At 37.3% G+C, this 72,089-nt stretch overlaps 2 long non-coding RNA genes across 2 annotated transcripts; both read right to left on the bottom strand.

Moving 5' to 3' along the window:
- Positions 1-20,142: 20,142 nt before the first annotated feature.
- LOC308706724 lies at positions 20,143-27,661 on the bottom strand. Its single transcript, XR_014032081.1, has 4 exons — positions 27,579-27,661; positions 25,252-25,305; positions 23,841-23,939; positions 20,143-20,490 (listed from the first exon to the last, which is right to left on the bottom strand). It is a non-coding gene; the product is annotated as an uncharacterized lncRNA (long non-coding RNA).
- A 2,465-nt stretch (positions 27,662-30,126) lies between these two features.
- On the bottom strand, positions 30,127-31,888 carry LOC308706723. Its single transcript, XR_014032080.1, has 3 exons — positions 31,796-31,888; positions 30,979-31,094; positions 30,127-30,192 (listed from the first exon to the last, which is right to left on the bottom strand). It is a non-coding gene; the product is annotated as an uncharacterized lncRNA (long non-coding RNA).
- Between the last annotated feature and the right edge of the window lie 40,201 nt (positions 31,889-72,089).

Genomic DNA, 72,089 nt, shown 5'->3' with positions numbered 1-72,089 from the left:
TCATGGTTCCACCTTGCCTCTTACCTCCATCACCTCCTCTAAGTCATCCTTTGTCTTCTTCCTCCATCATCTCCACTGTGTTGTTTCATTTAGCCAGATCCTGGGTCTCATTGGTATTTGTCTGCTCATTGCCAACCTCTGTTACCTCTGTTGAAAATTTTGCAGCATGAGCACAACATTTCTGGTGGTGTGTGATTGGGGAGAATTAAGTCACAATAGTATTCTGTTTCCTTTCATTATCATGTTCAGTTTCACTTTCCCTGTCACCAATATAACTTGTTTGTTGTTATATTTTTAAAATTATTTTTATTAATGTAGGTCTACAGTAATTTTATTTTTGTTTTTAAAATTTGCATTTTTTCAATGCATTCAAAAAGAATGAATTAATGAATGATTGGTTTATTTTTTATTGTTGACATTTTGATTTTTTTTTAAATTAATTTTTATATTATGTCATTTCACATTTAATTTGGATTTTTGTTTTACTCTATAATGCTTCTTTAATGTATTTAACAACTACACTTTTATTGAAAATAATAATATTTAATTTCAATATATTTTTAAATGCATTTGAATGAATTAATCAATTTATGTTTAATGTTTTTAAAATTAATTTTTATATTATGTAATTTCAGATTTTATGTGGACGTCTTTTTTACTATTTATTGCCTCATTAATCTACTACTTAAGAACTATACTTTTTATTGAATGTTATTTTTGCTTTGAAAATGTTTTCAATTCATTTAAAAGGAATGAATGAATGCTTTATTTTTATTGTTGATATTTTTAATTTATATATTCTGCAATTTCACATATTTCATACTTGAAAATTATTCTTATTTAATATGCAATATAGTTTTGAACATATATTAACACAAATACTTTTCTACGTTCATGTGTAGAAAATGTGCAAACAATTGAAATGAATGAATGAATGAATGAATGAATGAATGAATATTTATTTACAACTATTGGACTTTTTTTCAAATATTTTCCTATGGTTTGTTTAAAAAAAAAATTATTTATGTTTTTTTCGGTTACTATTTAACTTTTTTTTATTTTAATAAGTAGTGTTTTAAATTTTATTTGTAGATTCTGTCATTTCAAATATCAATACTGCACAGTTATGTATTTTCATTTAATGTGATTACTATAAAAAATTGTTTTACTACAGAGACATACTTCAATATGCAAAAATTGAATTTGAATGAATTGATTGATTTCATATTACCTATTTTCATATGCATTGTTTCAAAAGAAACATTGTATTATTCTGTCAATAAAATACAGTTTTGTTTTCTTTGACTTGTTTGAGTCCATGTATTTTTAATGGCACATTTTCCATATTAACTCTAATAAAAATGTTTAAACACACACACACACACACACACACACACACACACACACACACACACACACACACACACACACACACACACACACACACATATTAAATAAATGCCAGGTAAAAAAAATCTTATTACAGGTTTCCCGTTTAAAACACAATTTTCAATTGTCATTGTAATCATATAATTTTATTGACAAAAATATGCCTCAAATCATCAATAAATGGTAAACCTTAAAAAATCTGATCTGTAATGTTATTATAATGATTTTTTAAAGATAAAATATGATTTCAAATTAAATTAGTTAAAATATTAGCGAGCAGAATGTAGTAATAAGTGATTCTCTACTGCCATCTAGTGGGAATTTCAGAAAAATAATTTCAGAGAAATTCAAAAAATAGAAAAATGATCATTCTTAACCTTTTTAACTTTTATAGAGGTACGTATTGCCCAATCTCCATGAAATTTTGCATGGTTGTTTATATGTCTATTTTAATATTGTAATTCCTAGAGTTTTAAACATTTATGCTTCTTGTAATGTACAACTGACACAAATAGCATAAAAGGATACACTAAAACAGAGAAAAGAGAACTTTAAACAATAATACTTGATACCGTTTTACACATGCGTACACACACACACAATATGTTGTAATGAGATATGATATTGTGAACATAACTTTTAATGGTCATTAAGTATTTCACATTTTTGTTTGTGATCCAATAATATAAAACTATATTACAGTGCATTGTGATAATGCAAAATAGCTTTAATAATTTCTTTGTTCCCACACTGAAAGCTGAAAAAAACATTTAAAATATTGTAAATGTAATCTTGCTGCTCCCTCTAGTGGACAACAGTGGTATTAAAGCCTCCATCTTACAGTTGAAATTATTGTTAGTTTAGATTTTACTGTGAACCCTCTTAGCATCAGAAGTCCATGAAATGTTGCATATTTCTTCAAAATGACATGTTCTTCACATGTACAAAGCTTTGTGAAGTTTATACTTTGTGCAAACATTATATAGCAATGTTACAAATTATAGACAATATCAGATTTATAAATAAATAATAAGTATTCAAATCCTTAATGCAAGTCTTCTTTTTGTAGAAGACAAATGTTGTTGACAAATTTACAACATTACTAGCAATTATGTGAAGTGTCAGTGCAAATGAAGTGATAAACACTGACAAACTATGATTGTGTTATAATAGTTAGTTATACAAGTGATTTTTTTTAGTGTGTGTCCAAGTATGAATGCAAAAAACATGTAGAATGGCCAGCAGAGGGCATTAGAAGACCACTTATTAGCTCACTTTCACTTTAAACCTCATGATTTTCACCAGTTTGCTGCACTAAAGCAAACCAGTGTTTGTATGTTAACACAAAAATGCATACTCCCATTCACCTTCATCACATTCACCTTCTGTCTTCATCACATTCACCATCTGTCGTCATCACCTGCACCTGCTCCTCATCACCCTCATCATCATCATGACCTGCTCCTCATCATCATAACCGTCACCTGTTGTCCTTGTCTTGATCTGTGTATTTAAGTTCCCCTCTCACCCATTATCATTGTAGGTTATTGTTTGTGCACTAGCACTCTGTTATGTTTGTTTTCATGTTGGAAAATAAAATCTGTTATATTTGTAACACACACACACACACACACACACACACACACACACACACACACACAGCATAGTTAACCATGATTTACCACATTACTAGCAATTATTTGAAGTGTCAGTGCAAATAAAGTGATTAACACTGACAAAATATGATTGTGTTATAATAGTTATTGCTATATAAGTGATTTTTTAGTGTGTATTCAAGTATAAATGCAAGCACATGTGGAAATATTTAATTAATAAGTAGAATGGCCAGCAGAGGGCAGTAGAAGACCACTTATTGGCTCACTTTCACTTTAAACCTCATGATTTTGACCAGTTTTCTGCACTAAAGCAAACCAGTGTTTCCATGTTAACTCAATAATGCATACTTGCTACATATGCTACACACAATAATGCCACACACACACACACACAAATGTTTCAGTGATATTGGTGTCACATTCACCTTCATCACATTCACCTTCTGTCTTCATCACATTCACCATCTGTCGTCATCACCTGCACCTGCTCCTCATCACCCTCCTCATCATCACCTGCTCCTCCTCATCATTCCCCTCTCACCCATTATCATTGTCGGTTATTGTTTGTGCACTAGCACTCTGTTATGTTTGTTTTCATGTTGGAAAATAAAACCTTTGTTATATTTGTACCACACACACACACACACGCACACGCACACACGCACACACACACCATCATCATTTATCATGATTTACCATGGCTGATACCAATACCAATATGAGAAAATGACTATTTTAAACAGCAGGGGGCAGTAAAATACCACTTATTGGCTTAACATGCCATTAATTCATATCATTTTCACCTTTTTAACTGTTATAGAGGCAAATTTTGTCCGATCTGTCTGAAAATTTTCATGCTTGTTCAGGGTGATATTTCACACGTTCTGACTTGTTTTTAAGAAGGTCTGAGCATTGATTAAAGAGATATAGGCTTTCGGGGACACTTGGTAAAGGCCAGGTTTTGAAGTGAACCTATTATAGCTATCCAAATGAAGTAGTTCAACTTTTTCTGACAATTATTGATCTAGTGAGTCCAGAGAATTGTATTGCACTAGTTTTGAACATTATGATATGAAAATTATATGATCAGAGATGGAAAAGACCATTTACAGCCAATACAGGCAGTTTACCATAGGAAATATATGATTTTAAAGCTTTTTAACAGTTATAGCGCCACCTATCGTCCGATCTCCATAGAATTTTTCATGCTTGTTAATGATGTTATGTCACATATGCTGACCAATTTTTGTGAAGTTCTGAGTTTTTATTTAGGATTTATAGGCTTTTTAATGTATTTTGACACGCCCATTTTATAAATGACCGTATTACAGCCATCCAAATGCAAAAGTTCAACTTTTTTTTGATAATTATTGATCTAGAGAGTCCAGAGAATTGTCCTAGACTCGTTTGGTTCCGATCGGGCAAAAAACCAGGGACTAGTTCGCAAAAGTAGGTTTTTAACATATTCGTGAATAATTAATAAACTGTTTGATTGACAGCAATGGTTCTAGAGGCAAAGTTGTTCAGCATAAGCAGATCTATCAAATGATATGCATTTTGTGATGATAAGTGTAACACCACGTGATTACAGAGCCATAAAACTCATTAGCGCCAACTAGTGGCCGATTTCTTTCAAAATTCTTACAGACCTCTAGGGCCATGAGCCGAACATGCCCATTGAGTTTCGTTCCGATCGGCCTCCGTTAACCTTGTCTAATAGGTGCTCAAAATTCATTGGCCGATGGCGGCCATGTTTTTTGAGATACGCCAATGTCCTCATACATATACATGGCACCTTGGACCAAGACACTGCATACCAATTTTCAAGTCAATCGGACTAACGGTCAGGTGGTTATAGCCTGTTTTATGTTTTTTTCATTTTATAGCGCCACCATGAGGCCAATCGTCGCGATTTTTTTACTGTGACCCCAGATTGAACTCATACACATGTGTACCAAGTTTGGTGAACATACCTCATTTACATCGGGAGTTATAGCCATTTTAGTAAAATAGGCCCCTCCCACAACGTACGTTTTGGCGCCCCTTAGCGACCGTGAATCGAAATTTCCACTTTTTTTCGATAATTATTGATAATCAGACTCCAGAGAACATTTCTGCACTGGTTTGGTTCCAATCGGGCAAAAAACCAGGGACTAGTTCGCAAAAGTAGGTTTTTGACAAAATTCAAAATGGCGGAAAATCTATCATGGCGGAAATGAAATCGGAGATATACGTTTTGTTCGTCAGGCATCCAGCTTTCCAATGATATAAGACACTTGAGTCTACGACATACGGTCTAGGAGTTATGAACAGTTTCGCGCTTTTGGTTGCTATAGCGCCACCTATGGGCCAATCGGGGTCATAATCTCTGAACCTTTCCTCGATTTTTGTACTACCATCTGTCAAAGTTTCAAAGTTCCAGCTCTTACGGTTTGGGCTGCACGATGCGTTTTACGGCGGAATAATAATAATAATAATTAAAGCTGCAAGCAGCATTTATCGGGGTTCAAGCAGTTAAGGCCTTTAAGGCATTTAAGCACAAAAGCATCAAAAGTTATTAAGATTTATTTAGCAAGCATGTAACCACTGACATAATAGATGGAAAAGACCATTTACAGCCAATACAGGCAATTTGCCATGGGATATATATGGTTTTAAAGCTTTTTAACAGTTATAGCGCCACCTATGGTCCGATCTCCATAAAATTGTTTACTGTGACCTCAAATTGAACCCATACACATGTGTACTGAGTTTGGTGAAGATATCTCATTTACTTCTTGAGTTATAGCCATTTGAGTAAAATAGGCTCCTCCCACAACGATTTGCCACATTCTAGAATTATTTAATATGATTCTAGCATGATTTACTATCATATACCATGTTCCAGAATGATTTATTAGGATTCTAGCATGATTTACCTTGATACACCTCATTTCAGTATTATTTACTATGATTTACAATGTTTCTAGCATGATTAACCACATTACTAGCAATTATGTGAAGTGTCAGTGCAAATGAGGTGATGAACACTGACAAAATATTATTGTGTTATAATAGTTAGTTATATACGTGATTTTTAGTGTGTGTCCAAGTATGAATGCAAAAGCACATGTAAAATATTTCATTATTAAGTAGAATGGCCAGCAGAGGGCACTAGAAGACCACTTATTGGCTCACTTTCACTTTAAACCAGTTTTCTGCACTAAAGCAAACCAGTTTTTCCATGTTAACTCAATGCATGCTTACACACACACACACACACACACACACACACACACACACACACACACACACACACACACACATACACACACAGCATAGTTAACCATGATTTACCATGATATACCACGTTCTAGTATTATTTACCAGGAGATAAACGACAATCTAGTATTATTTACTTTGATTTACCATGTTTCTAGCCTGATTTATCACATTACTAGCAATTATTTGAAGTGTCAGTGCAAATAAAGTGATTAACACTGGCAAAATATGATTGTGTTATAATAGTTATTGCTATATAAGTGATTTTTTTAGTGTGTATTCAAGTATGAATGCAAGCACATGTTGAAATATTTCATTAATAAGTAGAATGGCCAGCAGAGGGCAGTAGAAGACCACTTATTGGCTCACTTTCACTTTAAACCAGTTTTCTGCACTAAAGCAAACCAGTTTATCCATGTTAACTCAATGCATGCTTACACACACACACACACACACACACACACACACACACACACACACACACACACACACACACACACACACACACAGCATAGTTAACCATGATTTACCATGATTTACCACATTACTAGCAATTATTTGAAGTGTCAGTGCAAATAAAGTGATTAACACTGACAAAATATGATTGTGTTATAATAGTTATTGCTATATAAGTGATATTTAGTGTGTATTCAAGTATAAATGCAAGCACATGTGGAAAATTTTAATTAATAAGTACAATGGCCAGCAGAGGGCAGTAGAAGACCACTTATTGGCTCACTTTCACTTTAAACCTCATGATTTTGACCATTTTTCTGCACTAAAGCAAACCAGTTTTTCCATGTTAACTCAATAATGCATACTTGCTACATATGCTACACACAATAATGCTACACACACACACACACACACACACACACACACACAAATGTTTCAGTGATATTGGTGTCACATTCACCTTCATCACATTCACCTTCTGTCTTCATCACATTCACCATCTGTCGTCATCACCTGCACCTGCTCCTCATCACCCTCCTCATCATCACCTGCTCCTCATCATCATAACCGTCACCTGTTGTCCTTGTCTTGATCTGTGTATTTAAGTTCCCCTCTCATCCATTATCATTGTCGGTTATTGTTTGTGCACTAGCACTCTGTTATGTTTGTTTTCATGTTGGAAAATAAAACCTTTGTTATATTTGTACCACACACACACACACACACACACACACACACACACACACACACACACACACACACACACACACACACACCATCATTTATCATGATTTACCATGGCTGATACCAATACCAATATGAGAAAATGACTATTTTAAACAGCAGGGGGCAGTAAAATACCACTTATTGGCTTAACATGCCATTAATTCATATCATTTTCACCTTTTTAACTGTTATAGAGGCAAATTTTGTCCGATCTGTCTGAAAATTTTCATGCTTGTTCAGGGTGATATTTCACACGTTCTGACTTGTTTTTAAGAAGGTCTGAGCATTGATTAAAGAGATATAGGCTTTCGGGGACACTTGGTAAAGGCCAGATTTTGAAGTGAACCTATTATAACTATCCAAATGAAGTAGTTCAACTTTTTCTGACAATTATTGATCTAGTGAGTCCAGAGAATTGTATTGCACTAGTTTTGAACATTATGATATGAAAATTATATGATCAGAGATAGAAAAGACCATTTACAGCCAATACAGGCAGTTTACCATAGGAAATATATGATTTTAAAGCTTTTTAACAGTTATAGCGCCACCTATTGTCCGATCTCCATAGAATTTTTCATGCTTGTTAATGATGTTATGTCACATATGCTGACCAATTTTTGTGAAGTTCTGAGTTTTTATTTAGGATTTATAGGCTTTTTAATGTATTTTGACACGCCCATTTTATAAATTACCCTATTACAGCCATCCAAATGCAAAAGTTCAACTTTTTTTTGATAATTATTGATCTAGAGAGTCCAGAGAATTGTCCTAGACTGGTCTGGTTCCGATCGGGCAAAAAACCTAGGACTAGTTCGCAAAAGTAGGTTTTTAACATATTAATGAATAATTAATGAACAGTTTGATTGACAGCAATGGTTCTTGAGGCAAAGTTGTTCAGGATGAGGAGATCTATCAAATGATATGCATATTGTGTGGATATTTGTAACACCATGTGATTACAGAGCCGTAAAACTCGTTAGCGCCAACTAGTGGCCGATTTCTTTCAAAATTCTTACAGACCTTTAGGGCCATGAGCCGAACATGCCCATTGAGTTTCGTTCCGATCGGCCTCCGTTAACCTTGTCTAATAGGTGCTCAAACTTCGTTGGCCGATGGCGGCCATGTTTTTTGAGATACGCCAATGTCCTCATACACATACATGGCACCTTGGACCAAGACACTGCATACCAATTTTCAAGTCAATCGGACTAACGGTCAGGTGGTTATAGCCTGTTTTATGTTTTATTCATTTTATAGCGCCACCATGAGGCCAATCGTCGCGATTTTTTTACTGTGACCCCAGAGTAAGCTCATACACATGTGTACCAAGTTTGGTGAAGATACCTCATTTACATCGGGAGTTATAGCCATTTTAGTAAAATAGGCCCCTCCCACAACGTACGTTTTGGCGCCCCTTAGCGACCGTGAATCGAAATTTCCACTTTTTTTCGATAATTATTGATATTCAGTCTCCAGAGAACATTTCTGCACTAGTTTGGTTCCAATCGGGCAAAAAACCAGGGACTAGTTCGCAAAAGTAGATTTTTGACAAAATTCAAAATGGCGGAAAATCTATCATGGCGGAAATGAAATCGGAGATATACGTTTTGTTCGTCAGGCGTCCAGCTTTCCAATGATATAAGACACTTGAGTCTACGACATACGGTCTAGGAGTTATGAGCAGTTTCGCGCTTTTGGTTGTTATAGCGCCACCTATGGGCCAATCGGGGTCATAATCTCTGAACCTTTCCTCGATTTTTGTACTACCATCTGTCAAAGTTTCAAAGTTCCAGCTCTTACGGTTTGGGCTGCACGATGCGTTTTACGGCAGAATAATAATAATAATAATAATAATAAAAATCAGCACAATTACAATAGGGTTTCAGCACTTCGTGCTTGAACCCCTAATAATAAAAATCAGCACAATTACAATAGGGTTTCAGCACTTCGTGCTTGAACCCCTAATAAAAATCAGCACAATTACAATAGGGTTTCAGCACTTCGTGCTTGAACCCCTAATAATAATTAGAGCTGCAAGCAGCATTTATCGGGGTTCAAGCAGTTAAGGCCTTTAAGGCATTTAAGCACAAAAGCATCAAAAGTTATTAAGATTTATTTAGCAAGCATGTAACCACTGACATAATAGATGGAAAAGACCATTTACAGCCAATACAGGCAATTTGCCATGGGATATATATGGTTTTAAAGCTTTTTAACAGTTATAGCGCCACCTATGCTCCGATCTCCATAGAATTGTTTACTGTGACCTCAAATTGAACCCATACACATGTGTACTGAGTTTGGTGAAGATATCTCATTTACTTCTTGAGTTATAGCCATTTGAGTAAAATAGGCTCCTCCCACAACGATTTGCCACATTCTAGAATTATTTAATATGATTCTAGCATGATTTACTATCATATACCATGTTCCAGAATGATTTATTAGGATTCTAGCATGATTTACCTTGATACACCTCATTTCAGTATTATTTACTATGATTTACAATGTTTCTAGCATGATTAACCACATTACTAGCAAATATGTGAAGTGTCAGTGCAAATGAGGTGATGAACACTGACAAAATATTATTGTGTTATAATAGTTAGTTATATACGTGATTTTTAGTGTGTGTCCAAGTATGAATGCAAAAGCACATGTAAAATATTTCATTATTAAGTAGAATGGCCAGCAGAGGGCAGTAGAAGACCACTTATTGGCTCACTTTCACTTTAAACCAGTTTTCTGCACTAAAGCAAACCAGTTTTTCCATGTTAACTCAATGCATGCTTACACACACACACACACACACACACACACACACACACACACACACACACACACACACACACACATACACACACAGCATAGTTAACCATGATTTACCATGATATACCACGTTCTAGTATTATTTACCAGGAGATAAACGACAATCTAGGATTATTTACTTTGATTTACCATGTTTCTAGCCTGATTTATCACATTACTAGCAATTATTTGAAGTGTCAGTGCAAATAAAGTGGTTAACACTGACAAAATATGATTGTGTTATAATAGTTATTGCTATATAAGTGATTTTTTTAGTGTGTATTCAAGTATGAATGCAAGCACATGTTGAAATATTTCATTAATAAGTAGAATGGCCAGCAGAGGGCAGTAGAAGACCACTTATTGGCTCACTTTCACTTTAAACCAGTTTTCTGCACTAAAGCAAACCAGTTTATCCATGTTAACTCAATGCATGCTTACACACACACACACACACACACACACACACACACACACACACACACACACACACACACACACACACACACACACACAGCATAGTTAACCATGATTTACCATGATTTACCACATTACTAGCAATTATTTGAAGTGTCAGTGCACATAAAGTGATTAACACTGACAAAATATGATTATGTTATAATAGTTATTGCTATATAAGTGATTTTTAGTGTGTATTCAAGTATAAATGCAAGCACATGTGGAAAAATTTAATTAAGTAGAATGGCCAGCAGAGGGCAGTAGAAGACCACTTATTGGCTCACTTTCACTTTAAACCTCATGATTTTGACCAGTTTTCTGCACTAAAGCAAACCAGTGTTTCCATGTTAACTCAATAATGCATACTTGCTACATATGCTACACACAATAATGCTACACACACACACACACACACACACACACACACACACACACACACACACACACACACACACACACACACAAATGTTTCAGTGATATTGGTGTCACATTCACCTTCATCACATTCACCTTCTGTCTTCATCACATTCACCATCTGTCGTCATCACCTGCACCTGCTCCTCATCACCGTCCTCATCATCACCTGCTCCTCATCATCATAACCGTCACCTGTTGTCCTTGTCTTGATCTGTGTATTTAAGTTCCCCTCTCATCCATTATCATTGTCGGTTATTGTTTGTGCACTAGCACTCTGTTATGTTTGTTTTCATGTTGGAAAATAAAACCTTTGTTATATTTGTACCACACACACACACACACACACACACACACACACACACACACACACACACACACACACACCATCATTTATCATGATTTACCATGACTGATACCAATACCAATATGAGAAAATGACTATTTTAAACAGCAGGGGGCAGTAAAATACCACTTATTGGCTTAACATGCCATTAATTCATATCATTTTCACCTTTTTAACTGTTATAGAGGCAAATTTTGTCCGATCTGTCTGAAAATTTTCATGCTTGTTCAGGGTGATATTTCACACGTTCTGACTTGTTTTTAAGAAGGTCTGAGCATTGATTAAAGAGATATAGGCTTTCGGGGACACTTGGTAAAGGCCAGATTTTGAAGTGAACCTATTATAGCTATCCAAATGAAGTAGTTCAACTTTTTCTGACAATTATTGATCTAGTGAGTCCAGAGAATTGTATTGCACTAGTTTTGAACATTATGATATGAAAATTATATGATCAGAGATGGAAAAGACCATTTACAGCCAATACAGGCAGTTTACCATAGGAAATATATGATTTTAAAGCTTTTTAACAGTTATAGCGCCACCTATCGTCCGATCTCCATAGAATTTTTCATGCTTGTTAATGATGTTATGTCACATATGCTGACCAATTTTTGTGAAGTTCTGAGTTTTTATTTAGGATTTATAGGCTTTTTAATGTATTTTGACACGCCCATTTTATAAATTACCCTATTACAGCCATCCAAATGCAAAAGTTCAACTTTTTTTTGATAATTATTGATCTAGAGAGTCCAGAGAATTGTCCTAGACTGGTCTGGTTCCGATCGGGCAAAAAACCTAGGACTAGTTCGCAAAAGTAGGTTTTTAACATATTAATGAATAATTAATGAACAGTTTGATTGACAGCAATGGTTCTTGAGGCAAAGTTGTTCAGGATGAGGAGATCTATCAAATGATATGCATATTGTGTGGATATTTGTAACACCACGTGATTACAGAGCCGTAAAACTCGTCAGCGCCAACTAGTGGCCGATTTCTTTCAAAATTCTTACAGACCTTTAGGGCCATGAGCCGAACATGCCCATTGAGTTTCGTTCCGATCGGCCTCCGTTAACCTTGTCTAATAGGTGCTCAAACTTCGTTGGCCAATGGCGGCCATGTTTTTTGAGATACGCCAATGTCCTCATACACATACATGGCACCTTGGACCAAGACACTGCATACCAATTTTCAAGTCAATCGGACTAACGGTCAGGTGGTTATAGCCTGTTTTATGTTTTTTTCATTTTATAGCGCCACCATGAGGCCAATCGTCGCGATTTTTTTACTGTGACCCCAGAGTAAGCTCATACACATGTGTACCAAGTTTGGTGAAGATACCTCATTTACATCGGGAGTTATAGCCATTTTAGTAAAATAGGCCCCTCCCACAACGTACGTTTTGGCGCCCCTTAGCGACCGTGAATCGAAATTTCCACTTTTTTTCGATAATTATTGATATTCAGTCTCCAGAGAACATTTCTGCACTAGTTTGGTTCCAATCGGGCAAAAAACCAGGGACTAGTTCGCAAAAGTAGATTTTTGACAAAATTCAAAATGGCGGAAAATCTATCATGGCGGAAATAAAATCGGAGATATACGTTTTGTTCGTCAGGCGTCCAGCTTTCCAATGATATAAGACACTTGAGTCTACGACATACGGTCTAGGAGTTATGAGCAGTTTCGCGCTTTTGGTTGTTATAGCGCCACCTATGGGCCAATCGGGGTCATAATCTCTGAACCTTTCCTCGATTTTTGTACTACCATCTGTCAAAGTTTCAAAGTTCCAGCTCTTACGGTTTGGGCTGCACGATGCGTTTTACGGCGGAATAATAATAATAATAATTAAAGCTGCAAGCAGCATTTATCGGGGTTCAAGCAGTTAAAGCCTTTTAGGCATTTAAGCACAAAAGCATCAAAAGTTATTAAGATTTATTTAGCAAGCATGTAATCACGGACATAATAGATGGAAAAGACCATTTACAGCCAATACAGGCAGTTTACATAGGAAATATATGGTTTTAAAGCTTTTTAACAGTTATAGCGCCACCTATCGTCCGATCTCCATAAAATTTTGCATGCTTGTTAATGATGTTATGTCACATATGCTGACCAATTTTTGTGAAGTTCTGCATTTTCATTTATGATTTATAGGCTTTTGACTGTATTTTGCCACGCCCATTTTATAAATGACCCTATTACAGCCATCCAAATGCAAAAGTTCAACTTTTTTTGATAATTATTGATCTAGAGAGTCCAGAGAATTGTCCTAGACTGGTCTGGTTCCGATCGGGTGAAAAACCTAGGACTAGTTCGCAAAAGTAGGTTTTAGACATATTCGTGAATATTTAATGAACGGTTTGATTGACAGCAATGGTTCTTGAGGCAAAGTTGTTCAGCATGAGCAGATCTATCAAATGATATGCATATTGTGTGGATGAGTGTAACACCACGTGATTACAGAGCCATAAAACTCGTTAGCGCCAACTAGTGGCCGATTTCTTTCAAAATTCTTACAGACCTCTAGGGCCATAAGACGAACATGCCCATCGAGTTTCGTTCTGATCGGCCTCCGTTAACCTTGTCTAATCGGTGCTCAAACTTCATTGGCCGATAGCGGCCATGTTTTTTGAGATACGCCAATGTCCTCATATACATACATGGCACCTTGGACCAAGACACTGCATACCAATTTTCAAGTCAATCGGACTAACGGTCAGGTGGTTATAGCCTGTTTTATGTTTTTTTCATGTTATAGCGCCACCATGTGGCCAATCGCCGCGATTTTTTTACCGTGACCTCAGATTGACCTCTTACACATGTGTACCAAGTTTGGTTAAAATACCTCTTTTACTTCTGGAGTTATAGCCATTTTAGTAAAATAGGCTCCTCCCACAACGTTAATTTTGCACCCCCTAGCGACCATGAATCGAAATTTCAACTTTTTTTCGATAATTATTGATCTTCAGACTCCATAGAACAATTCTGCACTGGTTTGGTTCCGATCGGGCGAAAAACCAGGGACTAGTTTGCAAAAGTAGATTTTAGACAAAATTCAAAATGGCGGAAAATCTATCATGGCGGAAATAAAATCGGAGATATACGTTTTGTTCGTCAGGCGTCCAGCTTTCCAATGATATAAGACACTTGAGTCTATGACTTACGGTCTAGGAGTTATGAGCAGTTTCGCGCTTTTGGTTGCTATAGCGCCACCTATGGGCCAATCGGGGTCATAATTTGATAACCTCTCCTCGATTTTTGTACTACCATATGGCAAAGTTTCAAAGCTCTAGCCCTTACGGTTTGGGCTGCACGATGCGTTTTACGGCAGAATAATAATAATAATAATAATAATTAAAGCTGCAAGCAGCATTTATCGGGGTTCAAGCAGTTAAGGCCTTTAAGCACAAAAGCATCAAAAGTGATTAAGTTTTATTTAGTAAGCATGTAACTACTGACATAATAGATGGAAAAGACCATTTACAGGAAATACCATAGGAAATATATGGTTTTAAAGCTTTTTAGCAGTTATAGCGCCACCTATCGTCCGATCTCCGTGAAAATTGGCATGCTTGTTAATGATGTTATGTCACATATGCTCACCAATTTTTGTGAAGTTCTGAGTTTTCATTTAGGATTTATAGGCTTTTTAATGTTTTTTTGCCACGCCCATTTTCTAAATGACCCTATTACAACCATCTACATGCAAAAGTTCAACTTTTTTTTTGATAATTATTGATCTAGAGTGTCCAGAGAATTGTCCTAGACTGGTCTGGTTTCGATCGGGCGAAAAACCTAGGACTAGTTTGCAAAAGTAGGTTTATAACATAATTACGAATATTTAATAACCGGTTTAATTGACAGCATTAGTTCTTGAGGCAAAGTTGTTCAGCATGAGCAGATCTATCAGATGATATGCATTTTGTGACGATAAGTGTAACACCACGTGATTACAGAGCCATAAAACTCGTTAGCGCCAACTAGTGGCCGATTTCTTTCAAAACTCTTACAGACCTCTAGGGCCATGAGTCGAACATGCCCATCGAGTTTCGTTTCGATCGGCCTCCGTTAACCTTGTCTAATAGGTGCTCAAATTTCATTGGTTGATGGCGGCCATGTTTTTCGAGATACGCCAATGTCCTCATAGACATACATGGCACCTTGGACCAAGACACTGCATACCAATTTTCAAGTCAATCGGACTAACGGTCACGTGGTCATAGCCGTTTTTATGTTTTTTTCATGTTATAGCGCCACCTAGTGATCAATCGTCGCGATTTTTTTACTGTGACCCCAGATTGAACTCATACACATGTGCACCAAGTTTGGTGAAGATATCTAATTTCATTCTCGAGTTATAGCCATTTTAGTAAAATAGGCTCCTCCCACAACATTAATTTATCACCCCCTGGCGATCAGGAATCGAAATTTCGACTTTTTTTCGATAATTATTGATATTCAGACTCCAGAGAACATTTCTGCACTGGTTTGGATCCAATTGGACAAAAAACCTAGGACTAGTTCGCAAAAGTAGGTTTTTAACTAAATTCAAAATGGCGGACAATTTGCATACAGGAAATGAAATCGGAGATATACGTTTTGACCTTCAGGTTTCCAGCTTTCCAGTGATATAAGACACTTGAGTCTACGTCATACGGTCTAGGAGTTATGAGCAGTTTCGCGCTTTTGGTTGCTATAGCGCCACCTATGGGCCAATTGGGGTCATATTCTCTGAACCTCTCCTCGATTTTTGTACTACCATCTGGCAAAGTTTCAAAGCTCCAGCTCTTACGGTTTGGGCTGCACGATGAGTTTTACGGCAGAAGAAAAATAATAATAATAATAATAATAATAATAATAATAATAATAAAAATCAGTACAATTACAATAGGGTTTCAGCACTTCGTGCTTGAACCCCTAATCAGCACAATTACAATAGGGTTTCAGCACTTCGTGCTTGAACCCCTAAAAATCAGTACAATTACAATAGGGTTTCAGCACTTCGTGCTTGAACCCCTAATAATTAAAGCTGCAAGCAGCATTTATCGGGGTTCAAGCAGTTAAGGCCTTTAAGGCATTTAAGCACAAAAGCATCAAAAGTTATTAAGATTTATTTAGCAAGCATGTAACCACTGACATAATAGATGGAAAAGACCATTTACAGCCAATACAGGCAATTTGCCATTGGATATATATGGTTTTAAAGCTTTTTAACAGTTATAGCGCCACCTATGGTCCGATCTCCATAAAATTGTTTACTGTGACCTCAAATTGAACCCATACACATGTGTACTGAGTTTGGTGAAGATATCTCATTTACTTCTTGAGTTATAGCCATTTGAGTAAAATAGGCTCCTCCCACAACGATTTGCCACATTCTAGAATTATTTAATATGATTCTAGCATGATTTACTATCATATACCATGTTCCAGAATGATTTATTAGGATTCTAGCATGATTTACCTTGATACACCTCATTTCAGTATTATTTACTATGATTTACAATGTTTTTAGCATGATTAACCACATTACTAGCAATTATGTGAAGTGTCAGTGCAAATGAGGTGATGAACACTGACAAAATATTATTGTGTTATAATAGTTAGTTATATACGTGATTTTTAGTGTGTGTCCAAGTATGAATGCAAAAGCACATGTAAAATATTTCATTATTAAGTAGAATGGCCAGCAGAGGGCAGTAGAAGACCACTTATTGGCTCACTTTCACTTTAAACCAGTTTTCTGCACTAAAGCAAACCAGTTTTTCCATGTTAACTCAATGCATGCTTACACACACACACACACACACACACACACACACACACACACACACACACACATACACACACAGCATAGTTAACCATGATTTACCATGATATACCACGTTCTAGTATTATTTACCAGGAGATAAACGACAATCTAGTATTATTTACTTTGATTTACCATGTTTCTAGCCTGATTTATCACATTACTAGCAATTTTTTGAAGTGTCAGTGCAAATAAAGTGGTTAACACTGACAAAATATGATTGTGTTATAATAGTTATTGCTATATAAGTGATTTTTTTAGTGTGTATTCAAGTATGAATGCAAGCACATGTTGAAATATTTCATTAATAAGTAGAATGGCCAGCAGAGGGCAGTAGAAGACCACTTATTGGCTCACTTTCACTTTAAACCAGTTTTCTGCACTAAAGCAAACCAGTTTATCCATGTTAACTCAATGCATGCTTACACACACACACACACACACACACACTTGTTTTTGTGGTATAGAAGGACACTGATGCCCAAACAAGTTTGGTGGTGGTATATGGGGACACCCCTTTCCCAATGCCCTACAGTGATGATACAAATATCAAAAATTTTGTTTTAATCTGCAGATCACAAATCTGACTTCAAATGTTCTATACACACAACAGAACAGAAAATATTACCATATGATATTTTGGTGGTACACAAGGACATTCCCGCCCATCCTAAAATGTTCCCGCCTATGACATAATTGTGATTTTTGGGGCCCGACTTGATTATGAGGACACTCTTTTTACAATACACTAAATATGTCATTTCAGTGGATTACAGGGACCAATGTGTTTTACTGGTACATGACCACACACACACACAAACCTGACAACACAGTGTATTACCAAGACTAAGGTGATTTAAGAGGACTGGATCTTAAACACAATACACAACTGCATAATCCAACATTATAAGGACGAGTGTGTTTAATGGTACATGCCCACACACACACACAAACCTGACAACACGGTGTATTACCAAGACTAAGGTGATTTAAGAGTACCGGATCTCAAATACAATACACAAAACAACTTGCAACATTACAGGGACAGAGGTGTTTTAGAAGTGCTTTAATTATGACTTCAATAATATCATCATAAACATTGAGTTTTTTCAGTTTTACCATGTAATACAATCATGACATACCATTTTAAGGGGAAAGTGACATCCACAAACTTAAAAACATGGTCAATAAAACTTGCACAACTGTGTGATCTTTCAGAAAGCATACAGTATCATTACTGTTTTGACATATTAAAATGACAAGCAGATGAACCATTCAAAACTTCGAAAAGATTGACAAAACAGCCCTTGGAAACAGGCACAATTTAAAGACGTCATTAAACAGGCTTTGAAATGTATAAAATGAACTCACTCAACATGCAATAAATGCTGCAACATGTAGAGAAACCGACTTACAAGGGACGGTTTACCTAAAGACAATTCTGTTATTTCCAGAAAATGTAAACAGAATTGTCAAGTTTCAAAGCAGAATTACAGAGATAACAGGAAAAGTATTCAACAAAGTTAGTTTGGGCTGTACATCAGCTCTAGAAGAGTATAGTGTCATTAGAATACAACTATCATTGTAAGTACAAAAGCTCTCATGTGTTTAGAGATTACTAAAGCATGTATTATTCTGTACAGAGAATGAGAGTGAGGCAGAAATTGAAAACCCACGGAAAGGATCCTCAGCGGTCTTACACTGCTGGCATTCAGTCAGTGTGGCCAGTTTTCCTTTGGTTATACACTCACCTAAAGGATTATTAGGAACACCTGTTCAATTTCTCATTAATGCAATTATCTAATCAACCAATCACATGGCAGCTGCTTCAATGCATTTAGGGGTGTGGTCCTGGTCAAGACAATCTCCTGAACTCCAAACTGAATGTCAGAATGGGAAAGAAAGGTGATTTAAGCAATTTTGAGCGTGGCATGGTTGTTGGTGCTAGACGGGCCGGTCTGAGTATTTCACAATCTGCTCAGTTACTGGGATTTTCACGCACAACCATTTCTAGGGTTTACAAAGAATGGTGTGAAAAGGGAAAAGCATCCAGTATGCGGCAGTCCCGTGGGCGAAAATGCCTTGTTGATGCTAGAGGTCAGAGGAGAATGGGCCGACTGATTCAAGCTGATAGAAGAGCAACTTTGACTGAAATAACCACTCGTTACAACCGAAGTATGCAGCAAAGCATTTGTGAAGCCACAACACGCACAACCTTGAGGCGGATGGGCTACAACAGCAGAAGACCCCACCGGGTACCACTCATCTCCACTACAAATAGGAAAAAGAGGCTACAATTTGCACGAGCTCACCAAAATTGGACAGTTGAAGACTGGAAAAATGTTGCCTGGTCTGATGAGTCTTGATTTCTGTTGAGACATTCAGATGGTAGAGTCAGAATTTGGCGTAAACAGAATGAGAACATGGATCCATCATGCCTTGTTACCACTGTGCAGGCTGGTGGTGGTGGTGTAATGGTGTGGGGGGTGTTTTCTTGGCACACTTTAGGCCCCTTAGTGCCAATTGGGCATCGTTTAAATGCCACGGCCTACCTGAGCATTATTTCTGACCATGTCCATCCCTTTATGACCACCATGTGCCCATCCTCTGATGGCTACTTCCAGCAGGATAATGCACCATGTCACAAAGCTCGAATCATTTTAAATTGGTTTCTTGAACATGACAATGAGTTCACTGTACTAAAATGGCCCCCACAGTCACCAGATCTCAACCCAATAGAGCATCTTTGGGATGTGGTGGAACGGGAGCTTCGTGCCCTGGATGTGCATCCCACAAATCTCCATCAACTGCAAGATGCTATCCTATCAATATGGGCCAACATTTCTAAAGAATGCTTTCAGCACCTTGTTGAATCAATGCCACGTAGAATTAAGGCAGTTCTGAAGGCGAAAGGGGGTCAAACACAGTATTAGTATGGTGTTCCTAATAATCCTTTAGGTGAGTGTATGTGCCTTAAAATGTTCAATTACAGTTGTAACTTCAGCATTTGACCAGCACACTTTTTGTCCTTTCCACAAGGTTTTCAATTCCTGCCTCATGTTCATTCTCTGTGCAGAAGAATACATGCTTTAGTAAACTCTAACTATATGAGAGCTCATGTACTTACAATGGTAGTCATATTCAGATTTAAACCTCAGGTACCTTGAGGAACTTCAGTGGTTTCTCGATAGGCATCTTCTGAACACCTGTAGGAAATCAGTTATAGACAGATCAGAAACTCAGATGTAACTCAAACCTGCATCTAGAACTTAAAACTGGTTATACATCTGATCTCTAAAAATTACATTTCAAATGACATTCAAAACATTATTCTGGAGATGGAATGTTGTGTTAAACATCTCCTTTTCAAAGTTTTTGACCAACATGAACATGATAAACTTATTGGTTTGGTACTGATTCCATTCATTTTGTTCTAGAAAAATTGTTATTTATAATAATATCTGATTATTGATAACTGATTTTTACAATTAATGGCAAAAGGAATGTTTAGAAATGTAATTTGATATTATCTACTGGCACACTATAGTATGATATATATATACATACACTATGAACAATTCTAAACGCTTTTGTTTTTGCCCCCATTTTTCATGAGCTGAACTAAAAGTTCTAAGACTTTTTCTATGTACACAAAAGGCCTATTTCTCTCAAATATTGTTCACAAATCTGTCTAAATCTGTGTTAGTGAGCACTTCTCCTTTGCCGAGATAATCCATCCACCTCACAGGTGTGGCATATCAAGATACTGATTAGACAGCATGATGATTGCACAGGTGTGCCTTAGGCTGTCCACAATAAAAGGCCACTCTAAAATGTGCAGTTTTGTGTGGTCTCAGGGGGTCTGGAAACAAGTCATTATCTGGTGTGACCATCATTTGCCTCACGCAGTGCAACACATCTCCTTCGCATAGAGTTGATCAGGTTGTTGATTGTGGCCTGTGGAATGTTGGTCCACTCCTCTTCAATGGCTGTGTTGGATATTGGCAGGACCTGGAACACGCTGTCGTATACGCCGATTCAGAGCATCCCAAACATGCTCAATGGGTGACATGTCCGTTAGTATGCTGGCCCTGCAAGAACTGGGATGTTTTCAGCTTCCAGGAATTGTGTACAGATCTTTGCAGAATAGGGCCGTGCATTATCATGCTGCAACATGAGGTGATGGTTGTGGATGAATGGCACAACAATGGGCCTTAGGATCTCATCACGGTATCTCTGTGCATTCAAAGTGCCATCAATAAAATGCACCTGCGTTGGTTGTCTATAACATACGCCTGCACATACCATAACCCCACCATGGGCCACTCGATTCCCAACGTTGACATCAGCAAACCGCTCACCCACATGACGCCATACACGCTGTCTACCATCTGCCCTGTACAGTGAAAACCGGTATTCATCCGTGAAGAGAACACCTCTCCAAAGTGCCAGACGCCATCGAATGTGAGCATTTGCCCACGCAGGTCGTTTACAACGACCAACTGCAGGTCGAGACCCCGATGAGGACGATGAGCATGCAGATGAGCTTCCCTGAGACGGTTTTTGACAGTTTGTGCAGAAATTCTTTGGTTATGCAAACCGATTGTTGCAGCAGCTGTCCGGGTGGCTGGCCTCAACGGTGTTGGAGGTGAAGATGCTGGATATGGAAGTCCTGGGCTGGTGTGGTTACACACGGTCTGCGGTTGTGAGGCCGGTTGGATGTACTGCCAAATTCTCTGAAAAGCCTTTGGAGACGGCTATGGTAGAGAAATGAACATTCAATTCACGGGCAACAGCAGGTGGACATTCCTGCTGTCAGCATGCCAATTGCACGCTCCCTCAAAACTTGCAACATCTGTGGCATTGTGCTGTGTGATAAAACTGCACATTTTAGAGTGGCCTTTTATTGTGGACAGCCTAAGGCACACCTGTGCAATAATCATGCTGTCTAATCAGTATCTTGATATGCCACACCTGTGAGATGGATGGATTAACTCGGCAAAGGAGAAGTGCTCACTAACACAGATTTAGACAGATTTGTGAACAATATTTGAGAGAAACAGGCCTTTTGGGTACATAGAAAAAGTCTTAGAACTTAGATCTATAATTTTGTTCAGTGAATATAACTGGCTTAAAACCATTTTTCTTTGGTGAAAATACTAACGTAAAATTGCACTACAATATATATTGGTTTAAAATAATAATAAACATGTTCATAAACACAAACTTGTTATGCTGGGTACACACCAAAAGATAATCAGGCTGATTTTGGGCTGATTTCCCCCTTCTGAAAATCCTAGCTGTGTCCCGATTATCTTGATGGTTATAGATTATCTTATCAGATTTTCCCTTGGTGTGAGGTGTGTTAAGAGTGTCCGAACCTGATCGGAAGAACGTCAGAGCCGACCTGATCGCGAATATTCAACATGTGGAATATTTACGATCAGAAATCCTGAAATGTGGGGGGAAGCCCGAGGACAAACACGCGCATGCTGTGGAGATTATCACGTGAAAGGAAACCATATCCAATCAGAAAGCGAGATGAAGGAAGACGGAAGCATAAGAAACGCAGTCATGGCGCAGCACAAACTGAAATTGATGTGGACAGCAGAGATGGAGGATCAGCTTGTTGATTTGTGGCGCAAATGTTTACACAACGTGTTGTGTAAAACATTTCCAAACACTATCATCGCAATTGCTTCCTGCATATCGTCCGCCATGCTTATTCTGAGGTCTCTAGAGTGTTAACAGTCGAGACTCTGGTTGCATGGTCTTTAGGGTTGGGTATCTAGAACCGGTTCCAAAATGCCAAAAACCGGGGATTCGATAAGTCGCGCACACTTCGATTCCGCTTATCGATTCCTTACTTTGGTGATGCTCACATGCGCGAGGTGAATGGCAGTGAGCATTTGTTTACAGTTGTATTGATCTGCCAGGACCTGCCTGCCGCACATGCGCTGTACGTTATATTTACGATGGCGGAGCGCAGCAGACTTTCGAAAGTTTGGTTAAGCTTTTCAAAAAAAGATGAAAATACAGCGAATTGTATCACATGCAAGAAAGACAAACTAGAGCCGCATAATTCTGGATAAAATGAGAACCAGTTTTGTTTAAAATAGAGATCATGAATAAATACATCAGACAATTAATACGAGTCGAGTCTATAATTCCTTAAAGTGTTATATATATATATATATATATATATACAGTATATTGTAAATTAAGATGCATTGTCACAGTTTTACTGGTAATAGCCTAAATGTAACAAGAATAAAAGGTAGAAAAAAGTATTTGCTCTCTTTTTTCTCTCCAATAAATATTGGAATCGAAACCAAGAATCGTTAAGAACCGGATTCGATAAGCAGAATCGGAATCGTTAAAATTTAAACGATACCCAACCCTAACGGTCTTTTCACATCATGGCACACCACACACTATATGAGCAAAACGGTTAAATCTAGGATTTTTTGTCCTCATGTTTGTGGTCCATCACATTTTGAAAATCTTATAAGATGTAAAATCTTTTGGTGTGTTCCCATCATTAGTTGACACATACCAACATTACTGGAGACGCCTGCAGCTCCAGCAGGAACATCACCTTCAGAACCGCTTTCATCAGGATCACTGGCATCAGAGTCCGTCATACTGATCTCATCTTAAAGAAAAAGAGACATTTAAAACAAGAACATCTTCAGTTTAACCTGTATTGAGAAGTCATTTATGAAACATGACAAATGGCACCGTTTAATAATAATAATCATATTAATAACAACTATAATACTTCACTAAGATCACTATTATTAGAATTATCGCCTAGACAGTGATATACTAATACTGTCAATGAAAAATTAATATTTTATAATGAGTATATTATTTTACAATAAGAGGTTATAATACTTTCTTAATTTCTTCACTTAAGCTGTTATACTGGCAGAAACCTGCAGTTTAAGTGAAAACAGGTTTATAAACGCATCTTATTGAAAAATTGTATTACTACAAAAAATGTGGATATAATGCGAATGTGAAAATAGAGAGTAACTGGTGCTGGTTGCGTTCCCAAATGCATGTTAAACTTATGGCACATGCAGAGATGGAGTTCACTGCATTCATTCCCTGTGAAACGAGGCATGGAAAAAGCCAGATCATGAGCTGATCGAGCGAGCAAAGTGTGCTCTTCAGTTTGAAACACGCAGCACAACAGACTACAGACTTACTTTCTTATCGTCTTTTGCGATTTGATAAGGGCATTGAGCCATATTGTGCTTTTGATTTTAGTATGTTTGAGAAATGCTTTACCAAAGCAATTGCGCAAAACACAAAGACAATTTATGTTATTATGAGGCGTAAAAATATTTTCGGTTCTTTTGGTTCAAACTGTGGAGGGACAGATTAGACTGTGGTCGGTCACTAGAGTAAAGGTAATTAATGGTAACACTATGAATTTTACTCCTCCCAAAAATGCCAAATAATAAACAGGTGACAGCGTATTTTAGGCTATATGACACGTTATAGTGAGATATGACAGCGCTTCTGCAACACGCATCACTGCAGATGAGTAGCTGAGGATCTCTTCAGCATGCTGATGCACAAAATACAAACTAAAAATAAATTAAAGTAAGTCGCAGATGCTCAACACACAGTCATCTTCATTAAAAGTAGTGAGAATAAATGATTTTACCAGTGCTGATGCTACTCTCTCTCCTATTGATCTTAAAATTAGCTGATGATACAAAAAATGCTGCTCATAGCGGTAGCTTTCGATGACGTGAACACCGTTAAATCTGATATAGCGCGGGAATTGAAGATCGGATTTATGTCCGTTTTGTGAAGACACATTTATGTGGCCAAGTGTAAATGGAATTGTTTTGACAATGAAATGACCAGGTGTAAAACAGCCCCAAAGATGATGTGAAAAAGTTCTTTCTAGACTAGCATTTCCTAAAATGATGCAATGCTCTTTTTATTACCATCTCAACACAGTCTTGATCCTCCAATGATGATTGTTCCTTCTCAGGGCTCACCTAAAGCAAGGCAAAGAAAGAAAAAATAAACATCTATTAGAGACAAAGGATTCAGAGATTCTCCAAATGAAGCAGCACAGATACTTGACTCCATTAACACTGACTGATCACTGTCATAAAACATAAAATTAAAACATTCCATTATCAATGATATACTTGAGCAAAAGAAGGCTGATGACGCCAAACTAATTCAGGTATGATGGGACATTTCAAACCACTCAGTATTAATACTGATCAAATTAATGAGATGAATAGTGACTTAAGATTTAAAACACTGTGACATAAGTTGTAATCAAGTATAAAGTTAAAACCCTATAAATATATGGTCATAACCAATCAGGGATGCATGAAAATAAATGCTCATTGATGTTATCGTTGTCAATCCGATAAGAAAATTAGGCCGCTATATTAACACTAATAAATAATGGATTTCTTCCTTCAGCTTCAGATGTGCGCTGTTCACCGTGATGGTTTTGAAATGTTTGAATCACAAATCTGTGAAATCAGCGCATTGTTACAGGGAGAGTTCGCTTGTGGAATTGTAAGTTGTAATATTTTTTATTTTTGTTATATATCTGATTTATCTCATATAGGATGCATTTGGCTGAGTTAATGAGTGCTACAGTAAACACTTCACTGTAGGCCACACCGGTGGTCAGCAAAACATTAATTATGATTGGGACTGTCATATATACATAACACTATAATGAGCAAACTATTGCATTAAAAACGTCGTGAATTCTTTGGGTTTAGTTGCTGTGTTTCAGCGTGTTGTCCTGGGAGGAGCGCATCCACAACAGGAGTTTCACTATGTAATAGTTGATTACTATTAATAATAGCTCAAGTTAATCTGTGCATGATTTTGTGCAAGTATAAGTTGTAATATTGTGTTTATTTTGTATAAATATCTAATTTATCATATATAGGTTGTGTTCCGTTGAGCTAAAACCATCTAACAAAGCCTCAGGTTTAGGGGTGTTCCTTCAGCTCTTTAGGCCATTTCATTTTAAGTTTAATGTTGTCTAATAACATTTTAATTTCATTTGATTTATTATTATTATTATTATTATTATTATTAAGGCAATAGATGTTTTGGTAAAACTTCACAATACATATGTTATTGCATTAACTAACATGAACTAACAGAGAAAAACTTTTGTTAATGTGAGTTAATAAAATATGTGAGTTCATGTTAGTTCACAGTGCATTAAATTAACAGATACAACACTGGATCCTAAAATGTCTTGGAAAATGTTGAGATTAACGTTAAGTAAGATAAACATTAAGTAAATCATGTAGAAGTATTGTTCATTCATTGTTAGTTCATGTTAACTAATACTAACAAGATGAAACCTTTTTATAAAGTATTGCCATTTTTTTATAAAGAAAGTTGGAAATATGAATGTAAAATTTATTTTAGAAGCTAAGAAACCTTACACTGGTTCAAACTAGGCCACTACTGTATATGTTTGATTTATGTTGAAGTGTTTGGGACATTGGCTTTAAAGTCGGCATGAAATGGAAGTTGAGATTGTCATTTTTTCCTTGTTGTGATGTATATCCGAGTGAAACTGCTTCTGAAATTAGAAAAAAATGTAGGGCGGGGCTTGATTTCGTCCTTCCGGAATTGATTGGATCGTTGGAGGTTGGGCGTTGCAAACAAAATGGAGGCAGATTTGAATGCCAGTTTACATTCAGTTGTGGAGGATTTCTCTCCACCGGACTCCCCCACCGTTACCCTCACATGAAGGATTTTTTTATTGAGGAGCCCAGCGACGAGAACAAGGACAAGCAGCTAAATTTTCAGGCAGGAATCAGACCATATTTATATGAGCCTCCCGCGAAACGAGACAAACACCGATAGCCGCACCCTCATGGGCTCTGGCCGCACCCTTTCGCCATGGCACATGACCAAAAGAGAAGAGAGGTCGTTTTCGAGGGGGGAGGGAAGGGTAATGTATTTGATTAAAGATTATAAGGGTACATGAATTTTGAAAAAATAATGAAGTGCACAGATAAATCATTTATAATAAACACTACAATATTACATATAAAAAGAAGATTTGTCAAATTTGATTTCATGCCGACTTTAAATGATGTGCGTTTCGTTTTTGTAATCAGGCTTTCAAAGTATATCAAATTTTGGATTTAGATTCATCGGCTAATATATCAGATATCGGCTTTCGAATATAAAGAATGATCAGTTATCGGCCCAAATGTTCATATCGCTGTATCCCTAATTTGATTTCCAAAAACAAAAAACAAAACAATACCTTCTGTACATCTCTGGCCTCTGACTGGGACGGGGACGGACTCTTCATTTCGAGAGTGGAGGGTTCAACCTCACTGAGAGTCTACAAAACATAACATTAGACATGAAACAGTGGTGTAAATGTGTGAACACTAGATCTCACAGATGTCTCTGCTTCGTTTGCTCGTTCTCTTCCAGCACAACTCTCACTTACCTCGTCTAGACCCACAGTCAGAGCAGCACAATCACTGCCTGATGACCACTGGCTCTTATGGCTCATCTGAGAATATGAAATTAAGCGTTACATACAGAAACACTTCACCTAAGAGTTTAAAAAAAGCATTATAAATGGAATATATAAAGGATAATGTACAGTCAGTCAGTAATTAATACAAAATAAACTGACAGGATAATAAGGGTCCTGATACACAGCTACCTATCAATAAATATTTGCACATGAAATACTGATTTGAGATAATATACAAGATTACAAAATAGTTAAAGTTTTCAAATCAATATTTAAATGCTACCACAAGGTAATGTTCACGGCTTTTATGCATCACATTACATGTGTTTTCATTACAGTGTGTCAGGTTGTGTGTAGCTTTACACCAGTTTTATGAGGACACCGTTTTATGAGGACATCATAAGAACAGGTTCCTGATGTTTGACTTGACAGAAGAATCTCAGTGTGTTGTGTAAGTTTGACAGAATCCTGGTCTATGAGGACACAGTTTTATGAGGACATCATAAGAAAATGATCCTGATGTTTGACTTTGACTGAGTGTGTTGTGTAAGTTTGACAGAATACTGGTCTATGAGGACACTAGATTTACTGGGACACTGGTAACTAGATACATTTGGACGGCACTGAGTTCAAGTGTGTGTATGTATGAGAGTGATACGAGACATTGCGCCTGTGCTAGATGTACAGTAAGTGATCGTGACTCACTTCTTACACACACAATCATAATTCAGTGACTGATAACTGTGGCAAATAATCTGTTTCTGAGGAAACAGAGTTATTACATTAACTTATTGGATACCTTTAGAGTTGCTGTATCTTGTTCAGGTTTCATCTGATTCTTCAGAGTTATCATCTGAAAAAAAAAGTAGTAAAAATATATAAAAAAGACAAATAAATAATAATTTTAGTATCACTTATTGAAAGCCAAACAGAGGTTGCTATTTTTTACCAACTTCTTCAATGATTATATTTAATCTGACAAGCACAAATAGTTTTCGCTATTGGTATTAGCCACAATGAGCTGTGAATTATGGGTTATCAGTATCGATCCTAATATTCCATATGTGTGTCCCGGTAAATCTAGTGTCCTCATAGACCAGGATTCTGTCAAACTTACACAACACACTGAGATTCTCCAGTCAAGTCAAACATCAGAACATTGCTCTTATGATGTCCTCATAAAACGGTGTCCTCATAAAACAGGTGTAAGACACACACACACTTGACACACTGTAATGAACATGCATGTAATGTGATGCATTAAAGTCATGAACATTAACTTGTAGGGCTGCACAATGTATTGCTTTATCATTCATACCCATCTGTGGTAGTGACATTGCAGTACAGGCCTCTGTGAAGTCAGGCTATGTAAAGACTCTGCCGTGTTATTTTACAGTTGATTACTCAAGTTCTGTACCTAAATGCTGTTAGACTTACCTGGAATATATGAGGCATTGTTTATTTCACATCTTTGTTCATTTTTTTTATCTCTGCTTGCAATTTATTATTTTCTATGCAGATGCAAACCCCTACAAAATCACACCTATCATTCTAGAATGATTAATTATTTCCAAATAGAGCTATTCAAGACATCTGGTGAAATTGCTTTTCATATTGAAAAACTTTTGTTAATGTGAGTTAATAAAATATGTGAGTTCATGTTAGTTCACAGTGCATTAAATTAACAGATACAACACTGGATCCTAAAATGTCTTGGAAAATGTTGAGATTAACGTTAAGATAAACGTTAAGTAAATCCTGTAGAAGTATTGTTCATTCATTGTTAGTACATGTTAACTAATACTAACAAGATGAAACCTTTTTGTAAAGTGTTGTCATTTTTTATAAAGAAAGTTGGAAATATGAATGTAAAATTCATTTTAAAAGTTAAGGAATCTTACATTAGGCCACTGTACTATTATGTTTGATTTATGTTGAAGTGTTTGGGACATTGGCTTTAAATGATGTGCGTTTCGTTTTTGTAATCAGGCTTTCAAAGTATATCAAATTTTGGATTTAGATTCATCGGCTAATATATCAGATATCGGCTTTCGAATATAAAGAATGATCAGTTATCGGCCCAAATGTTCATATCGCTGTATCCCTAATTTAATTTCCAAAAAAACAATACCTTCTGTACATCTCTGGCTTCTGACTGGGACGGGGACGGACTCTTCATTTCGAGAGTGGAGGGTTCAACCTCACTGAGAGTCTACAAAACATAACATTAGACATGAAACAGTGGTGTAAATGTGTGAACACTAGATCTCACAGATGTCTCTGCTTCGTTTGCTCGTTCTCTTCCAGCACAACTCTCACTTACCTTGTCTAGTCCCACAGTCAGAGCAGCACAACCACTGCCTGATGACCACTGGCTCTTATGGCTCATCTGAAAATATGAAATTAAGCGTTACATACAGAAACACTTCACCTAAGAGTTTAAAAAAAGCATTATAAATGGAATATATAAAGGATAATGTACAGTCAGTCAGTAATTAATACAAAATAAACTGACAGGATAATAAGGGTCCTGATACACAGCTACCTATCAATAAATATTTGCACATGAAATACTGATTTGAGATAATATACAAGATTACAAAGTTAAAGTTTTCAAATCAATATTTCAATATTTAAATGCTACCACAAGGTAATGTTCACGGCTTTTATGCATCACATTACATGTGTTTTCATTACAGTGTGTCAGGTTGTGTGTAGCTTTACACCAGTTTTATGAGGACACCCTTTTATGAGGACATCATAAGAGCATGTTACTGATGTTTGACTTGACAGAAGAATCTCAGTGTGTTGTGTAAGTTTGACAGAATCCTGGTCTATGAGGACACAGTTTTATGAGGACATCATAAGAGCATGTTCCTGATGTTTGACTTTGACTGAGTGTGTTGTGTAAGTTTGACAGAATACTGGTCTATGAGGACACTAGATTTACTGGGACACTGGTAACTAGATACATTTGGACGGCACTGAGTTCAAGTGTGTGTATGTATGAGAGTGATACGAGACATTGTGCCTGTGCTAGATGTACAGTAAGTGATCGTGACTCACTTCTTACACACACAATCATAATTCAGGGACTGATAACTGTGGCAAATAATCTGTTTCTGAGGAACACTGGTCGCATGACACTGCTTAAGCATGGAAACCCTGAACTCACCTTTATAATGATTGCTGAATCTGCCCTGGAGCTCATCTGTGTCTGTAAACGGCATGTCCTCTTCCAGATCTTGATCTTCTCCTTCACTGACTCACTTCAGCCATCATCCCATGTGTCTGCGCGCATAGAAAAAGACTCTCACGACCATTGCATTTCATTTGACATATTATTCAAAAAGCTTGTTTTAAATAAATTGATCAATTATGGTAAACAGCATTCAAGTTATTTTAATACTTTATTATATGATATTTAAGGAATATGTTAATTGATAATAACTATTCATTCATAGATTTCATTCACAATTAATATTATAGGCAATAATAGTGACAGTATTAATAAGACTGAATCAAACAGAGTTCTAATAATATTCAGAGTAGCCTATATTTTATTATAGTCAGGAGTAATAAGAGCACATATTTGTGTCTTAATGTGTTTAAAGCAAGCATAACTGTAGTAATATTAACAGTAGCATATCAGGATACTGTACTGGGTGAAATAGCCTCCCCTTCACATACTGAAACGTTAGTCATGCCAACGCGTTATTATGATGGCTAGACTATTTTATGAGATCAGAAAAGGTAGCAGTTACAAATATAGTGCAATCGAAAACGAGTTTAAAATGACAAGCATCGCTGATTCCCTCATGTCAGTCTGTAAACAGAATCACTAACTTATAGGTCCGCTAGCACCGTTAGCATCACGCGCTAGCTGCTTTCTAACTGTAAAACGAGCAGCGAAGAGCATACAGAACATGCACAAACAAGCCAACCGGACCCACGTGCTATTAGAGAAGCAATTAAACAACATTATAACTTACCTTTTGGATAACAGTTGCCTTCATCAGGTCCACAGATGTCTTCTCAGGTGCAGAGTTTGTCCAGTCCAAACAGGAAATGACGTGACGACGAATGACTACACCTCTGATTACGTTGTACTTATCATAATATAAACGGGATTTTATTTATTTATTTATCATATATTTAATGCACAATTAATAAATTACAGGCAAAAATACTTAAATAATTAGTATTTTGCATTAGTTGCTACACATTTTAAAGCTGATTGAAGCTCCGCCCACTGGCGCCATCTTGTTTTCGCGATCTCCCGCCTACCGGTACCGATCTGACCAATCACTAAAGCTGATTGAAGCTCCGCCCATTGGCGCCATCTTGTTTTCGCGATTTCCCGCCTAGCGGTATCGATCTGACCAATCACAGGCCCCAAATAATACACTTGTGTGAAAGATGCAAATTTTTGATGACGCGGGTGTAATACCAGGACCTGGCTACAGGGGCGCACTCTCGAAATCAGGGATACACTGTGTATGGTAAAATTTCAGGGTTTTGTGGTATGTAAGGACATGGCGCCAAACTTTGAGAGGGAGCGTCTGGAACGTAGTAAATGACATCTACGCTGTCGGATTTATGAGGACATGGCCTCTGTCCTCATAAACCCAAATGTCCCCATAGTGCTGGTGCGTATTCAGGTCAAAAGTCCTCGTAAACCACAAAAACAAACACACACACACACACACACACACACACACACACACACACACACACACACAGCATAGTTAACCATGATTTACCATGATTTACCACATTACTAGCAATTATTTGAAGTGTCAGTGCAAATAAAGTGATTAACACTGACAAAATATGATTATGTTATAATAGTTATTGCTATATAAGTGATTTATAGTGTGTATTCAAGTATAAATGCAAGCACATGTGGAAAAATTTAATTAAGTAGAATGGCCAGCAGAGGGCAGTAGAAGACCACTTATTGGCTCACTTTCACTTTAAACCTCATGATTTTGACCAGTTTTCTGCACTAAAGCAAACCAGTGTTTCCATGTTAACTCAATAATGCATACTTGCTACATATGCTACACACAATAATGCTACACACACACACACACACACACACACACACACACACACACACACACACACAAATGTTTCAGTGATATTGGTGTCACATTCACCTTCATCACATTCACCTTCTGTCTTCATCACATTCACCATCTGTCGTCATCACCTGCACCTGCTCCTCATCACCCTCCTCATCATCACCTGCTCCTCATCATCATAACCGTCACCTGTTGTCCTTGTCTTGATCTGTGTATTTAAGTTCCCCTCTCATCCATTATCATTGTCGGTTATTGTTTGTGCACTAGCACTCTGTTATGTTTGTTTTCATGTTGGAAAATAAAACTTTTGTTATATTTGTACCACACACACACACACACACACACACACACACACACACACACACACACACACACACACACACACACACACACACACACACACACACACACCATCATTTATAATGATTTACCATGGCTGATACCAATACCAATATGAGAAAATGACTATTTTAAACAGCAGGGGGCAGTAAAATACCACTTATTGGCTTAACATGCCATTAATTCATATCATTTTCACCTTTTTAACTGTTATAGAGGCAAATTTTGTCCGATCTGTCTGAAAATTTTCATGCTTGTTCAGGGTGATATTTCACACGTTCTGACTTGTTTTTAAGAAGGTCTGAGCATTGATTAAAGAGATATAGGCTTTCGGGGACACTTGGTAAAGGCCAGATTTTGAAGTGAACCTATTATAGCTATCCAAATGAAGTAGTTCAACTTTTTCTGACAATTATTGATCTAGTGAGTCCAGAGAATTGTATTGCACTAGTTTTGAACATTATGATATGAAAATTATATGATCAGAGATGGAAAAGACCATTTACAGCCAATACAGGCAGTTTACCATAGGAAATATATGATTTTAAAGCTTTTTAACAGTTATAGCGCCACCTATCGTCCGATCTCCATAAAATTTTGCATGCTTGTTAATGATGTTATGTCACATATGCTGACCAATTTTTGTGAAGTTCTGCATTTTCATTTATGATTTATAGGCTTTTGACTGTATTTTGCCACGCCCATTTTATAAATGACCCTATTACAGCCATCCAAATGCAAAAGTTCAACTTTTTTTTGATAATTATTGATCTAGAGAGTCCAGAGAATTGTCCTAGACTGGTCTGGTTCCGATCGGGTGAAAAACCTAGGACTAGTTCGCAAAAGTAGGTTTTAGACATATTCGTGAATATTTAATGAACGGTTTGATTGACAGCAATGGTTCTTGAGGCAAAGTTGTTCAGCATGAGCAGATCTATCAAATGATATGCATATTGTGTGGATGAGTGTAACACCACGTGATTACAGAGCCATAAAACTCGTTAGCGCCAACTAGTGGCCGATTTCTTTCAAAATTCTTACAGACCTCTAGGGCCATAAGACGAACATGCCCATCGAGTTTCGTTCTGATCGGCCTCCGTTAACCTTGTCTAATCGGTGCTCAAACTTCATTGGCCGATAGCGGCCATGTTTTTTGAGATACGCCAATGTCCTCATATACATACATGGCACCTTGGACCAAGACACTGCATACCAATTTTCAAGTCAATCGGACTAACGGTCAGGTGGTTATAGCCTGTTTTATGTTTTTTTCATGTTATAGCGCCACCATGTGGCCAATCGCCGCGATTTTTTTACCGTGACCTCAGATTGACCTCTTACACATGTGTACCAAGTTTGGTTAAAATACCTCTTTTACTTCTGGAGTTATAGCCATTTTAGTAAAATAGGCTCCTCCCACAACGTTAATTTTGCACCCCCTAGCGACCATGAATCGAAATTTCAACTTTTTTTCGATAATTATTGATCTTCAGACTCCATAGAACAATTCTGCACTGGTTTGGTTCCGATCGGGCGAAAAACCAGGGACTAGTTTGCAAAAGTAGATTTTAGACAAAATTCAAAATGGCGGAAAATCTATCATGGCGGAAATAAAATCGGAGATAAACGTTTTGTTCGTCAGGCGTCCAGCTTTCCAATGATATAAGACACTTGAGTCTATGACTTACGGTCTAGGAGTTATGAGCAGTTTCGCGCTTTTGGTTGCTATAGCGCCACCTATGGGCCAATCGGGGTCATAATTTGATAACCTCTCCTCGATTTTTGTACTACCATATGGCAAAGTTTCAAAGCTCTAGCCCTTACGGTTTGGGCTGCACGATGCGTTTTACGGCAGAATAATAATAATAATAATAATAATAATTAAAGCTGCAAGCAGCATTTATCGGGGTTCAAGCAGTTAAGGCCTTTAAGCACAAAAGCATCAAAAGTGATTAAGTTTTATTTAGCAAGCATGTAACTACTGACATAATAGATGGAAAAGACCATTTACAGGAAATACCATAGGAAATATATGGTTTTAAAGCTTTTTAGCAGTTATAGCGCCACCTATGGTCCGATCTCCATAAAAATTGGCATGCTTGTTAATGATGTTATGTCACATATGCTCACCAATTTTTGTGAAGTTCTGAGTTTTCATTTAGGATTTATAGGCTTTTTAGTGTTTTTTTGCCATGCCCCTTTTCTAAATGACCCTATTACAGCCATCTACATGCAAAAGTTCAACTTTTTTTGATAATTATTGATCTAGAGTGTCCAGAGAATTGTCCTAGACTGGTCTGGTTTCGATCGGGCGAAAAACCTAGGACTAGTTTGCAAAAGTAGGTTTTTAACATAATTACGAATATTTAATAAACGGTTTAATTGACAGCATTAGTTCTTGAGGCAAAGTTGTTCAGCATGAGCAGATCTATCAGATGATATGCATTTTGTGACGATAAGTGTAACACCACGTGATTACAGAGCCATAAAACTCGTTAGCGCCAACTAGTGGCCGATTTCTTTCAAAACTCTTAGAGACCTCTAGGGCCATGAGTCGAACATGCCCATCGAGTTTCGTTCCGATCGGCCTCCGTTAACCTTGTCTAATAGGTGCTCAAATTTCATTGGTCGATGGCGGCCATGTTTTTCGAGATACGCCAATGTCCTCATAGACATACATGGTACCTTGGACCAAGACACTGCATACCAATTTTCAAGTCAATCGGACTAACGGTCACGTGGTCATAGCCGTTTTCATGTTTTTTTCATGTTATAGCGCCACCTAGTAATCAATCGTCGCGATTTTTTTACTGTGACCCCAGATTGAACTCATACACATGTGCACCAAGTTTGGTGAAGATATCTAATTTCATTCTCGAGTTATAGCCATTTTAGTAAAATAGGCTCCTCCCACAACATTTATTTATCACCCCCCGGCGATCAGGAATCGAAATTTCGACTTTTTTTCGATAATTATTGATATTCAGACTCCAGAGAACATTTCTGCACTGTTTTGGATCCAATTGGACAAAAAACCTAGGACTAGTTCGCAAAAGTAGGTTTTTAACTAAATTCAAAATGGCGGACAATTTGCATACAGGAAATGAAATCGGAGATATACGTTTTGACCTTCAGGTTTCCAGCTTTCCAGTGATATAAGACACTTGAGTCTACGTCATACGGTCTAGGAGTTATGAGCAGTTTCGCGCTTTTGGTTGCTATAGCGCCACCTATGGGCCAATTGGGGTCATATTCTCTGAACCTCTCCTCGATTTTTGTACTACCATCTGGCAAAGTTTCAAAGCTCCAGCTCTTACGGTTTGGGCTGCACGATGAGTTTTACGGCAGAAGAAAAATAATAATAATAATAATAATAATAATAATAATAATAATAAAAATCAGTACAATTACAATAGGGTTTCAGCACTTCGTGCTTGAACCCCTAATAAAAATCAGCACAATTACAATAGGGTTTCAGCACTTCGTGCTTGAACCCCTAATAATAATAAAAATCAGCACAATTACAATAGGGTTTCAGCACTTCGTGCTTGAACCCCTAAAAATCAGCACAATTACAATAGGGTTTCAGCACTTCGTGCTTGAACCCCTAAATATAAATTATAGAACAATATGACAAAATGACTATTTTGAACAGCAGGGGGCAGTAAAATACCACTTATTGGCTTAATATACCATTATATTCATATCATTTTCACCTTTTTAACTGTTATAGAGGCAAATTTTGTCCGATCTGTCTGAAAATGTCCATGCATGTTCAGAGCGATATTTCACATGTTCTGACTTGTTTTTAAGAAGGTTTGAACATTCATTAAAGAGATATAGGCTTTCGGGGACACTTGTTAAAGGCCACATTTTGAAGTGAACCTATTATAGCTATCCAAATGAAGTAGTTCAACTTTTTCTGACAACTATTGTTCTAGTGAGTCCAGAGAATTGTTATGCACTAGTTTTTAACATTAAGATATGAAAATTATATGATCAGACATGGAAAAGACCATTTACAGCCAATACAGGCAGTTTACCATAGGAAATATATGGTTTTAAAGCCTTTTAAAAGTTATAGCGCCAACTATTGTCCGATCTCCATAAAATTTTGCATGCTTGTTTGTGATGTTATGACACATATGCTCACCAATTTTTGTGAAGTTCTGAGTTTTCATTTAGGATTTATAGGCTTTTTAGTGTATTTTGCCACGCCCATTTTATAAATGACCCTATTACAGCCATACAAATACAAAAGTTCAACTTTTTTTTGATAATTATTGATCTAGAGAGTCCATAGAATTGTCCTAGACTGGTCTGGTTCCGATCGGGCGAAAATCCAGGGACTAGTTCGCAAAAGTAGGTTTTTAACATATTTGTGAATATTTAATGAACGGTTTGATTAACAGCAATGGTTCTAGAGGCAAAGTTGTTCAGCATGAGCAGATCTATCAAATGATATGCATTTTGTGACAATATGTGTAACACCACGTAATTACAGAGCCATAAAACTCGTTAGCGCCAACTAGTGGCCGATTTCTTTCAAAATTCGTACAGACCTCTAAGGCCATGAGACAAACATGCCCATCGAGTTTCGTTCTGATCGGCCTCCGTTAACCTTGTCTAATGGGTGCTCAAACTTCATTGGCCGATGGCGGCCATGTTTTTTGAGATACACCAATGTCCTCATAGACATACATGGCACCTTGGACCAAGACACTGCATACCAATTTTCAAGTCAATCGGACTAACGGTCAGGTGGTTATAGCCTGTTTTATGTTTTTTTAATGTTATAGCGCCACCATGTGGCCAATCGCCGCGGTTTTTTTACTGTGACCACAAATTGACCTCTTACATATGTGTACCAAGTTTGGTGAAAATACCTCATTTACTTCTGGAGTTATAGCCTTTTTAGTAAAATAGGCCCCTCCCATAACGTACGTTTTGGCGTCCCTTAGCGTCCGTGAATCGAAACTTCAACTTTTTTTCGATAATTATTGATATTCAGACTCTAGAGAACATTTCTGCACTGGTTTGGTTCCGATCGGGCGAAAAACCACGGACTAGTTCGCAAAAGTAGGTTTTTGACAAAATTCAAAATGGCGGAAAAATTTGCATACCGGAAATGAAATCGGAGGTATACATGTTATTCTCCAGGTGTCCAGCTTTCCAATGATATAAGACACTTGAGTCTACGACATACGGTCTAGGAGTTATGACCAGTTTTGCGCTTTTGGATGCTATAGCGCCACCTATAGGCCAATCGAGGTCATAATTTGATAACCTCTCCTCGATTTTTGTACTATCATATGGCAAAGTTTCAAAGCTCTAGCCCTTACGGTTTGGGCTGCACGATGCGTTTTACGGCAGAATAATAATAATAATAATAATAAAAATCAGCACAATTACAATAGGGTTTCAGCACTTCGTGCTTGAACCCCTAAAAATCAGTACAATTACAATAGGGTTTCAGCACTTCGTGCTTGAACCCCTAATAATTAAAGCTGCAAGCAGCATTTATCGGGGTTCAAGCTATTAAGGCCTTTAAGGGTTTTTAAGCACAAAAGCATCAAAAGTTATTATGTTTTATTTAGCAAGCATGTAACCACTGACATAATAGATGGAAAAGACCATTTACAGCCAATACAGGCAATTTACCATAGGAAATACATGGTTTTAAAGCTTTTTAACAGTTATAGCACCACCTATAGTCCGATCTCCATAAAATTTGGCATGCTTGTTAATGATGTTATGGCACATATGCTCACCAATTTTTGTGAAGTTCTGAGTTTTCGTTTAGGATTTATAAGCTTTTGAGTGCATTTTGCCACGCCCATTTTCTTTATGACCCAATTATAGCCATACGAAAAATTCAAAAGTTCAACTTTTTTTCGATAATTATTGATCAGGAGAGTCCAGAGAATTGTCCTAGACTGGTCTGGTTCCGATCGGGCGAAAAACCAGGGACTAGTTCGCAAAAGTAGGTTTTTAACATATTCGCGAATAATTAATGAACGATTTGATTGACAGCAATGGTTCTTGAGGCAATGTTGTTCAGCATGAGCAGATCTATCAAATGATATGCATTTTGTGACAATAAGTGTAACACCACGTGATTACAGAGCCGTAAAACTCGTTAGCGCCAACTAGTGGCCGATTTCTTTCAAAATTCTTACAGACCTCTAGGGCTATGAGTTGAACATGCCCATCGAGTTTCGTTCCGATCGGCCTCCGTTAACCTTGTCTAATAGGTGCTCAAACTTCATTGGCCGATGGCGGCCATGTTTTTTGAGATACACCAATGTCCTCATAGACATACATGACACCTTGGGCCAAGACACTGCATACCAATTTTCAAGTCAATCGGACTAACGGTCAGATGGTTAAAGCCTGTTTTAAGTTTTTTTCATGTTATAGCGCCACCATGTGGCCAATCGCCGCGATTTTTTTACTATGACCTCAGATTGACCTCTTACACATGTGTACCGAGTTTGGTGAAGATACCTCATTTACTTCTGGAGTTATAGCCATTTTAGTAAAATAGGCCCCTCCCACAACGTACGTTTTGGCGCCCCTTAGCGTCCGTGAATCGAAATTTCAACTTTTTTTCGATAATTATTGATATTCAGACTCCAGAGAACATTTCTGTACTGGTTTGGTTCCGATCGGGCGAAAAACCTAGGACTAGTTCGCAAAAGTAGGTTTTTGGCAAAATTCAAAATGGCGGAAAATCTATCATGGCGGAAATTAAACCGGAGATATACGTTTTGTTCGTCAGGCATCCAGCTTTCCAATGATATAAGACACTTGAGTCTACAACATACGGTCTAGGAGTTCTGAGCAGTTTCGCGCTTTTGGTTGCTGTAGCGCCACCTATGGGCCGATTTGGCTAAGTCCGTGTATCTGAGTAGCGAGCAATACTACTACCATTTGACCAAGTATCACGTCTCTAGGCCTTACGGTTTTGGCTGCACGATGCGTTTTAGGGAAGAATAATAATAATAATAAAAATCAGGGCAATTACAATAGGGTTTCAGCACTTCGTGCTTGAACCCCTAAAAATCAGGACAATTACAATAGGGTTTCAGCACTTCGTGCTTGAACCCCTAATTAAAGCTGCAAGCAGCATTTATCGGGGTTCAAGCAGTTAAGGCCTTTAAGGCATTTAAGCACAAAAGCATCAAAAGTTATTAAGATTTATTTAGCAAGCATGTAACCACTGACATAATAGATGGAAAAGACCATTTACAGCCAATACAGGCAATTTGCCATGGGATATATATGGTTTTAAAGCTTTTTAACAGTTATAGCGCCACCTATGCTCCGATCTCCATAGAATTGTTTACTGTGACCTCAAATTGAACCCATACACATGTGTACTGAGTTTGGTGAAGATATCTCATTTACTTCTTGAGTTATAGCCATTTGAGTAAAATAGGCTCCTCCCACAACGATTTGCCACATTCTAGAATTATTTAATATGATTCTAGCATGATTTACTATCATATACCATGTTCCAGAATGATTTATTAGGATTCTAGCATGATTTACCTTGATACACCTCATTTCAGTATTATTTACTATGATTTACAATGTTTCTAGCATGATTAACCACATTACTAGCAAATATGTGAAGTGTCAGTGCAAATGAGGTGATGAACACTGACAAAATATTATTGTGTTATAATAGTTAGTTATATACGTGATTTTTAGTGTGTGTCCAAGTATGAATGCAAAAGCACATGTAAAATATTTCATTATTAAGTAGAATGGCCAGCAGAGGGCAGTAGAAGACCACTTATTGGCTCACTTTCACTTTAAACCAGTTTTCTGCACTAAAGCAAACCAGTTTTTCCATGTTAACTCAATGCATGCTTACACACACACACACACACACACACACACACACACACACACACACACACACAAACACACACACACACACACACACACACACACACACACACACACACACACACACACACACACACATACACACACAGCATAGTTAACCATGATTTACCATGATATACCACGTTCTAGTATTATTTACCAGGAGATAAACGACAATCTAGGATTATTTACTTTGATTTACCATGTTTCTAGCCTGATTTATCACATTACTAGCAATTATTTGAAGTGTCAGTGCAAATAAAGTGGTTAACACTGACAAAATATGATTGTGTTATAATAGTTATTGCTATATAAGTGATTTTTTTAGTGTGTGTCCAAGTATGAATGCAAAAGCACATGTAAAATATTTCATTATTAAGTAGAATGGCCAGCAGAGGGCAGTAGAAGACCACTTATTGGCTCACTTTCACTTTAAACCAGTTTTCTGCACTAAAGCAAACCAGTTTTTCCATGTTAACTCAATGCATGCTTACACACACACACACACACACACACACACACACACACACACACACAAACACACACACACACACACACACACACACACACACACACACACACACACACACACACACACACACACACACACACACATACACACACAGCATAGTTAACCATGATTTACCATGATATACCACGTTCTAGTATTATTTACCAGGAGATAAACGACAATCTAGGATTATTTACTTTGATTTACCATGTTTCTAGCCTGATTTATCACATTACTAGCAATTATTTGAAGTGTCAGTGCAAATAAAGTGGTTAACACTGACAAAATATGATTGTGTTATAATAGTTATTGCTATATAAGTGATTTTTTTAGTGTGTATTCAAGTATGAATGCAAGCACATGTTGAAATATTTCATTAATAAGTAGAATGGCCAGCAGAGGGCAGTAGAAGACCACTTATTGGCTCACTTTCACTTTAAACCAGTTTTCTGCACTAAAGCAAACCAGTTTATCCATGTTAACTCAATGCATGCTTACACACACACACACACACACACACACACACACAGCATAGTTAACCATGATTTACCATGATTTACCACATTACTAGCAATTATTTGAAGTGTCAGTGCAAATAAAGTGATTAACACTGACAAAATATGATTATGTTATAATAGTTATTGCTATATAAGTGATTTTTAGTTTGTATTCAAGTATAAATGCAAGCACATGTGGAAAAATTTAATTAAGTAGAATGGCCAGCAGAGGGCAGTAGAAGACCACTTATTGGCTCACTTTCACTTTAAACCTCATGATTTTGACCAGTTTTCTGCACTAAAGCAAACCAGTGTTTCCATGTTAACTCAATAATGCATACTTGCTACATATGCTACACACAATAATGCTACACACACACACACACACACACACACACACACACACACACACACACAAATGTTTCAGTGATATTGGTGTCACATTCACCTTCATCACATTCACCTTCTGTCTTCATCACATTCACCATCTGTCGTCATCACCTGCACCTGCTCCTCATCACCCTCCTCATCATCACCTGCTCCTCATCATCATAACCGTCACCTGTTGTCCTTGTCTTGATCTGTGTATTTAAGTTCCCCTCTCATCCATTATCATTGTCGGTTATTGTTTGTGCACTAGCACTCTGTTATGTTTGTTTTCATGTTGGAAAATAAAACCTTTGTTATATTTGTACCACACACACACACACACACACACACACACACACACACACACACACACACACACACACACACACACCATCATTTATCATGATTTACCATGGCTGATACCAATACCAATATGAGAAAATGACTATTTTAAACAGCAGGGGGCAGTAAAATACCACTTATTGGCTTAACATGCCATTAATTCATATCATTTTCACCTTTTTAACTGTTATAGAGGCAAATTTTGTCCGATCTGTCTGAAAATTTTCATGCTTGTTCAGGGTGATATTTCACACGTTCTGACTTGTTTTTAAGAAGGTCTGAGCATTGATTAAAGAAATATAGGCTTTCGGGGACACTTGGTAAAGGCCAGATTTTGAAGTGAACCTATTATAGCTATCCAAATGAAGTAGTTCAACTTTTTCTGACAATTATTGATCTAGTGAGTCCAGAGAATTGTATTGCACTAGTTTTGAACATTATGATATGAAAATTATATGATCAGAGATGGAAAAGACCATTTACAGCCAATACAGGCAGTTTACCATAGGAAATATATGATTTTAAAGCTTTTTAACAGTTATAGCGCCACCTATCGTCCGATCTCCATAGAATTTTTCATGCTTGTTAATGATGTTATGTCACATATGCTGACCAATTTTTGTGAAGTTCTGAGTTTTTATTTAGGATTTATAGGCTTTTTAATGTATTTTGACACGCCCATTTTATAAATTACCCTATTACAGCCATCCAAATGCAAAAGTTCAACTTTTTTTTGATAATTATTGATCTAGAGAGTCCAGAGAATTGTCCTAGACTGGTCTGGTTCCGATCGGGCAAAAAACCTAGGACTAGTTCGCAAAAGTAGGTTTTTAACATATTAATGAATAATTAATGAACAGTTTGATTGACAGCAATGGTTCTTGAGGCAAAGTTGTTCAGGATGAGGAGATCTATCAAATGATATGCATATTGTGTGGATATTTGTAACACCACGTGATTACAGAGCCTTAAAACTCGTTAGCGCCAACTAGTGGCCGATTTCTTTCAAAATTCTTACAGACCTTTAGGGCCATGAGCCGAACATGCCTATTGAGTTTCGTTCCGATCGGCCTCCGTTAACCTTGTCTAATAGGTGCTCAAACTTCGTTGGCCAATGGCGGCCATGTTTTTTGAGATACGCTAATGTCCTCATAGACATACATGGCACCTTGGACCAAGACACTGCATACCAATTTTCAAGTCAATCGGACTAACGGTCAGGTGGTTATAGCCTGTTTTATGTTTTTTTCATTTTATAGCGCCACCATGAGGCCAATCGTCACGATTTTTTTACTGTGACCCCAGAGTAAGCTCATACACATGTGTACCAAGGTTGGTGAAGATACCTCATTTACATCGGGAGTTATAGCCATTTTAGTAAAATAGGCCCCTCCCACAACGTACGTTTTGGCGCCCCTTAGCGACCGTGAATCGAAATTTCCACTTTTTTTCGATAATTATTGATATTCAGTCTCCAGAGAACATTTCTGCACTAGTTTGGTTCCAATCGGGCAAAAAACCAGGGACTAGTTCGCAAAAGTAGATTTTTGACAAAATTCAAAATGGCGGAAAATCTATCATGGCGGAAATGAAATCGGAGATATACGTTTTGTTCGTCAGGTGTCCAGCTTTCCAATGATATAAGACACTTGAGTCTACGACATACGGTCTAGTAGTTATGAGCAGTTTCGCGCTTTTGGTTGTTATAGCGCCACCTATGCGCCAATCGGGGTCATAATCTCTGAACCTTTCCTCGATTTTTGTACTACCATCTGTCAAAGTTTCAAAGTTCCAGCTCTTACGGTTTGGGCTGCACGATGCGTTTTACGGCGGAATAATAATAATAATAATAATAATTAAAGCTGCAAGCAGCATTTATCGGGGTTCAAGCATTTAAGGCCTTTAAGCACATAAGCATTTAAGACATTAAGTTTTATTTAGAAAGCTTTTAACCACTGAAATAATAGATGGAAAAGTCCATTTACAGCCAATACAGGCAATTTACCATAGGAAATATATGGTTTTAAAGCCTTTTGACTGTTATAGTGCTATCTTTGGTCCGATCTCCATAAAATTTTGCATGCTTGTTAATGATGTTATGTCACATATGCTCACCAATTTTTGTGAAGTTCTGAGTTTTCATTTAGGGTTTATAGGCTTTTTAGTGCATTTTGCCACGCCCCTTTTATAAATAACCCTATTACAGCCATCCTAATGCAAAAGTTTAACTTTTTTTTTGATAATTATTGATCTAGAGTGTCCAGAGAATTGTCCTAGACTGGTCTGGTTCCGATCGGGCAAAAAACCTAGGACTAGTTCGCAAAAGTAGGTTTTTAACATATTCGTAAATATTTATTGAACGGTTTGATTGACATTAATGGTTCTTGAGGCAAAGTTGTTCAACATGAGGAGGTCTATCAAATGATATGCATTTTGTGACGAAATTTGTTACACCACGTGATTACCGAGCCTTAAAACTCGTTAGCGCCAACTAGTGGCCGATTTCTTTCAAAATTCTTACAGACCTCTAGGGGCTTGAGCCGAACATGCCCACCGAGTTTCGTTCCGATCGCACTTCGTTAACCTTCTTTTAATAGGTGCTCAAAACTCATTGGCCAATGGCGGCCATGTTTTTCGAGATACGCCAATATCCTTTTAGACATACATGGCCCCTTGGGCCAAGACACTGCATACCAAATTTCAAGTCAATCGGACTAACGGGCAGGTGTATATACGTTTTTTTTTGTTTTATAGCGCCACCATGTGGCCAATCGACGCAATTTTTTTACTGTGACCTCAAATTGACCTCTTACACACGTTTAGCAAGTTTGGTGAAGTTTACTGAATTACTTCTTGAGTTATAGCCATTTTAGTAAAATAGGCTCCTCCCACAACGTTAATTTTGCACCCCCTAGCGACCGTGAATCGAAATTTCAACTTTTTTTCGATAATTATTGATCTTCAGACTCCACAGAACAATTCTGCACTGGTTTGGTTCCGATCGGGCAAAAAACCAGGGACTAGTTCGCAAAAGTAGGTTTTCGACAAAATTCAAAATGGCGGAAAATCTATCATGGCGGAAATAAAATCGGAGATATACGTTTTGTTCGTCAGGCGTCCTGCTTTCCACTGATATAAGACACTTGAGTCTATGACTTACGGTCTAGGAGTTATGAGCAGTTTCGCGCTTTTGGTTGCTATAGCGCCACCTATGGGCCAATCGGGCTCATAATTTGATAACCTCTCCTCGATTTTTGTACTACCATCTGGCAAAGTTTCAAAGCTCCAGCTCTTACGGTTTGGGCTGCACGATGCGTTTTAGCGGAGAAGAAAAATAATAATAATTAAAGCTGCAAGCAGCATTTAGCGGGGTTCAAGCATTTAGGGTCTTTAAGCACATAAGGCAGTCTAGTGAGTTGTCTGAGTTTTTGTTTAGGATTTACAGGCTTTTGAGTGTTTTTTGCCATACCCATTTTCTAAATGATCCTGTTATGGCTACCCAATGGGTAAAGTTAAAGTTTTTTATATAATTAATAATCTAGAGCTTCCAGAGAATTGTACTGCACTGGTATATTTCCGATCGGGCGAAAAACCTAGGACTAGTTCGCAAAAGTAGGTTTTTAACATAATAGCAAGTATTTAATGAACAAATTGATTGACAGCAGTAGTTCTTGAGGCAAAGTTGTTCAGTATGAGGAGATCTATCAAATGATATGCATCACGTGATTACATAGCCGTAAAACCTGTTAGCGTCAACTAGTGGCTGATTTTTCAAAATTCTTACAGACCTCTAGGGCCACGAGTCGAACATGCCCATCGAGTTTCGTTCTGATCGGCCTCCGTTAAGAGCAAACTAACAGCTTTGAATTAAAATGGTGAGGTATCCTGTTGTAAACATCAACCATGCCTGTTGACAGTTTTGTGGGAAGGGAATGAAAAGTTCTCAAATCCACAGCACAGCCTCAGACATAACATTTATATCCATGATCTGCCATTTTCACTATTGTCCTTGCTTGCTTCTTCACAATACCTGCAGATCTTCTGATGATTCGGCTGTGCAGGTCCACATTAACACTGCCTGGCCTAGAACATGGACTGGAAAATGCAAATTTGGGGGGTATAAATATTAATGATCCTGACTCCAACGTCACAGTCGGTGTTATGGTGGGATTCACTCATTTTTCAGCGGTCTTTTGCAAACAGGAGATTTACACAAGAAGGAGGAAACAATGGTGTTTGAGGCTCACGGTATGTCAGTTCCATGTCCAGAACTCTTATCATTCAACTATGCCAAGATAAATACAGTTTTCAATTGTATGGCACCTGTAAAATAGATGATTAGTAATATAATGCTTACTTGGAGTCTGAAATGGCTTTAACAAAAGAAGAAAAATAGTCTTAGATTTCTGTTCATTCTAATCATGTACAAATAAAGTAGCACAGTAAGATTACATTTATTTGAATGCATTAGTGAGTGTGTGATTGTGCTGTGTGTGCAGCGTGTCAATACTAAAAGTGAAGGTGTAGTTGATATCTTTGGTGATAATATCTGTAGTAATCATAAAAAAAAACACTTAAGAAATAAAGAATTAAAATTACAAATAATATTCTATTAAGATATGAGTTACAATAACATGATTTGCAATAGTAATAATATCAATAATATATGCACAATACACACAGATTAGACTATCAGGTCTGTGTTTTACAAAAACATTAGTATTGCAGCCAATGTGAGTCTGTGGGATTTATAAACAGACAAAATATGATTTGAAATGTTATTTTAATGATTTTATTAAGTTTAAACAATATTTCAAATGGAAAAAAAAAATTAAAAATAATATTTTAGTGAGCAGAATGAACCAATGAGTGTTCTTCTTCTGGTGGTTAAAATGTAAATGAAAACAATAATACTTAAACAATAATACTTAATACACTAACCATGCTTGAACACACACATGCACACACATTTTGTTGTAGATGGAGATATTTAAAATAAAAGATAGGTAACAAAATGATAATTGCAAATCTCCTCTGTATAACACCATTTTCAGATTTCAAATTAATCACTGAGAGGCAGAATTGTTCAAACTGAGAGCTCAGTAAAAATGAAGTGATAAACTTTGACAAAACATGACTGTGTTATAATAGGTGATTTTCATGCAAGTAATTTGATATAGTCCAAAAACTAATGCAAAAGCACAGATGAAAATATTTTATTAAGTAGAATGTCCTGCAGAGGGCAGTAGAAGACCACTAATTGACTCACTTTCATTTGAAATACTTTTTTATCCACCAGTAAAACAAAGCAGTTTCTTCATGTTCTTTCCATTAAGCATGCTTACACACACACAGACACACACACAAACCCCCACACACACACACACACACACACACACACACACACACACACACACACACACACACACACACACACAAAGACAAATATGTTTTCAATGTTTTTAGGATGTGATATTGTGAAAATATCTTCATCTCCTCATCTTGAACAACTTTGCCTCAAGAATCACTAATGTCAATCAAACCGTTCATAATCATAATAAAAAAAAATATATATATATACAAATATCATAATAATAAAAAAAACATCATAATAAAAAAGATTGCTTCTTAAAGCATTTGTTTATTTCCAATACTGAAGCGAATTAAAAGATCATGCGTAATCCTGCTGCTCCCTCTAGTGGACAACAGTGGTATTATAGCTTACATTTTACAGTTGAAGTGTTTGAATGAATGGGAATTTGTTTTTTTACTTATATCTCAGGAACCAAAAGGCGAAAAATTCTGAAACTCAGAGCATAGATAGTGCTTGAGGAGCCCTGTTGAATGAGACCATCAATGTGTTTTTGGGCGATTGGGGCTGGGAGTTATGACTGTTATAAGGCATATCTGTTCGGGCTATTATCTCTGGAATGCCCAGGGCAAATAACACCACATTTGAATCGAAGCTAGCCAAGGACGCGCCCTTTCCAACGAGCTCTCACACAATGTTCGGGGTGGTCTGGGTCGGGAGTAATGGCCGTTCAAAATCGGGGGTCCCGCGGATTCGCGATGCGCGGGGGGCGCGCTCCCGAGGCCCGCGACGACACGTTTCGATCAAGAGCCCGGAGAGGTCCTCACCATCAAAATTTGAGCGCGCAACGACTTTCCGTTTTCGAGTTATGAATGGATTTGTATTCGGGGGCGTGGCTTAAATGCCGTTATACTTTCGTTTCATTTCATTCATTTACTTTCGTCCATTTCCATATCTCAGTGTAACACAATTGTCAATAGTAATACTCAATAGATGAGTTTTGACAAAATGTGATTGTAAATGTTAAAATAATGATTTTAAAAAGTCTAAATATGAATTTTATAACAATATTAGGGAGTAGTATGATGAAATGACAGCAGGGGGCAGTAAAATACCACTTATTGGCTTAATATGTCATTATATTCATATAAAATCACCTTTTGAAGAAGTTAAACTTTTTTTCTGATAATTATTGATCTAGAGAGTTCAGAGAATTGTGCTGCACTGGTTTTGAACATTATGATATGAACATTATATGATAAAAGATAGAAGACATCATTTACAGCAAATACAGGCAATTTACCATAGGAAATATATGGTTTTAAAGCGTTTTAACAGTTATAGCGCCAACTATCGTCCGATCTCCATAGAATTTTTCATGCTTGTTAATGATGTTATGTCACATATGCTGACCAATTTTTGTGAAGTTCTGAGTTTTTATTTAGGATTTATAGGCTTTTTAATGTATTTTGACACGCCCGTTTTATAAATGACCCTATTACAGCCATCCAAATGCAAAAGTTCAACTTTTTTTTGATAATTATTGATCTAGAGAGTCCAGAGAATTGTCCTACACTGGTCTGGTTCCGATCGGGCAAAAAACCTAGGACTAGTTCGCAAAAGTAGGTTTTTAACATATTAATGAATAATTAATGAACAGTTTGATTGACAGCAATGGTTCTTGAGGCAAAGTTGTTCAGGATGAGGAGATCTATCAAATGATATGCATATTGTGTGGATATTTGTAACACCACGTGATTACAGAGCCGTAAAACTCGTTAGCGCCAACTAGTGGCCGATTTCTTTCAAAATTCTTACAGACCTTTAGGGCCATGAGCCGAACATGCCCATTGAGTTTCGTTCCGATCGGCCTCCGTTAACCTTGTCTAATAGGTGCTCAAACTTCGTTGGCCGATGGCGGCCATGTTTTTTGAGATACGCCAATGTCCTCATACACATACATGGCACCTTGGACCAAGACACTGCATACCAATTTTCAAGTCAATCGGACTAACGGTCAGGTGGTTATAGCCTGTTTTATGTTTTTTTCATTTTATAGCGCCACCATGAGGCCAATCGTCGCGATTTTTTTACTGTGACCCCAGAGTAAGCTCATACACATGTGTACCAAGTTTGGTGAAGATACCTCATTTACATCGGGAGTTATAGCCATTTTAGTAAAATAGGCCCCTCCCACAACGTACGTTTTGGCGCCCCTTAGCGACCGTGAATCGAAATTTCCACTTTTTTTCGATAATTATTGATATTCAGTCTCCAGAGAACATTTCTGCACTAGTTTGGTTCCAATCGGGCAAAAAACCAGGGACTAGTTCGCAAAAGTAGATTTTTGACAAAATTCAAAATGGCGGAAAATCTATCATGGCGGAAATAAAATCGGAGATATACGTTTTGTTCGTCAGGCATCCAGCTTTCCAATGATATAAGACACTTGAGTCTACGCCATACGGTCTAGGAGTTATGAGCAGTTTCGCGCTTTTGGTTGTTATAGCGCCACCTATGGGCCAATCGGGGTCATAATCTCTGAACCTTTCCTCGATTTTTGTACTACCATCTGTCAAAGTTTCAAAGTTCCAGCTCTTACGGTTTGGGCTGCACGATGCGTTTTACGGCAGAATAATAATAATAATAATAATAATTAAAGCTGCAAGCAGCATTTATCGGGGTTCAAGCATTTAAGGCCTTTAAGCACATAAGCATTTAAGATATTAAGTTTTATTTAGAAAGCTTTTAACCACTGAAATAATAGATGGAAAAGTCCATTTACAGCCAATACAGGCAATTTACCATAGGAAATATATGGTTTTCAAACTTTTTTAACAGTTATAGCGCCACCTATGGTCCGATCAACATGAAATTTGGCATGCTTGTTTAGAATATTATGGCACATATGCTCACCAATTTTCGTGAAGTTCTGAGTTTTCGTTTAGGATTTATAAGCTTTTGAGTGCATTTTGCCACGCCCATTTTCTTTATGACCCAATTATAGCCATACGAAAAATTCAAAAGTTCAACTTTTTTTCGATAATTATTGATCAGGAGAGTCCAGAGAATTGTCCTAGACTGGTCTGGTTCCGATCGGGCGAAAAACCAGGGACTAGTTCGCAAAAGTATGTTTTTAACATATTCGCAAATAATTAATGAACGATTTGATTGACAGCAATGGTTCTTGAGGCAATGTTGTTCAGCATGAGCAGATCTATCAAATGATATGCATTTTGTGACAATAAGTGTAACACCACGTGATTACAGAGCCGTAAAAGTCGTTAGCGCCAACTAGTGGCCGATTTCTTTCAAAATTCTTACAGACCTCTAGGGCTATGAGTTGAACATGCCCATCGAGTTTCGTTCCGATCGGCCTCCGTTAACCTTGTCTAATAGGTGCTCAAACTTCGTTGGCCGATGGCGGCCATGTTTTTTGAGATACACCAATGTCCTCATAGACATACATGACACCTTGGGCCAAGACACTGCATACCAATTTTCAAGTCAATCGGACTAACAGTCAGGTGGTTAAAGCCTGTTTTATGTTTTTTTCATGTTAGAGCGCCACCATGTGGCCAATCGCCGCGATTTTTTTACTGTGACCTCAGATTGACCTCTTACACATGTGTACCGAGTTTGGTGAAGATACCTCATTTACTTCTGGAGTTATAGCCATTTTAGTAAAATAGGCTCCGCCCACAACGTTAATTTTGCGCCCCCTAGCGACCCTGAATCGAAATTTCAACTTTTTTTCGATAATTATTGATCTTCAGTCTCCAGAGAACAATTCTGCACTGGTTTGGTTCCGATCGAGCAAAAAACCAGGGACTAGTTCGCAAAAGTAGGTTTTCGACCAAATTCAAAATGGCGGAAAATCTATCATGACGGAAATGAAATCGGAGATATACGTTTTGTTCGTCAGACGACCAGCTTTCCAATGATATAAGACACTTGTGTCTACGACATACGGTCCAGGAGTTATGACCACTTTCGCGCTTTTGGTTGTTATAGCGCCACCTATGGGCCAATCGAGGTCATAATTTGATAACCTCTCCTCGATTTTTGTACTACCATCTGGCAAAGTTTCAAAGCTCTAGCCCTTACGGTTTGGGCTGCACGATGCGTTTTACGGCAGAATAATAATAATAATTAAAGCTGCAAGCAGCATTTATCGGGGTTCAAGCATTTAAGGCCTTTAAGCACATAAGCATTTAAGACATTAAGTTTTATTTGTAAAGCTTTTAACCACTGAAATAATAGATGGAAAAGACCATTTACAGCCAAAACAGGCAATTTACCATAGGAAATATATGGTTTTCAAAGCTTTTTAACAGTTATAGCGCCACCTATCGTACGATCTTCATGAAATTTTACATGCTTGTTTAGACTGTTATGGTACATATGCTCACCAATTTTTGTGAAGTTCTGAGTTTTCGTTTAGGATTTATAGGCTTTTAAATGCATTTTGCCACGCCCATTTTCATTATGACCCAATATACCCATGCGAAAAATGCTAAAGTTGAACTTTTTTTGATAATTATTGATCTAGAGAGTCCAGAGAATTACCCTAGACTGGTCTTGTTCCGATCGGGCAAAAAACCTAGGACTAGTTCGCAAAAGTAGGTTTTTAACATAATTGCGAATATTTAATGAACGGTTTGATTGACAGCAATGGTTCTTGAGGCAAAGTTGTTCAGCATGAGCAGATCTATCAAATGATATGCATTTTGTGACAATAAGTGTAACACCACGTGATTACAGAGCCATAAAACTCGTTAGCGCCAACTAGTGGCCGATTTCTTTCAAAATTCTTACAGACCTCTAGGGCCATGAGTTGAACATGCCCATCGAGTTTCGTTCCGATCGGCCTCCGTTAACCTTGTCTAATAGGTGCTCAAATTTCATTGGTCGATGGCGGCCATGTTTTTCGAGATACGCCAAAGTCCTCATAGACATACATGGCACCTTGGACCAAGACACTGCATACCAATTTTCAAGTCAATCGGACAAACGGTCACGTGGTCATAGCCCTTTTCATGTTTTTTTTCATGTTATAGCGCCACCTAGTGATCAATCGTCGACATTTTTTTACTATGACCCCAGATTGAACTCTTACACATGTGTACCAAGTTTGGTGAAGATATCTCATTTCCTTTTCGAGTTATAGCCATTTTAGTAAAATAGGCTCCTCCCACAACATTAATTTATCACCCCCTAGCGACCAGGAATCGAAATTTCGACTTTTTTTCGATAATTATTGATCTTCAGACTCCAAAGAACATTTCTGCACTGCTTTGGTTCCGATCGGGTGAAAAACCAGGGACTAGTTCGCAAAAGTAGGTTTTTGACAAAATTCAAAATGGCGGAAAAATTTGCATACCTGAAATAAAATCGGAGATATACGTTTTGACCTTCAGGCGTCCAGCTTTCCAATGATATAGGACACTTGAGTCTACGACATACGGTCTAGGAGTTATGAGCAGTTCCGCGCTTTTGGTTGCTATAGCGCCACCTATGGGCCAATCTGGGTCATACTTTGATAGGTTCTCCCCAAATTGAGGACTACCATTTGGCCAAGTTTCAAGGTTCCAGCTCTTACGGTTTGGGCTGCACGATGCGTTTTAGGGGAGAATAATAATAATAATAATAATAAAAATCAGTACAATTACAATAGGGTTTCAGCACTTCGTGCTTGAACCCCTAATAAAAATCAGCACAATTACAATAGGGTTTCAGCACTTCGTGCTTGAACCCCTAATTAAAGCTGCAAGCAGCATTTATCGGGGTTCAAGCAGTTAAGGCCTTTAAGGCCTTTAAGCACAAAAACATCAAAAGACATCAAGTTTTATTTAGCAAGCAGGTAACCACTGACATCATAGATGGAAAATACCATGTTTTAGCATGATTTACCATGATTTACCATGATTTACCCTGTTCTAGCATAGTTGACCATGAATTTATCTTAGTTTACCTTGATTTACCATATTCTAGCATGATTTACCATGATATACCACACTGTAGCATGATTTACCATAGTTTATCATGATTTACCATGGTTTACCATGATTTACCATGGTTTACCATGATTTACCCTGTTCTAGCATAGTTTACCATGAATTTATCTTAGTTTACCTTGATTTACCATGTTCTAGCATGATTTACCATGATATACCACATTCTAGCATGATTTACCATGGTTTACCATTATTTACCCTGTTCTAGCATGATTTACCATAATATACCACGTTCTAGAATGATTTATCAGGATTCTAGCATGATTTACCTTGATACACCACATTTTAGATTTATTTACTATGATTTACCATGTTTCTAGCGTGATTTACCATGATTTACAACACGTGAAGTGTCAGTGCAAATGAAGTGATAAACACTGACAAAATATGATTTTGTTATAATAGTTATTGTTATATAAGTGATTTTATAAGTGTCTAGAGTGACGCAAAATCACCTGTGAAAAGACTTCATTAATAAGTAGAATGGCCAGCAGAGGGCACTAGAAGACCACTTATTGGCTCAGTTTCACTTTAAATTTCATTATTTTCACCAGTTTTCTCCACTAAAGCTAAACACGGAATGGTTGCAGGAAGGCACGCGGAGACAAGGATGAACATACAAGATGCAGGTTTAATAGGAATTAAACTCAGGATATCGGAACAGGCAGCAACACACTCTAATTACAGCATAGAACTGACAAAGAACAAGGCAACACTCAGGGCTTAAATACATGGGAGAACTGATCAGGGAAACAAGACACAGCTGACAAGACTAACGAGGAAACAGGTGTGACAGATGCACTAAATGACAGTTACCGTGGAAACCAAGGAGTGGCGGGAAAACAGAACAAAGGAAGACATGTGATCAGAGACAACAATACTCAGACAGAACACAACTGTGACAAAAGCAAACCAGTTTTACCATTTTAACTTAATGCATGCTTACACACACACACACACACACACACACACACACACACACACACACACACACACACACAAAGACAAATGTTGTTGTTGTTGTTTTTTCAATGCTATTGGGATATGTCATTATGAAAATATATTTGAATGGTCAATAAACATTTCACAAAGTCTTTGTAAGCTATTAATCAGACGATTCAGAATTTATTCAGAAACCTAAGACTACACACACACATTATGTTGTAGATACAGACATTTGAACTATATGATGTGATCAAACTGTCAGTACTAATACTTTAACAGATAGATTTTGACTAAATGTAATTGTAAATGTTAAAATAGGGATTTTATAAAGTCTAAATATAAATTATAGAACAATATGACAAAATTCCTATTTTAAACAGCAGGGGGCAGTAAAATACCACTTATTGGCTTAACATGCCATTATATTCACCTTTTTAACTGTTATAGAGGCAAATTTTGTCCGATCTGTCTGAAAATTTTCATGCATGTTTAGAGTGATATTTCACATGTTCTGACTTGTTTTTAAGAAGGTCTGAGTAATTCATTAAAGAGATATAGGCTTTCGGGGACACTTGGTAAAGGCTACATTATGAAGTGAACCTATTATAGCTATCCAAATGAAGTAGTTCAACTTTTTCTGACAATTATTGATCTAGTGAGTCCAAATAATTGTATTGCACTAGTTTTGAACATTATGATATGAAAATTATATGATCAGAGATGGAAAAGACCATTTACAGCCAATACAGGCAGTTTACCATAGGAAATATATGGTTTTAAAGCTTTTTAACAGTTACAGCGCCACCTATCGTCCGATCTCCATAAAATTTTGCATGCTTGTTAAAGATGTTATGTCACATACGCTGACCAATTTTTGTGAAGTTCTGCATTTTCATTTATGATTTATAGGCTTTTGACTGTGTTTTGCCACGCCCATTTTATAAATGACCCTATTACAGCCATCCAAATGCAAAAGTTCAACTTTTTTTTGATAATTATTGATCTAGAGAGTCCAGAGAATTGTCCTAGACTGGTCTGGTTCCGATCGGGTGAAAAACCTAGGACTAGTTCGCAAAAGTAGGTTTTAGACATATTCGTGAATATTTAATGAACGGTTTGATTGACAGCAATGGTTCTTGAGGCAAAGTTGTTCAGCATGAGCAGATCTATCAAATGATATGCATATTGTGTGGATGAGTGTAACACCACGTGATTACAGAGCCATAAAACTCGTTAGCGCCAACTAGTGGCTGATTTGTTTCAAAATTCTTACAGACCTCTAGGGCCATAAGACGAACATGCCCATCGAGTTTCGTTCCGATCGGCCTCCGTTAACCTTGTCTAATCGGTGCTAAAACTTCATTGGCCGATGGCGGCCATGTTTTTTGAGATACGCCAATGTCCTCATAGACATACATGGCACCTTGGACCAAGACACTGCATACCAATTTTCAAGTCAATCGGACTAACGGTCAGGTGGTTATAGCCTGTTTTATGTTTTTTTCATGTTATAGCGCCACCATGTGGCCAATCTCCGCGATTTTTTTACCGTGACCTCAGATTGACCTCTTACACATGTGTACCAAGTTTGGTGAAAATACCTCTTTTACTTCTGGAGTTATAGCCATTTTAGTAAAATAGGCTCCTCCCACAACGTTAATTTTGCACCCCCTAGCGACCGTGAATCGAAATTTCAACTTTTTTTTGATAATTATTGATATTCAGACTCCAGAGAACAATTCTGCACTGGTTTGGTTCCGATCGGGCAAAAAACCAGGGACTAGTTCGCAAAAGTAGATTTTTGACAAAATTCAAAATGGCGGAAAATCTATCATGGCGGAAATAAAATCGGAGATATACGTTTTGTTCGTCAGGCGTCCAGCTTTCCAATGATATAAGACACTTGAGTCTATGACTTACGGTCTAGGAGTTATGAGCAGTTTTGCGCTTTTGGTTGCTATAGCGCCACCTATGGGCCAATCGGGGTCATAATTTGATAACCTCTCCTCGATTTTTGTACTACCATATGGCAAAGTTTCAAAGCTCTAGCCCTTACGGTTTGGGCTGCACGATGCGTTTTACGGCAGAATAATAATAATAATAATAATAATAAAAATCAGCACAATTACAATAGGGTTTCAGCACTTCGTGCTTGAACCCCTAATAATAAAAATCAGTACAATTACAATAGGGTTTCAGCACTTCGTGCTTGAACCCCTAATTAAAGCTGCAAGCAGCATTTATCGGGGTTCAAGCAGTTAAGGCCTTTAAGGCATTTAAGCACAAAAGCATCAAAAGTTATTAAGATTTATTTAGCAAGCATGTAACCACTGACATAATAGATGGAAAAGACCATTTACAGCCAATACAGGCAATTTGCCATGGGATATATATGGTTTTAAAGCTTTTTAACAGTTATAGCGCCACCTATGCTCCGATCTCCATAGAATTGTTTACTGTGACCTCAAATTGAACCCATACACATGTGTACTGAGTTTGGTGAAGATATCTCATTTACTTCTTGAGTTATAGCCATTTGAGTAAAATAGGCTCCTCCCACAACGATTTGCCACATTCTAGAATTATTTAATATGATTCTAGCATGATTTACTATCATATACCATGTTCCAGAATGATTTATTAGGATTCTAGCATGATTTACCTTGAACCACCTCATTTCAGTATTATTTACTATGATTTACAATGTTTCTAGCATGATTAACCACATTACTAGCAAATATGTGAAGTGTCAGTGCAAATGAGGTGATGAACACTGACAAAATATTATTGTGTTATAATAGTTAGTTATATACGTGATTTTTAGTGTGTGTCCAAGTATGAATGCAAAAGCACATGTAAAATATTTCATTATTAAGTAGAATGGCCAGCAGAGGGCACTAGAAGACCACTTATTGGCTCACTTTCACTTTAAACCAGTTTTCTGCACTAAAGCAAACCAGTTTTTCCATGTTAACTCAATGCATGCTTACACACACACACACACACACACACACACACACACACACACACACACACACACACACACACACACACACACACACACACACACACATACACACACACACACACACACATACACACACAGCATAGTTAACCATGATTTACCATGATATACCACGTTCTAGTATTATTTACCAGGAGATAAACGACAATCTAGTATTATTTACTTTGATTTACCATGTTTCTAGCCTGATTTATCACATTACTAGCAATTATTTGAAGTGTCAGTGCAAATAAAGTGATTAACACTGACAAAATATGATTGTGTTATAATAGTTATTGCTATATAAGTGATTTTTTTTGTGTGTATTCAAGTATGAATGCAAGCACATGTTGAAATATTTCATTAATAAGTAGAATGGTCAGCAGAGGGCAGTAGAAGACCACTTATTGGCTCACTTTCACTTTAAACCAGTTTTCTGCACTAAAGCAAACCAGTTTATCCATGTTAACTCAATGCATGCTTACACACACACACACACACACACACACACACACACACACACACACACACACACACACAGAGCATAGTTAACCATGATTTACCATGATTTACCACATTACTAGCAATTATTTGAAGTGTCAGTGCAAATAAAGTGATTAACACTGACAAAATATGATTGTGTTATAATAGTTATTGCTATATAAGTGATTTTTAGTGTGTATTCAAGTATAAATGCAAGCACATGTGGAAAAAATTAATTAATAAGTAGAATGGCCAGCAGAGGGCAGTAGAAGACCACTTATTGGCTCACTTTCACTTTAAACCTCATGATTTTGACCAGTTTTCTGCACTAAAGCAAACCAGTGTTTCCATGTTAACTCAATAATGCATAATTGCTACATATGCTACACACAATAATGCTACACACACACACACACACACACACACACACACACACACACACACACACACACACACACACACACACACACACACACACACACACAAATGTTTCAGTGATATTGGTGTCACATTCACCTTCATCACATTCACCTTCTGTCTTCATCACATTCACCATCTGTCGTCATCACCTGCACCTGCTCCTCATCACCCTCCTCATCATCACCTGCTCCTCATCATCATAACCGTCACCTGTTGTCCTTGTCTTGATCTGTGTATTTAAGTTCCCCTCTCATCCATTATCATTGTCGGTTATTGTTTGTGCACTAGCACTCTGTTATGTTTGTTTTCATGTTGGAAAATAAAACCTTTGTTATATTTGTACCACACACACACACACACACACACACACACACACACACACACACACACACACACACACACACACACACACACACACCATCATTTATCATGATTTACCATGGCTGATACCAATACCAATATGAGAAAATGACTATTTTAAACAGCAGGGGGCAGTAAAATACCACTTATTGGCTTAACATGCCATTAAATCATATCATTTTCACCTTTTTAACTGTTATAGAGGCAAATTTTGTCCGATCTGTCTGAAAATTTTCATGCTTGTTCAGGGTGATATTTCACACGTTCTGACTTGTTTTTAAGAAGGTCTGAGCATTGATTAAAGAGATATAGGCTTTCGGGGACACTTGGTAAAGGCCAGATTTTGAAGTGAACCTATTATAGCTATCCAAATGAAGTAGTTCAACTTTTTCTGACAATTATTGATCTAGTGAGTCCAGAGAATTGTATTGCACTAGTTTTGAACATTATGATATGAAAATTATATGATCAGACATGGAAAAGACCATTTACAGCCAATACAGGCAGTTTACCATAGGAAATATATGGTTTTAAAGCTTTTTAACAGTTATAGCGCCAACTATTGTCCAATCTCCATAAAATTTTGCAAGCTTGTTTGTGATGTTATGACACATATGCTCACCAATTTTTGTGAAGTTCTGAGTTTTCATTTAGGATTTATAGGCTTTTGAGTGTATTTTGCCACACCCATTTTATAAATGACCCTATTACAGCCATACAAATACAAAAGTTCAACTTTTTTTGATAATTATTGATCTAGAGAGTCCATAGAATTGTCCTAGACTGGTCTGGTTCCGATCGGGCAAAAAACCAGGGACTAGTTCGCAAAAGTAGGTTTTTAACATATTCATGAATATTTAATGAACGGTTTGATTGACAGCAATGGTTCTAGAGGCAAAGTTGTTCAGCATGAGCAGATCTATCAAATGATATGCATTTTGTGACAATATATCTAACACCACGTGATTACAGAGCCATAAAACTCGTTAGCGCCAACTAGTGGCCGATTTCTTTCAAAATTCTTACAGACCTCTAGGGCCATGAGTCGAACATGCCCACCGAGTTTCGTTCCGATCGGCCTCCGTTAACCTTGTCTAATAGGTGCTCAACTTCATTGGCCAATGGCGGCCATGTTTTTTGAGATACACCAATGTCCTCATAGACATACATGGCACCTTGGACCAAGACACTGCATACCAATTTTCAAGTCAATCGGACTAACGGTCAGGTGGTTATAGCCTGTTTTATGTTTTTTTCATGTTATAGCGCCACCATGAGGCCAATCGCCGCGATTTTTTTACCGTGTCCTCAGATTGACCTCTTACATATGTGTACCAAGTTTGTTGAAAATACCTCATTTACTTCTGGAGTTATAGCCATTTTAGTAAAATAGGCTCCGCCCACAACGTTAATTTTGCGCCCCCTAGCGACCCTGAATCGAAATTTCAACTTTTTTTCGATAATTATTGATCTTCAGTCTCCAGAGAACAATTCTGCACTGGTTTGGTTCCGATCGAGCAAAAAACCAGGGACTAGTTCGCAAAAGTAGGTTTTCGACAAAATTCAAAATGGCGGAAAATCTATCATGACGGAAATGAAATCGGAGATATACGTTTTGTTCGTCAGACGACCAGCTTTCCAATGATATAAGACACTTGTGTCTACGACATACGGTCCAGGAGTTATGACCACTTTCGCGCTTTTGGTTGTTATAGCGCCACCTATGGGCCAATCGAGGTCATAATTTGATAACCTCTCCTCGATTTTTGTACTACCATCTGGCAAAGTTTCAAAGCTCTAGCCCTTACGGTTTGGGCTGCACGATGCGTTTTACGGCAGAATAATAATAATAATTAAAGCTGCAAGCAGCATTTATCGGGGTTCAAGCAGTTAAAGCCTTTTAAGCATTTAAGCACAAAAGCATCAAAAGTTAAGATTTATTTAGCAAGCATGTAACCACGGACATAATAGATGGAAAAGACCATTTACAGCCAATACAGGCAGTTTACCATGGGATATATATGGTTTTAAAGCTTTTTAACAGTTATAGCGCCACCTATGGTCCGATCTCCATAGAATTGTTTACTGTGACCTCAAATTGAACCCATACACATGTGTACTGAGTTTGGTGAAGATATCTCATTTACTTCTTGAGTTATAGCCATTTTAGTAAAATAGGCTCCTCCCACAACAATTTAGCACATTCTAGTATTATTTACTATGATTCTAGCATGATTTGCCATATTCTAGCATAATTTACCATGATATACTACATTCTAGTATGATTTACCATTGTTTACTGTGATTCTAGCATGGATTACCATAGTTTATCATGATTTATCATAGTTTACCATGATTTACCCTGTTCTAGCATAGTTTACCATGATTTACCATGTTCTAGCATGATTTACCATGATATACCACATTCTAACATGATTTACCATAGTTTATTATGATTTATCATGGCTTACCATGATTTACCCTGTTCTAGCATAGTTTACCATGATTTACCATGTTCTAGCATGATGTACCATGATATACTATGTTCTAGAATGATGTACCAGGATTGTAGTATGATTTACCTTGATACACCACATTCTAGTATCATTTATTGATTTACCATGTTTTTAGTGTGATTTAACCATGATTTACCACATTGCTAGCAATTATGTGAAGTATCAGTAAAAATGAAGTGATAAACTCTGACAAAATATGATTGTGCTACAATAGTAATTGTTATATAAGTGATTTTTTAGTGTTTTATTGTTATATAAGTGATTTTTAGTGTCTAATGAATGCAAAAGCATATGTGGGTAGACATTAATAAGTAGAATGGCCAGCAGAGGGCAGTAGAAGACCACATATTGGCTCACTTTCACTTTAAACTTCTTGATTTTCACCATTTTTCTGCACTAAAGCAAAGCAGTTTTTCCATTTTAAATCCATAATGCATGTTAACACACACACACACACACACACACAAGACAAATGTTGTTTTTTCAATGCTATTGGGATATGTCATTATGAAAATATATTTGAATGGTCTATAAACATTTCACAAAGTCTTTGTAAGCTATTAATCAGATCATTCAGAATTTATTCAGAAACCTAAGACTACACACACACATTATATTGTAGATACAGACATTTGAAATATATGATGTGATCAAACTGTCAATACTAATAATTTAACAGATGGATTTTTGACTAAATGTAATTGTAAATGTTAAAATAGTGATTTTATAAAGTCTAAATATAAATTATAGAACAATATGACAACATGACTATTTTAAACAGCAGGGGGCAGTAAAATACCACTTCTTGGCTTAATATGTCATTATATTCATATCATTTTCACCTTTTTAACTGTTATAGAGGCAAATTTTGTCAGATCTGTCTGAAAATTTTCATGCATGTTCAGAGTGATATTTCACATGTTCTGACTTGTTTTTAAGAAGGTTTGAACATTCATTAAAGAGATATAGGCTTTCGGGGACACTTGGTAAAGGCCACATTTTGAAGTGAACCTATTATAGCTACCCAAATGAAGTAGTTCAACTTTTTCTGACAATTATTGTTCTAGTGAGTCCAGAGAATTGTATTGCACTAGTTTTTAACATTATGATATGAAAATTATATATTCAGAGATGGAAAAGACCATTTACAGTCAATACAGGCAGTTTACCATAGGAAATATATGGTTTTAAAGATTTTTAACAGTTATAGCGCCACCTATCGTCCGATCTCCATGAAATTTTGCATGCTTGTTAATGATGTTATGTCACATAAGTTCACCAATTTTTGTGAAGTTCTGGGTTTTTATTTAGGATTTATAGGCTTTTTAATGTATTTTTCCATGCCCATTTTGTAAATGATCCTATTACAGCCATCCAAATGCAAAAGTTCAACTTTTTTTTGATAATTATTGATCTAGAGAGTCCAGAGAATTGTCCTAGACTGGTCTGGTTCCGATCGGGCAAAAAACCTAGGACTAGTTCGCAAAAGTAGGTTTTAAACATATTCATGAATATTTAATGAACGGTTTGATTGACAGAAATGGTTCTTGAGGCAAAGTTGTTCAGCATGAGCAGATATATCAAATGATATGCTTTTTGTGACGATAAGTGTAACACCACGTGATTACAGAGCCAAAAAACTCGTTAGCGCCAACTAGTGGCCGATTTCTTTCAAAATTCTTACAGACCTCTAGGGCCATGAGTCGAACATGCCCATCGAGTTTCGTTCCGATCGGCCTCCGTTAACCTTGTCTAATAGGTGCTCAACTTCATTGGCCAATGGCGGCCATGTTTTTTGAGATACGCCAATGTCCTCATAGACATACATGGCACCTTGGACCAAGACACTGCATACCAATTTTCCAGTCAATCGGACTAACGGTCAGGTGGTTATAGCCCTTTTCATGTTTTTTTCATGTTATAGCGCCACCTAGTGTTCAATCGTCGCGATTTTTTTACTGTGACCCCAGAATGAACCCATACACATGTGTACCGAGTTTGGTGAAGCTATCTTATTTACTTTTTAAGTTATAGCCATTTTAGTAAAATAGGCTCCTCCCACAACGATTATTTTGCACCCCCTAGCGTCCATGAATCGAAATTTCAACATTTTTTCGATAATTATTGATCTTCAGACTCCAGAGAACATTTCTGCACTGGTTTGGCTCCGATCGGGCAAAAAACCAGGGACTAGTTCGCAAAAGTAGATTTTCGACAAAATTCAAAATGGCGGAAAATCTATCATGACGGAAATGAAATCGGAGATATACGTTTTGTTCGTCAGGCGTCCAGCTTTCCAATGATATAAGACACTTGAGTCTGCGACATACGGTCTAGGAGTTATGAGCAGTTTCGCGCTTTTGGTTGCTATAGCGCCACCTATGGGCCAATCGGGGTCATAATCTCTGAACCTCTCCTCGATTTTTGTACTACCATCTGGCAAAGTTTCAATGCTCTAGCCCTTACGGTTTGGGCTGCACGATGCGTTTTACGGCAGAATAATAATAATAATAATAATTAAAGCTGCAAGCAGCATTTATCGGGGTTCAAGCATTTAAGGCCTTTAGGCACATAAGCATTTAAGACATTAAGATTTATTTAGAAAGCTTTTAACCACTGAAATAATAGATGGAAAAGTCCATTTACAGCCAATACAGGCAATTTACCATAGGAAATATGTGTTTTTTAAAGCTTTTTAACAGTTATAGCACCATCTATAGTCCGATCTCCATGAAATTTTGCATGCTTGTTAATGATGTTATGGCACATAAGCTCACCAATTTTCGTGAAGTTCTGAGTTTTTGTTTAGGATTTATAGGCTTTTGAGTGCATTTTGCCACGCCCATTTTCTTTATGACCCAATATACCCATGCGAAAAATGCAAAAGTTCAACTTTTTTTTGATAATTATTGATCTTGAGAGTCCATAGAATTGTCCTAGACTCGTTTGGTTCTGATCGGGCGAAAAACCTAGGACTAGTTCGCAAAAGTAGGTTTTTAACATAATTACGAATATTTAATGAACGGTTTGATTGACAGCAATGGTTCTTGAGGCAAAGTTGTTCAACAAGAGGAGATCTATCAAATGGTATGCATTTTGTGACAATAAGTGTAACACCACGTGATTACAGAGCCATAAAACTCGTTAGCGCCAACTAGTGGCCGATTTCTTTTAAAATTCTTACAGACCTCTAGGGCCATGAGTCGAACATGCCCACCGAGTTTCGTTCCGATAGGCCTCCGTTAACCTTGTCTAATAGGTGCTCAAACTTCATTGGCCGATGGCGGCCATGTTTTTTGAGATACACCAATGTCCTCATAGACATACATGGCACCTTGGACCAAGACACTGCATACCAATTTTCAAGTCAATCGGACTAACGGTCAGGTGGTTATAGCCTGTTTTATGTTTTTTTCATGTTATAGCGCCACCATGTGACCAATCGCCGCGATTTTTTTACCGTGACCTCATATTGACGTCTTACACATGTGTACCAGGTTTGGTTAAAATACCTCTTTTACTTCTGGAGTTATAGCCATTTTAGTAAAATAGGCTCCTCCCACAACGTTAATTTTGCACCCCCTAGCGACCGTGAATCGAAATTTCAACTTTTTTTTGATAATTATTGATATTCAGACTCCAGAGAACAATTCTGCACTGGTTTGGTTCCGATCGGGCAAAAAACCAGGGACTAGTTCGCAAAAGTAGATTTTCGACAAAATTCAAAATGGCGGAAAATCTATCATGGCGGAAATAAAATCGGAGATATACGTTTTGTTCGTCAGGCGTCCAGCTTTCCAATGATATAAGACACTTGAGTCTATGACTTACGGTCTAGGAGTTATGAGCAGTTTCGCGCTTTTGGTTGCTATAGCGCCACCTATGGGCCAATCGGGGTCATAATTTGATAACCTCTCCTCGATTTTTGTACTACCATATGGCAAAGTTTCAAAGCTCTAGCCCTTACGGTTTGGGCTGCACGATGCGTTTTACGGCAGAATAATAATAATAATAATAATAATAAAAATCAGCACAATTACAATAGGGTTTCAGCACTTCGTGCTTGAACCCCTAATAATAAAAATCAGTACAATTACAATAGGGTTTCAGCACTTCGTGCTTGAACCCCTAATAATAATAAAAATCAGTACAATTACAATAGGGTTTCAGCACTTCGTGCTTGAACCCCTAATTAAAGCTGCAAGCAGCATTTATCGGGGTTCAAGCATTTAAGGCCTTTAAGCACATAAGCATTTAAGACATTAAGATTTATTTAGAAAGCTTTTAACCACTGAAATAATAGATTGAAAAGTCCATTTACAGCCAATACAGGCAATTTACCATAGGAAATATGTGGTTTTAAAGCTTTTTAACAGTTATAGTGCCACCTTTGGTCCGATGTCCATAAAATTTGGCATGCTTGTTAATGATGTTATGTGACATATGCTCACCCATTTTTGTGAAGTTTTGAATTTTCATTTAGGATTTATAGGCTTTTTAGTGTATTTTGCCACGCCCATTTTATAAATGACCCTATTACAGCCATCCAAATGCTAAAGTTCAACTTTTTTTTGATAATTATTGATCTAGAGAGTCCAGAGAATTGTCCTAGACTGGTTTGGTTCCGATTGGGCAAAAAACCTAGGACTAGTTCGCAAAAGTAGGTTTTTAACATGTTTGCAAATATTAAATGAACGGTTTGATTGACAGCAATGGTTCTTGAGGCAAAGTTGTTCAGTATGAGGAGATCTATCAACTGATATGCATATTGTGTGGATGTATGCAACACCACGTGATTACAGAGCCATAAAACTCGTTAGCGCCAACTAGTGGCCGATTTCTTTCAAAATTCTTACAGACCTCTTGGGCCATGAGTCGAACATGCCCATCGAGTTTCGTTCCGATCAGCCTCCGTTAACCTTGTCTAATAGGTGCTCAAACTTCATTGGCCGATGGCGGCCATGTTTTTTGAGATACGTCAATGTCCTCATAGGCATACATGGCACCTTGGACCAAGACACTGCATACCAATTTTCAAGTCAATCGGACAAACGGTCAGGTGGTTATAGCCCTTTTCATGTTTTTTTCAAGTTATAGCGCCACCTACTCTTCAATCGTCGCGATTTTTTTACTGTGACCTCAGATTGAACTCTTACACATGTGTACCGAGTTTGGTGAAGATACCTCATTTATTTCTCGAGTTATAGCCGTTTTAGTAAAATAGGCTCCTCCCACAACGTACGTTTTGGCGCCCCCTAGCGACCGTGAATCGAAATTTCAACTTTTTTTCGATAATTATTGATATTCAGACTCCAGAGAACATTTCTGCACTGGTTTGGTTCCAATCGGACGAAAAACCTAGGACTAGTTCGCAAAAGTAGGTTTTTGAGAAAATTCAAAATGGCGGAAAATTTTCCCAGGCGGAAATGAAATCGGAGATATACGTTTTGTTCGTCAGGCGTCCAGCTTTCCAATGATATAAGACACTTGAGTCTAAAACATAAGGTCTAGGAGTTATGAACAGTTTCGCGCTTTTGGTTGCTATAGCGCCACCTATGGGCCAATCGGGGTCATAATCTCTGAACCTTTCCTCGATTTTTGTACTACCATCTGTCAAAGTTTCAAAGTTCCAGCTCTTACGGTTTGGGCTGCACGATGCGTTTTACGGCGGAATAATAATAATAATAATAATAATAATTAAAGCTGCAAGCAGCATTTATCGGGGTTCAAGCAGTTAAGGCCTTTAAGGCATTTAAGCACAAAAGCATCAAAAGTTATTAAGATTTATTTAGCAAGCATGTAACCACTGACATAATAGATGGAAAAGACCATTTACAGCCAATACAGGCAATTTGCCATGGGATATATATGGTTTTAAAGCTTTTTAACAGTTATAGCGCCACCTATGCTCCGATCTCCATAGAATTGTTTACTGTGACCTCAAATTGAACCCATACACATGTGTACTGAGTTTGGTGAAGATATCTCATTTACTTCTTGAGTTATAGCCATTTGAGTAAAATAGGCTCCTCCCACAACGATTTGCCACATTTTAGAATTATTTAATATGATTCTAGCATGATTTACTATCATATACCATGTTCCAGAATGATTTATTAGGATTCTAGCATGATTTACCTTGATACACCTCATTTCAGTATTATTTACTATGATTTACAATGTTTCTAGCATGATTAACCACATTACTAGCAAATATGTGAAGTGTCAGTGCAAATGAGGTGATGAACACTGACAAAATATTATTGTGTTATAATAGTTAGTTATATACGTGATTTTTAGTGTGTGTCCAAGTATGAATGCAAAAGCACATGTAAAATATTTCATTATTAAGTAGAATGGCCAGCAGAGGGCAGTAGAAGACCACTTATTGGCTCACTTTCACTTTAAACCAGTTTTCTGCACTAAAGCAAACCAGTTTTTCCATGTTAACTCAATGCATGCTTACACACACACACACACACACACACACACACACACACACACACACACACACACACACACACACACACACACAAACACACACACACACACACACACACACACACACACACACACACACACACACACACAAACACACACACACACACACACACACACACACACAGCATAGTTAACCGTGATTTACCATGATATACCACGTTCTAGTATTATTTACCAGGAGATAAACGACAATCTAGTATTATTTACTTTGATTTACCATGTTTCTAGCCTGATTTATCACATTACTAGCAATTATTTGAAGTGTCAGTGCAAATAAAGTGATTAACACTGACAAAATATGATTGTGTTATAATAGTTATTGCTATATAAGTGATTTTTTTTGTGTGTATTCAAGTATGAATGCAAGCACATGTTGAAATATTTCATTAATAAGTAGAATGGCCAGCAGAGGGCAGTAGAAGACCACTTATTGGCTCACTTTCACTTTAAACCAGTTTTCTGCACTAAAGCAAACCAGTTTATCTATGTTAACTCAATGCATGCTTACACACACACACACACACACACACACACACACACACACACACACACACACACACACACACACACACACACACACACACACACAGAGCATAGTTAACCATGATTTACCATGATTTACCACATTACTAGCAATTATTTGAAGTGTCAGTGCAAATAAAGTGATTAACACTGACAAAATATGATTGTGTTATAATAGTTATTGCTATATAAGTGATTTTTAGTGTGTATTCAAGTATAAATGCAAGCACATGTGGAAAAATTTAATTAATAAGTAGAATGGCCAGCAGAGGGCAGTAGAAGACCACTTATTGGCTCACTTTCACTTTAAACCTCATGATTTTGACCAGTTTTCTGCACTAAAGCAAACCAGTGTTTCCATGTTAACTCAATAATGCATAATTGCTACATATGCTACACACAATAATGCTACACACACACACACACACACACACACACACACACACACACACACACACACAAATGTTTCAGTGATATTGGTGTCACATTCACCTTCATCACATTCACCTTCTGTCTTCATCACATTCACCATCTGTCGTCATCACCTGCACCTGCTCCTCATCACCCTCCTCATCATCACCTGCTCCTCATCATCATAACCGTCACCTGTTGTCCTTGTCTTGATCTGTGTATTTAAGTTCCCCTCTCATCCATTATCATTGTCGGTTATTGTTTGTGCACTAGCACTCTGTTATGTTTGTTTTCATGTTGGAAAATAAAACCTTTGTTATATTTGTACCACACACACACACACACACACACACACACACACACACACACACACACACCATCATTTATCATGATTTACCATGGCTGATACCAATACCAATATGAGAAAATGACTATTTTAAACAGCAGGGGGCAGTAAAATACCACTTATTGGCTTAACATGCCATTAAATCATATCATTTTCACCTTTTTAACTGTTATAGAGGCAAATTTTGTCCGATCTGTCTGAAAATTTTCATGCTTGTTCAGGGTGATATTTCACACGTTCTGACTTGTTTTTAAGAAGGTCTGAGCATTGATTAAAGAGATATAGGCTTTCGGGGACACTTGGTAAAGGCCAGATTTTGAAGTGAACCTATTATAGCTATCCAAATGAAGTAGTTCAACTTTTTCTGACAATTATTGATCTAGTGAGTCCAGAGAATTGTATTGCACTAGTTTTGAACATTATGATATGAAAATTATATGATCAGACATGGAAAAGACCATTTACAGCCAATACAGGCAGTTTACCATAGGAAATATATGGTTTTAAAGCTTTTTAACAGTTATAGCGCCAACTATTGTCCAATCTCCATAAAATTTTGCAAGCTTGTTTGTGATGTTATGACACATATGCTCACCAATTTTTGTGAAGTTCTGAGTTTTCATTTAGGATTTATAGGCTTTTGAGTGTATTTTGCCACACCCATTTTATAAATGACCCTATTACAGCCATACAAATACAAAAGTTCAACTTTTTTTTGATAATTATTGATCTAGAGAGTCCATAGAATTGTCCTAGACTGGTCTGGTTCCGATCGGGCAAAAAACCAGGGACTAGTTCGCAAAAGTAGGTTTTTAACATATTCATGAATATTTAATGAACGGTTTGATTGACAGCAATGGTTCTAGAGGCAAAGTTGTTCAGCATGAGCAGATCTATCAAATGATATGCATTTTGTGACAATATATCTAACACCACGTGATTACAGAGCCATAAAACTCGTTAGCGCCAACTAGTGGCCGATTTCTTTCAAAATTCTTACAGACCTCTAGGGCCATGAGTCGAACATGCCCACCGAGTTTCGTTCCGATCGGCCTCCGTTAACCTTGTCTAATAGGTGCTCAACTTCATTGGCCAATGGCGGCCATGTTTTTTGAGATACACCAATGTCCTCATAGACATACATGGCACCTTGGACCAAGACACTGCATACCAATTTTCAAGTCAATCGGACTAACGGTCAGGTGGTTATAGCCTGTTTTATGTTTTTTTCATGTTATAGCGCCACCATGTGGCCAATCGCCGCGATTTTTTTACCGTGTCCTCAGATTGACCTCTTACATATGTGTACCAAGTTTGTTGAAAATACCTCATTTACTTCTGGAGTTATAGCCATTTTAGTAAAATAGGCTCCGCCCACAACGTTAATTTTGCGCCCCCTAGCGACCCTGAATCGAAATTTCAACTTTTTTTCGATAATTATTGATCTTCAGTCTCCAGAGAACAATTCTGCACTGGTTTGGTTCCGATCGAGCAAAAAACCAGGGACTAGTTCGCAAAAGTAGGTTTTCGACAAAATTCAAAATGGCGGAAAATCTATCATGACGGAAATGAAATCGGAGATATACGTTTTGTTCGTCAGACGACCAGCTTTCCAATGATATAAGACACTTGTGTCTACGACATACGGTCCAGGAGTTATGACCACTTTCGCGCTTTTGGTTGTTATAGCGCCACCTATGGGCCAATCGAGGTCATAATTTGATAACCTCTCCTCGATTTTTGTACTACCATCTGGCAAAGTTTCAAAGCTCTAGCCCTTACGGTTTGGGCTGCACGATGCGTTTTACGGCAGAATAATAATAATAATAATAATAATTAAAGCTGCAAGCAGCATTTATCGGGGTTCAAGCTATTAAGGCTTTTAAGGTTTTAAGCACAAAAGCATCAAAAGTTATTAAGTTTTATGTAGCAAGCATGTAACCACTGACATCATAGATGGAAAATACCATGTTTTAGCATGATTTATCATGTTATAACACATTCTAGCATGATTTACCATGGTTTACCATGATTTACCATGATTTACCCTGTTCTAGCATAGTTAACCATGAATTTATCTTAGTTTACCTTGATTTACCATGTTCTAGCATGATTTACCATGATATACCACATTCTAGCATGATTTACCATAGTTTATCATGATTTACCATGGTTTACCATGATTTACCCTGTTCTAGCATAGTTTACCATGACTTTATCTTAGTTTACCTTGATTTACCATGTTCTAGCATGATTTACCATGAAATACCACATTCTAGCATGATTTATCATAGTTTAACTTGATTTACCATAGTTTACCATTTTTTACCCTGTTCTAGCATAGTTTACCACTCATTTGTCTTAGTTTACCTTGATTTACCATGTTCTAGCATGATTTACCATGATATA

This window comes from Scardinius erythrophthalmus, assembly GCF_964197995.2.
Source record: "Scardinius erythrophthalmus genome assembly, chromosome: 18".
In the NCBI taxonomy this organism is placed as follows: domain Eukaryota; kingdom Metazoa; phylum Chordata; class Actinopteri; order Cypriniformes; family Leuciscidae; genus Scardinius; species Scardinius erythrophthalmus.
The sequence above is the reverse complement of the archived record's forward strand: the minus strand, read 5'-3'. Positions and strand labels throughout refer to the sequence as shown.